The sequence below is a fragment of the Pollicipes pollicipes genome, unplaced genomic scaffold (assembly GCF_011947565.3).
Source record: "Pollicipes pollicipes isolate AB1234 unplaced genomic scaffold, Ppol_2.1 Scaffold_6686;HRSCAF=7923_pilon_pilon_pilon, whole genome shotgun sequence".
In the NCBI taxonomy this organism is placed as follows: Eukaryota; Metazoa; Arthropoda; class Thecostraca; order Pollicipedomorpha; family Pollicipedidae; genus Pollicipes; species Pollicipes pollicipes.
In genome coordinates this window covers 14,026,179-14,098,267 of record NW_023596921.1, presented here as the reverse complement: position 1 = coordinate 14,098,267, position 72,089 = coordinate 14,026,179, and the positions used below count along the sequence as shown (strand labels likewise).

The 72,089-nt window shown below is 54.5% G+C and overlaps 1 protein-coding gene and 1 pseudogene across 1 annotated transcript; one reads left to right on the top strand and one right to left on the bottom strand.

Moving 5' to 3' along the window:
• Window positions 1–24,944: 24,944 nt before the first annotated feature.
• On the bottom strand, window positions 24,945–57,711 carry LOC119107951 (histone-lysine N-methyltransferase eggless-like). The gene is given in 24 exon segments (XM_037231541.1): window positions 24,945–24,985; window positions 24,988–25,153; window positions 27,310–27,455; window positions 28,810–28,949; window positions 31,466–31,534; window positions 31,537–31,618; window positions 32,965–33,109; window positions 33,458–33,635; window positions 34,070–34,215; window positions 34,687–34,854; window positions 35,177–35,375; window positions 35,838–35,980; window positions 36,453–36,524; window positions 36,591–36,668; window positions 37,109–37,308; window positions 38,043–38,242; window positions 38,660–38,874; window positions 40,179–40,355; window positions 40,820–40,927; window positions 47,571–47,665; window positions 51,748–51,900; window positions 52,634–52,715; window positions 54,250–55,043; window positions 57,550–57,711. Coding segments are annotated over 23 exon segments (3,714 nt in total). The 5' UTR covers window positions 54,961–55,043; window positions 57,550–57,711.
• Window positions 57,712–71,035: 13,324 nt separating this feature from the next.
• Window positions 71,036–72,089, top strand: part of LOC119107950 (UDP-N-acetylglucosamine transporter-like) — a 15,282-nt pseudogene continuing 14,228 nt past the window's right edge.

The window sequence follows — 72,089 nt, the reverse complement described above, 5'->3', positions numbered from 1 at the left end:
AGTTTCCGGTCAAGGGCTGAATGGCCATTCTGTCCCATCGCGAAGTGTCTTCTGGCTATCATTCTGGTGGCACGGGGCGGGGTCTCCTGGTCGATTCGGAGGTCATTAAAAGGACATATCATATCACATTGTTCCCATCCCTGACACGGGAGGCCTTCTGATCCGCGCAGTTAGCTCCGGATCAGCACAGGGACCCTCATTGACGCAACAACATCCCTGATCACCGCAGGCGGCCCGACTAAGTTTTTACATAGACTCCAGTTCCATGTTTCTTTCTGTGTTCTCCAGAGATATTGAGTTTTCCCTGACTGTAGATTGCAGATGAAATGGGATTCATAATTTGTATTAAGATGGCTAGTCCATTTTCGTCCTATCATGCTTTAGATCCTATCAGAGCTGATAACTGATAAGAGAACTACATAATATGGTGTTGAACATGCGTGCTTGCAAGTCATAGCAATAATGGCCTCGACGACCGGCGTTGCAGTCTCCGGGCCGTGCGGCGTCGGCCTTGAGGCTGTAACACTAGGTGATTGCCAATGAGCAAACGAAAAAGATGACGCATCTTAAGGGAGATAGCTGGTGAACTAGGCCTAGTCGACACGCATGTTTAATGCAGTGCAAAAGTAAGCCAAATGCAACCTCACTCTGAAAAGTGTGTGTGTGGGGGGGGGGGGGGGCAGTTAACATTGCTGCCCACCTTGAAAAGTGGGGGGAGGGCATGCCCCCCCCCCCCGTACCCCCTGTTCCTAGGCCCATGCTTTTGAGGCCCTTCAATCGTTTTTGGGAGTGGCACCGTTTCTGGTGTACCGATATCGGCATTAAATTTGAGATCACAATACAACACCGATGCTTGCTCCGATATCATAAAGTTGAAAGTTGATAAGCAATCATTGCCGACATCACTTAAACGTTACCGATGCCAAGGCGCTTTCCACACAGATGCAGATTGGAGGCGAGCCCGTTTCCCTCCTTCGTTCACGGCTAAGACTTAATCTAAACGGCCACCTTGGGAAGACCATTACCACAGATGAGTTGTGGCCTCCGAACCATCCATAATGCAAAGGATCTTTTACGAGATATCTAAACCATCGATCATACGCGAACGGCCAGAGAACACCCTGTACCATGGGTCTTTTTTTCCAGGGCCAGAATTAGTTTCTTGCCGCGGAACATTGACGGTTCTGATGCCGCTGTGTGTGTGAGCCTAAAACATCTATTCGATCGTACGTCGTACAGGAGGGTCCGTGCTGGTTGAGAAAGCCAACCTGGCCGGTATGGCTGGGAAGGTTGCCCCAGCGTGGTGCCCGATAATTGCTGGCCGATCCCCTGAGCTAAGCGACGTCTCCAGACCCGTGGCAGCTAACAAATTTCAGGCTGGCTTTTTATTAATTTTTATTGGAAAACTTGTCATCACTGACCAGCGCGGCTAATATTTAAAAGCCGGAAACTATGGTATGAACGAGGAGCTGTGGCTACCGTAAGGTCACTACAAAAAGTTCTTGCGAAAAGCAATACGCGCCAGGAGGGCGTCACTACGGGTCCCTGACGTGGGCACGACAGCATAGCTGTGGGCCCCTACAGCACAGCAGCAGGATTTCTATCGTGATAAAACGGGTCATGGACGCGGGGACAAACGCCTGCAGCGGCGTCCGAAGCATCGGACATCGGCCGCGCCTCGCGTGACACGGCGGTGTTCACCGTGTGCCGCTGGGCTCCACTTTGTGCGCGAAATGGGATCGTCGGGTCAAACAAAACGCCCGTGATTTTCAGCGGCCATGTTAGCCACGCATCGCTCGAAGCTCGGAGTTTCCGTGCAGAGAATGACAGGCGATAGCTTAGCTCAGACCTGAAGAGGTCTGATTGAGGCTGAAGTTGGCTGAGGAGGAAAGCAGGCTGACCTGCTGCAAAGTGCGCTTGAACAGTGTCCGGAACAGACGCAAAGGCTGAGGGTACGGAAGGGATGGAGCGCAGCCCCCAGTCTGTCGGGTGCTTCAAGCGAGGCGCCGTCACCACGAGAGCTGTGGCTGGGTGCTCTGGGAGCTGGTGGTCTGGGAATCGAATGAATCCATCTGTGAAAAAGGCTTCATGAAGAAAAGCAACATTGACTGGCAAAAATTAAAACAAACAGGCACGGGAAGACGCGAAGGGTCAGAAAAAGAAGAGAGGGAGAAAAGGGAGAGAAAATATAGACCCGTCTCTTTGTCTTTATTCATCGTCTGTCGCTGTCCGTGTCGGTGTTTTCGTCTCTGTCCCCGTCCTTTATCAAGAGCATCACAAGCTGAAACACGAGCATATAACGGTAATCTGGGTCCAGCAAACACGCGTCAGCAAACAACCCACCTCTCGGCAAGTTGAAGTACAAGTGAGCTTGCCCGTCCGCTACAGTGATAATTTTGACACGACCGGTCTTATAGCGTCACTGACGTCATAAAGACGTTTCATGACGTTTTGACAAAAGTCGCTAAGTGCATTTACAAAGAGCATCATACATATAGCTAAGGTTACCGTTAGCCTTTTTTCTCGCAGAATAAGCAGGACAAAGGAAATATGGGTGTAGTTGATATACGAGCTACATGCCTTTGTCGTCAATCATCTTTATCGAAGGAAGTTTCGATAAAAGCATGTAGCTAAAACATCAAGGCATTAGTCCCTGTTTTTTCCTCGGTTATTCTACAAGGAATAACGCTAGCAATGTTCCTTTATCTAGATGACAGATTGAAGAAAATTTGCATAATATAGCGGAATGTTTTTTGCCCAGAGCAGTCTCCTACGCTTAAAAGGAAACAATAGTTTACAAGAAAGCTGATTGCCATGTATATATATATATATATATATATATATATATATATATATATATATATATATATATATATATATATATGTGTGTGTGTGTGTGTGTGTGTGTGTGTGTGTGTGTGTGGTGTGTGTGTGTTGTGTGTGTGGTGTGGTGTGTCTCATCTAAGACTTCAAACCTTCTTGTTTCTGAGCTCGACGCTCGTGAGTTTGTGTAGACACAAAGGCGTGTCCACGCACGACACGACCGACACGCCCGACACGCAACACACGCCGCCCGTGTGAAAGCCGTGAACTAGAAGAAGACGGACTTGTTCTGAGCCGTCTTGTCGCTGAGTGCCCGCTCCTACGTGTCAGATCTCCTTTCTGCCCATGTGCATTGAGGGGCTCAGGGGTTCGTTGAATGACCCGAGTGAGCGTGGAAATGGGGCTCAACTCTTCCACCTCCACCCCTCACCATCTTCGAAGAATAAAGATGACACCTCTGGCTGCTCTGTGGTTTCTATAATCCAGTGTTTTTTAAAGCTCTGGAAACTTTTATAGATGTCTCCTCGGCCGAAACCGTACGTGCTCCCCGGCAACGCCGCCACTGAGTCTTGCCTTGCGGAATCTATTCCAGAAACACGTTGGCGGATTAGGGGATTAGGGAGTCATGGCGTCCGTCTGTCCGGCTGCAGCGCGGGGTCAACGGTCGGTCACGTCCGCGTGGGAGGAGTGGAGGGGGGGGGAGGGCTCTGTGCCGGACCGGTCCCCCTGATCCATCACCCTGCAGGACAGAGCGCTTCCTCACTTTCACAATCGGAATGAAAGATGGCTGGGATCAGAGATTCTGGGAATATGGGCAGACAGTGTCTTGAAATGTATGCTCAACGACGCATACCCCAGAACTCATATACGAGAACTCCAGCCCCAACGCCACTGAATCAAATCGTTCGAACCGCCGGCAAACCGATTACCGGTTTATAAATCGCAAGCTACCCAGCTTCATTTTTTCGTGTTGATTTTGTCCAGCACAGAGTGGCTGGTGAATATGGCGTGCAGCAGCGTCCGCTCGGCGGCGATCGTCCGATCGGAGAGGGGGCAGCACCTCACCGCGGGCGGCTCGCAGTGCCCTAAGAAACTCGGCGGGATACAGATCCACGCGCACCGGCCTTTCACATGGAAATCAGCTGCGCTCGCCTTCCAGCATCCGGACCGGCCCGGGTCGACTTGAAGCGGGCCGTGGGACGTGGCGTCGGCACCGGGCTCGCTCGGAGAGGCTCTCCCCACGCCGGGCTCGCCCCGGGGCACTCCCACCGAGCGGTCGCGAGAGGCCTCATTGCGAAGAGCGGGGCGGGCGGACTAGTCTCGGGCGGGGGTGCCGTTTGTTACGGGGCCCGACAGCTCAATAGCGGTTCGGCCGGCCGCTAAACGGGATTAATGTTTGGCGTCCGAGGGGCAAGCACGGGCGCCGTGGGACGTTCTGTGAACGCACAAAACGCCAGTGTCCCGATGAGCGACCTGCGAGCGGCGCGTGGGTCTGCCGTATGTACGAGCATTCAACGTGCTTCACCGACTTGGAGCCGCTGTTTCCAGGGTGCGCCAGTGGTAGCCCATCCGGCATGACTGCTGTCTGGTTTCGGTGTCGTCGCAGGTGTATACAACGCCCTGAGTTGTGAGCTTCCCATCGGACGCCGCACAAAAACGCTGGCAAATCTCCGGATGGGCCGGCCACGCACGCAACCGTGAGGGAAGCCAGTGCCGGGGAATCGGCGCCTGGACCAGGAGCTCCTCGCCTTGCTCCTCGATGTCTACCTCTTCGTTCCCCAGCAGTGAGAGCAGCCAGCGCCGGGGGGTCGCCGCCTGGACCAGGAGCGATGTCTGGCTCTTCGCGCCCCAGCAGTGAGAGCAGCCAGCGCCGGGGGTCGGCGTCTGGACCAGGAGCTCCTCGCCTCGCTCCTCGATGTCTGACTCCTCGCGCCCCAGCAGTGAGAGTAGCCAGCGCCAGGTGGTCGGCGCCTGGACCAGGAGCTCCTCGCCTCGCTCCTCGATGTCTGGCTCCTTGCGCCCCAGCAATGAGAGCAGCCAGCGCCGGGGGGGTCGCCGTCTGGAGCAGGAGCGATGTCGGGCTCTTCGCGCCCCAGCAGTGAGAGCAGCCAGCGCCGGGGGATCGGCGTCTGGACCAGGTGCTCCTCGCCTCGCTCCTCGATGTCTGGCTCCTCGCGCCCCAGCAGTGGCCGGCTGCAGGCGGCAAGGACTGTATCTCCGTAATCCACCACCAACCATCCAGCCGGGCCAGCTCAAGTTGGCGCGACCACCAGACGGCTGCGACCAGTCATTCTCAGATCCCAGTCACCAGCACCGTGGACACGGCATTGGTAAACTGCTTGGCACCGAAGCGTCGTTTGCTCTGCTACATTTGTATTCGTGCAGCCGTGTGAGGGTCAGAGCTGGGAGGTCAGCTGGAAGGTCAGAGCTGGGGCTGTCATGCACTACGTATCGGGCTCGGCGCCGGTACCAGGGCGTCCGCCTCTCGCGGGCAGCCAGCTGAGCTCTCTACCAGCGAAGGCCCCGGCGACAGCAAACTACGGACAGGGCACCGTCCGTGTCCCTCCTGTTTACGCAGCTTTTTCGTCACGGTTTTGGCACGGAAAGACGAGCGGCCCGCCTCCGACAGCGGCGTGTCTGGCAACAAACATCCGCCGCCAGGGGCGGCCGGCGGGCGGCCGCGGGCCACCGCGAGCCTTACCTCGCCGACGCCGCCCGCTAGCTCACCAGCCGCGGCGTTCAGGTACACCGAGCGAGCGCGTGTGGGTTCACACGAGCCGGCGCGGCGGCGGGGGTGAGTCCGCCGCCCGCTGACCGGGGGGGGGGGGGGGGGAGCGACGCACGGCTAGTGCGGCTCTGGCCCTGTACGTGTCACGAGACGCCGCTCGCGGCACAGCCACGGACAACACGCGAACAAAGACTGGGCTGCTCTTCGAACCTGGACCGCTGCCTGGCGTGAAGGACAGGACGGAACTGGAGACAAAGGGGATTCAATCAACAGTGTGCATCATTGAATACATGAATAGTGGCCATGCCATGAGTTAACACAGCGGTGTTTTTTCTCAAATGTATGCAAACATTATAACTGAGCTTGGTCATGAGCACCTGGCTGGTGAAGAATGTGATGCAGGAGAGGGCTATGCATCTACGGCCAATCTCCACAGCTCAACCAGATCTCTGGGTGAAACCTATTGCAGGTGCCTTTCCGTGAGTCCGGTCCTCTTCTAACGTCTTGCGCAGTGAAATGCAACGCGGGGCATGTGGGAAAGGTGTTATAGGAATATATCCAAAGTTCTAAAGCTTCAAAGGCTTCCAAAGGAGCTTTGCAAAAATAACACATTTTTTCTAAAAAACTGGTCATTGCCAACCTCGCTTTAAAGTGGGTGCGCCAGCGATGCTAGCTGCTCACCGTGCCACATGTTTTTTTAAGAATTGACCCATGTTTAGCTTACTTTTGTATTCCCTATAGTATCCTAACCGATTCACTCAGTCCATCAGCCATCTCCCTTAGTGCTCACCGGACAGCATTGATTCATATTGTAAATGTCAGCTTCATTTGCTACCAAGCAGGGCGAATAGGCCAATTCTCACCTACAAAGTCCAGCACACTCCAGCACACATAATCCGAATCCGCGTTCTCTCTGTTTATAGCCGTGGCTCTTCTGCCAGCCCGTTTGCGTTGCCTTCAGGAAAAGGTCCTGATGTTCATGATAGATGTGTCATAAGCGTTTTTCGTAGTCTGGAATTTCGGAAGGCAAGACATCTCATGTAATGGTCGGTGTCTCAGGCAACATTCGTAAATTACGAAAAATATACCGCGTATAACACGCATTAATACGCTGGTTCAAAAAATTTCCACGAAGTTGCAAACGTTTTTCGTGCGTGCTATCATCTCACCATTTGCTTGACGGATATAAGTCAAGTTTTAGATGGATATGTCGTAATCGTTTAGAGTCGTCCAGCATTTAAGGCCAAACAAACCTTGGTGTGTCATAAAACGCATGCACTTCATGATCATAATCATATGTATGATTTGTAGGCATTTTATGGATCTCCAGACGAGCATTGGACGACGTTTCAAGACAACCCTGACCAAACCGAGTATATCTTCTGTTGTGTAGCCATTTATGACTTATTGTCGATTGAAGAACAATCATTGTATATTGCTCATTGTGTTTTCAGCTTACAGGACCGCGTAAGCTGCACTAACTCGTCGTGCGTCGGCCACAAGATTCTCAGCCGTTCTAAACGCACGCTGCACTCAGAATATGTCCTCAGGAAAGTGCCAGCACGACCGAACAGTTACCGACAACGATCGCAGCCAACAAAGACGACCAGAAAGCCATGAAGTCTGCTGGGGGTATGCCGTGAAAAAAGTTCATCGCTTCAGGGACGCGTGTTTTCATTAGGCGTGCGTTTGGAGCAGAGCAGGACAGTGCAGCACCATGCGCTGCAATTGCCACGCAGCGTGTGCAGTCTGCTTATCTAAGCGTCACGATTCAGCACCCTGTGTCAGCAAGCAGACTTGAGACAAACGGTAGTGTCCGTTGGTCACACACTCACCAGCATTTGAAGAATATTGTTGTCCTTCCAGCATTACTATTTGAGTGACACCTGTATCTAGCCTACAGAATACATATGAGTGCTTTTCGAAATGAATGCTTGTAATCCTCGTTTTCAAACTTTATTCATAATTTTGTCCTATATTTTTCGTTTCATCCGAGCAGTTTACAACTGTTTGAGACTACATTTCCTCCCAGTTGGACGCATAGTTCTGTCTGCACCTGTCTGAGGAACCTTCTGAGTCATCCAAAGCTTTGACACGGTCTCACGGTATATCCGTGGAGACCCGCTCGCCTCCCGCAAACTGGCATCGGCCGGGGTATGCGATTCGCCGCCTCCGGCACTCAAACCCAGATACCTGTCATGTGCTGGGGTCGGTCCGTCTGGACTGGCCGAGCATGACTGTGTCTATGACATTTATGTCGTCATATGTTTAGGCTTCCGTTGGTTTCCAACGGAGACATAAATACATGGGCTAATATACACTCCAATGATGAAGTACCGAATCTCGAACTTGAAACGACTGAGAACCACACGATCCACGCATGACGAGATTCAGTTATAGTCGAACAATTGCATCCTAACAATCGAAAGTTTAACGCAGGACTATGGATCATTTAATTGAAATGAACATGAAACACGGAACGGCAAGATCAAGCGTTCGATGCGCGGTTTAGTTCGCTGGTATTTGAAACGTGTATGCTCCTGTTGCGTTTCATGCCTAAAAATGATTTGCAGCTGTTGGGTTAAAGAGCGCAATAATGGCGACAACAGAAATGCCGGCAGCCTCGACGATATTTAAAATAACGACATAAATGTTCAGCGGAATTGCAGTATGGAAATCTTAGGAAGGTTACACGTAACATGAAAACATTACATGAAACGCCCACCTCTATTCTAAAATGCTGTGTCTTGCCAAAAACTTACAACAGATGTACGTAAATTCAAGAAAGGTACGTCCTGCATTCAAAATCGGATCAATCCGGTCACATTGGAAAAGAGGAAGTGAATGTCTGGTGAACAGGTGAGACAGGCGAAGTATACGTTCGGACTACCTTCTAAGCGCGCAAGTTGATGTCGTAAAGCATTGATAAGTACTCCTTCCAGGATGCACTATCATTTTCGTCTGCCCGTTGGAAATCACTCAGTGTTGTTAGCCCCGGCGCCAACTTCGCGCTGTCTGGGGAGACTGCAATGCCGGGACACGATGCTTTTGCTTTTGGCATTTGCGAGCGTGCAAGTTTAAAGCTTTGTTGTTTTTTTATTAATCGATTTTGACTGAATAATGAACATTTGTAGACAAACTTACAACCAAACCCTTACGGCTGCCAGCAACCGGGCTAGGCGGGGGCCGGCCGATGGCCGGCAGCAACCGGCGGGGGCTACCGATTGGCCGGCAGCAACAGGTAAGGGCCGCCGATGGTCGGCAGCAACAGGGTAAGGGCCGCCGATGGCCGGCAGCAACAGGGTAAGGGCCGCCGATGGCCGGCAGCAACAGGGTAAGGGCCGCCGATGGTCGGCAGCAACAGGGTAAGGGCCGCCGATGGCCGGCAGCAGCAGGGTAAGGGTCGCCGCTGGCCGGCGACAACAGGATGGGGGGCCGCCGACGGCGGCCGGGAGTAAGGCTCTGGAACGAAGATCCGAAAGAGCTTTCGTTCTGTGATTACTTTCCTTGTGGTAAAAACTGTCTTTCGTGGATTTTTAGGACATGCCTGGAAACGTGAGCAATGAATTTGATCTTGAAATATTTGCCAACCTGAGCCCGGGCCAGACTTTTGTACGTTTACTGTGGAAGCGGGTGCTTCCACAAAGACGCAAAAGTCTTCCCCACCCGTGAATATTGCATCGCCGGTGAAAAATATGGCAAGGCGCGTAATTAATTTAAGAAACTGGGTGGCATGTTTGCAGAATAGTATGACCGAGTCGAAAACACAGAATTGTGCATTAGTATGGTTGAGTCGAGAACACAGCTTGTGCACTGGTATGGGTGAGTCGAGAGCACAGTTTCGTACACTGGTATGACTGAGTCCAGACCACAAACTTGTGTCCTAGAAGAAAACAGCAGCGGGTATATAATGTAGCTAGCAATTAGGGCCGAAGACATTTATTTACATCCAATTCTTGCATCGATTGGTTATGGATTTAGAGCGGACAAAGTCGTCATCCCCCCCCCCCCCACCCCCCACCCACCACTGCACTGGGTTTCCGGCCTTGACTCCCGAGCAAAAGCTACCTGAATGCATCCTGAGCCTGCACCTACCTTCCCACCCACCCTTTGAAATCGTCCTACGCATACATGGTCTGTATGTCGGGGAAATGAGCAAGCATCCATTGTATGTGGATAACAACATCAACATCTACACTTCCTAACCCGCAGAGTTTCCCAGTTCCTGTTCAATCAGCCATGTTCCTGCGCGCTAAATCTCCATTGGCGTCAATCAGTTGATTATATTTGCTGCCCATGTTTGGAATTAGGTTTGTTCTGCAGTGCGTATCCGTCGCGCCACAGGCTGCTATCTCTATGGGCAGCGGTTGGGCTGTAAGCCATTGGAGTCCCGGGCGCAGGCCTGAGCAGCGATGTGACATCACGTCAGTATCAGGCACACAGGACGACTGCGGCGCAGCAGACATCACGCTACGCGCGCGCCTTAGTGGCAGCCGGGCACGAAGACTGTTTCAGGCTGGACACCATCCATTCATTGCAAAAATCATTTGATCAACTTAAAACGCGACACCAAAAAATGTTGTGATGCTTCAATGTAAAAGCTAAGACATACCCAAGAACTGCACGGAAAGAGCAGCTGTGCTGGATTTTCAATTTACCAGCATGGTGACAATGTCGAAACAGAAAATGGCAAAGCCCTGTTTTGGCGACGTAAGATGATTGGAGACGCAAATATACCAAACAATTATCTTGGATGATGATTAAGATGCTGAAAGTGAAGTGGTGCTTAAAGGATACATCATCTCAGTATAAAGGGTGATGCCTTCACACTCTTGCGTCCCAAACACTCACCATCTGGAGTCAAATGTCTGAAGATTTGATGCGATGGAAAAGCTCAGGTAACAAAATCCTGACAGCAAAACAAGCATGTCATGTCTCCGCGCTTTCAGTGTTAAAGTTGCTGTGGGTCACAAGTCTTCTAAGACAAAAGGGAACTGAGAACCATCGCGATTGCAGTGATCCTCACCTGATCCAATGCGCATGCGCGACCGGCATTCGGGATTCACAGCCTTTTCTGATAGAGATCACGAGCTGGTAACGTGACACGAATAATAAGGTACGTTTGCTACTTGTAGTCAATTTGGGAGATCAATATGTCCTAGCCATGGTGTACGAGTGGGCTGCGTATCAACGCTGCGACTGGAACTAGTGGAAAAACGGTGTCACGGCACGGCTAGACTGGCAGCCCGACCTGTTCCTCGCGCCAAGCGTTGCTGCCAGTGAAAAGGCATTAGATCCCCCACCCCACCCCACCCCCTTAATGATCGTGACGCTGAGTCACAGGCCTTCGGGAGGCGCATTGTTCGTCGTCGGCCGTAAAAACAAAGCGGCGTAGCCAACCGGTCGGCGCCCCTGCCGACCACAGCATGACTGGCGGGAGGGTACCGCTGCCTTCCACGGCATGACTAGCGGGACGGTACCGCTGCCTTCCACGGCATGACTAGCGGGACGGTACCGCTGCCGTCCACGGCATGACTAGCGGGACGGTACCGCTGCCTTCCACGGCATGACTAGCGGGACGGTACCGCTGCCTTCCACGGCATGACTAGCGGGACGGTACCGCTGCCTTCCACGGCATGACTAGCGGGACGGTACCGCTGCCTTCCACGGCATGACTAGTGAGACGGTACCGCTGCCTTCCACGGCATGACTAGTGGGACGGTACCGCTGCCTTCCACAGCATGACTAGTGGGACGGTGCCGCTGCCGAGCACGGTATGACTGGCTGGACGGTACCGCTGCCTTCCACGGCATGACTAACGGGACGGCACCGCTGCCGTCCACAGCATGACAAGCGGAACGGTACTGCTGCCTTCCACGGCATGACTAGCGGGACGGTACGGCTGCCGACCACAGCATGACTAGCGGGACGGTACCGCTCCCGTCCACGGCATGACTAGCGGGACGGTACCGCTCCCGTCCACGGCATGACTAGCGGGACGGTACCGCTCCCGTCCACGGCATGACTAGCGGGACGGTACCGCTGCCGTTCGCGCGTGTAGGAACAAGGGGAGGGTCTGTCCCCCCCCCCCCACTTTTCATGGTGGGGGGCCAGCAGTGTTAACTGTCCCCCCCCCCCGTCTTTTGGATTTAGGCTGCGTTGAGCTTATTTTTGCATCACATTAAACATACATGCCGATTTGCCTAGTTCACGAGCCATCTTCCTCAACGTGCGCCATCTTTTCGTTTTTTTTATTGGCCATCGCTTAGTGCCACAGCCACAGGCCGACGCCGCGCGGCGTATGAAGACTGCAACGCCGGACACCGAGGTCGTTATTGCTATGACTTGCAAGCGCGCATTTTCAAAACCATGTTACATAGTTTTTATCAGTTATCAATTTTGACGGAATTTTGGGCACTTTAAGACGAACACTGGGTTAGCCTTGTTAATACGAATGAAAACTGCATCCCATGTTAACAGGTAAGCTATATCCGGGGAATTTTTGGGGGGGCGGGATCACCATAAGAGGTCCTCTTGTCAGCCCTGTTCTCTCCCTTAGCAAGACTCTGGCTACGCCCCAGCCTACACACAAAAGCAGATCAGGTCGTCTACGTTAAATGATAGGCAATTAAATGTTCCTTGGGCCGATTCATACCTATAGCAGGCGGCTTCTCGGAGGCTTTTTTCTGTAGTGTAAGGGAAAATAATTCGGAAAACGATACCGCTGCAGGTGTCCAACATGTTTTTTCACACCAACTAGTGGCAATGCTGATCCAGAAATATGCAACAAAGCAGCCGCACGATCAGTTGGCAGTCATGCGGGAGACGGACGGGAGAGGGCCGGGCCTTTGCAGTGACCGCCGACGGCGGACGGGAGCAGGGCTCAAATAAGGGAAACATGACAAAGGGGCCTTCATTCTGTGGCTCGGCTGTTTAGGGAGAACCTTCAGTTTTAGTTTCAAGCTTCCGAATTTGTTTCCGCATAAAATGGTGCGACAAGCCTTAACTCTTGAAAAGTAGCCGGCGAATGAAGGCGCATGAAATATCTGTCGCACTGTGAGCCATCCATTCACGTTCAAAATTCCCACCAGCCTATGTCCAGGCCGTATTTTGTCATCTACCCTGTGAAGGCATTTGCCTCCTCAATGACGCAAAATGCCTATCTTCTCGTGGAATTCCGTGTTCCCAAGAAAGACAATGTTGAAGTGGGCGCATAACCTAGGGAAACTGGATAGCCTTATTTGCCAAATGGCATAGATGAGTCGAATGGGCCAGATTGCGCACCAGTGATAAATAGCTTTAGATGGCAGAAATAGCAGAAATAACAGCCATGCCATTTGGAAAAAGAGCAATAACAACCTCCATCTACTCCTCCTCCATTTTCGTCGTTTCTTATGCTTAATCCATCAAGTCGGGTCAAATGAGGACAGATCACGCCCTTACCATAGCTCTACACGCAGCTCTGTCAGTTGAGTTACCATCATTATACTTCCTATGTGTGATCGATCGCCATGAACTTTTTCACGGAAGTATGTTCTATGGAACTAGGAGATCCAGGTTAGCTAACTTGCAGCTTGTGCCACTTTGAGCGTTTCTCAGTGTCCAAGACGGCGGTCGGCGCAATCTTGAAGCTTGGTCCATTTTCAAAGTGTTTCTTTCTCGACGACTTGGAGGGTCATGTGGCACTCTTTAAAAGGAATTTTGCATGGCACGGAGCCCATTTTGGTAGTTATCGTTCATGTTAAGGGTTAAATTCGAGGTGAAATCGACGGTTAACGATAAAGATTCATCACCAAGAACGAAAATCACCTCTTCTGATCGATATATGCCGTTCGTTGTCTTCTACTTGGTGTAAGGATACCACTCATACAAGCGGTATGCATAAACGTGTGCTACATACACGACGCATGTAGTAAAGAAGATGGATGTCACTTGGTTGGGTACGTGGATATGGCCGAGTTGCCATCCTTATACAACAGGTCAAAACGCCTGCTGGACTGAATCCTTTTCGGGCTCAAAGCCTGTCTCTTCGCTCCATTTAAGAAAACAAGCTCTAAGGATTAACGTTTTTAGAGTTAAGCTATCTTCTATATGCCATAACATAAGCAGAAACACCTTACATAGGTATTGCTGAATTGCATTACAAACAACGGGAATATGAGGACATTGTTGCTGTAAGCCAACCCTACCTTTCCGACATCGGGTTACCCGCCAGTCCGTGACACCCATGTTCGTCAACATCTTCCAGCACCAAAACTACTATTTTCAAACAAAACACGGCTGGTGCCATGATTGTTGACTGTCTGTCTTTCGAGCTATTTTTGTATATCCCAGAAGAGATATCTGCCATATCCGCACTTTTATCCATATATCCACTGTTTGAACGTGATGGATGAGGCATCCTGGGCTCACGCGTGAGCGCAATGAGCACAGCCTTCCATGAGCACAATGCCAGGTTAGGAAAACCTGACCCTGTCAACGCACAAACAAGTTCGGGTGGACAAGGACGTCTATTCTCTCAATCCGCCGCCCGCCGCCAAACGCTCCGACTTCCGGCAATGCCCGCCGCGTAACGGCACGCACACCTCACGCGCGCACGCACGCCTGTTTCCAAGACCCGGCGCATTTTGAACGAGAGCTAAAGGTCGTTGGAGACACTATTCTGTCAACTGCCACATTTCACGCGTTTTCATCCAGTTGTGTGCAACGTCGTGACACAAATATCTGGGTTTTCCTCATTTCCACACTTACGGCTTGTTTAAAACTTCTATGAGCCTTTATTCTTCGAAAGAGCATTTATTTTAAATTGACGTCATAAGACGTGATACCGTGGCGTTACTGCCTCCGAAAAAAATGATACTGGACGCAAAATTCGTACGGTTGAAAATTCCGTGCAACAACATGGAAGGTCGGCCGCTCCACATCTAAGCCCCTTGCAACGCCTGCTCCTGCTCCGCCCGAGTGTCTCCGGCCCAGTCTCCTGCAAGCCTCTGCCCCTATACAGCCTCGGCACTACCAAGAGGAGGAGAGGGCAAGGCCGACTAGAATGCGCGCGGGGACCGGGCCGTCGAACTGTTTCCGCACGGAAGAAGGGAAGGCACGCGGGGAAGGCACAGACGATGGAATGCGCTGGGCGGTCGGGCTGACGTAGCGTTTCGTGCCCTCGGTAGCCAGGGAGTTGAGGGCTCGGCCATAGCTGCGGGGAGGAGAATGAGCCTTTTCAACACGCTCCTGCGTCTCTTTGGACTGCTTGCAGTGGCCCAGAATAGCTCCAGTTGGTGTAGTCAAGTAAGGAAGTTTTTCGACCTCTGCCTTTGACCTAGCTAGGAAAGTAAAATGAGCTTGGTTGCCACTCGCGCAACTTTGCGCATTTCTCTCAATTTGAGATGGCGGCCGCCGCCATATTGAATGATGCTTAAGTTTCGAAGTTTTATCTCGAGGACCTGGGGAGTCACGTGATACCGTTTTAAGGAGTTTTCAATGGGAGTGGCCTTATTTCTGCACTTGCCTTTGAAGGAAATGTTCCACATCTAAAGATATCATAGCATCACAAGCATCACATATGAAGAAGCAAGCTCACTTATAACCATTGGTGTACTCTTTAAGTGGAAAAGACTGTTCTAAGCCACACAATTCTCTGTTTAGTAAATATGCTCCTTAGTTGCAAGTACCAAATCCCGCGTCATGATTGGATTGCGTCATAGGACCTTGCACAACATTGATAAGGAGCCAATTTACGGCCGTTGTGTGTGGAAATCGCACTCAAGAACGCCAGATATGAGCGCCTCAACAATTATATTTGTCTTGGCCTTGGTCATCGCATGGCTTATGGCATGGCAAGATTTGAATGACGTTATTATCACGTCATGAATGACAACGTGACTTTGAAATACTCTCCTCGATATACCTTTCCCATTTTCGCGGGCGCATAGCCCAGAATTTAGAGGGGCTTAGGTCTTAGGAAGGGTAGGATTGTGAATGGCATCTAAAGGTCTTCAAGATGGCTATCTCAGCTCAAAACCCCATAAAAATGTGGAACAAATCCTTAAATGTATAAGGTCGAAGTAAGGGTAAAATCGAAACTCAAGGTTAAGCTTGATCACGAATCACCAAAATTATCTCTGTTGGGACGATGTATGCCGTGTGTTGTTTTTTCCGTGCTCATTGTAAAGGCAGAATACGCGGTAGCTGCATGTGTTAACACATGTCAGCCATCATAAGTTGAACAAGCGTTATTTGCAGACACATGAATTACAGACGGTAATGCGTGCACAGACATACACTATTGGATGTACTACAGTGTCGTTCAGAAACTCGCCGCCACAAAGTGACACGCTATGAGGCACAACTCGGCCAGAACGCGATGTCCTTAGGCCGCAAATTCTGCTCATGTAGCTATACGTCGAGGACCAGAAATAATGAAGTCAAGAATGTCTTCGCGGACTCATGTTGCGATTCACCAAAAATTGCTGAATTCCCATCGTAGTGACCGATTTGAAGCGACCTGTCTGCTGCCTAGCAAATAGCGTGAGCCGAAAAACGTATCTGAACCCAGCTGCGTGAGTCTAGCTGCGTTTCGGCTTACACTGTTTTCCAGTGTAAGAACAGTGTAAAGCCGTTAATAAGCACCGTGAAATGACGTTTAAGTAACGGTTGGAGAACACGTGGGGAAAGAGTGATAGCGCTTACGCTCAGTGAAGGATTGATCTGATCCTGCTGACGCTCAATACCATGTCCCTGGTTTCCACCGTTTCTCTGTTATTTCCTTGCACCACCCCTCCACCAAAGAGCCTGCTCACATCTTCCCAGCCGAGCACTCTCGGGCTGACTCCAGCAGGTAGTCGCTCAGCTCCTGGTATCACGCGTTGGCGTTAAGGCCAGCATACCCCCTTTTCATAATTTGCACTTGTTGGATCAGATGTGGAAGATTTCGTTGGCAAAACCGGTGTTTTCGGAAGCCTGAAAAGCTCAGCTTTGATTTAAAGTAGCCGCTCCCGCGGGAGAAATCTCATTGCACTCGCCGCTCACCACTATGAAAGTAATGCATTGCATTTGGTTTGCTTTTCCCATCCTGTGTGTTTTGTAATGTGTGCAGCATACTAATTTGCCAAAATGCTGGTGTAATAGATGCTGTGAAACCTTGAAACACTGTTTCAACACGCGCTAGGACGGGGGTCAATTTGACCCCCCCCCCCACGAAGATTTTTTCCAGAATGGATTCCGAACGGCGCGGCATAGCCGGACCAAATTTTGCATAGCTATAGACAATGGAATAACGGACCGTTTGGTATCAGCAATTAAATGTAACTTGTAACGTCGCTGACCTACGGCACGTCAGTCAGGCAGTGGATTCAGTGAAGTCAGTTTCTAGGGAATCATGCAATCTGTTGCAACAAAGGAGTGTTAGACAGAGCCATATATCCCTATCTATATATCTAGCCATATATTTATATCATATACTTTCTTAAGCAACACAACAATTGAATAAACGAAGTCCATTGACCCAGGGTCAGGCATGAAGGCCAGACCAGGGTCAAAACCATTTTGTTGTATTACTCTAGGGTTTTCTGAAAGGGTAGTTTTTGGTTCTCATTTGGAATTTATTGATGACAGAAACCGTATTATACATCTTCCATGGGCTTCATGAATGTCAGAATAGGTCACTGGCCTAAAATGACCCAGGAGAAGCATTTTATATTTAGGAACACAGGAATTTGGTGTCTCCAGCTCTCTTAGTTTCTGGGATCTCAGGGGGTCAAATTGACCCTTCTCCCCCCCCCCCCCCCACCCACACCCAAGCGAAGGGTATCCAGCCGGCCACCTGGGCGCTTTTTAAAGAACACAATATTTAAACATTAGGCTGCTATCCTGCGAATTCAACAGAACAAAGGTTTAAGGTTAAAAAAGTTGGGCCAAATTTTAAAAAATGAAAAGAAGAACATCGTGCCCACTCAAAATGAACTGGGACAAAGACGATGATTTTTGTGTAGGCCTTTAATCTTTACGGGCCAATTGTCAACGCTTTATCTCCCCCCCCCCCCCGCCCCACTGCCAAATAACCGGTTGTGCCCCTGCGCCTAGGCCGTCCTCTGAGCTGCGCGCCTGATGTTGACAAGATTCAGGCACATCTCACTCACCTCGTGCCGTCCCTGTCCTGGCAGCAGCAGTCGCCGCACACCTCCCGCCGGCCCGTCACGGACGCCACGCACGGTGTTCGGAGGGACGTGGCTCGGGGCGCGGAGACACCCGTGCGCTGCCGCCCGAGCCCGGCGCGGGCAGCCCGCTGTCCACCGGCCGAGCCGTGTCGTGCGTCTCCTCAGCGAACCGTCTTTGCGGCTCCGACTCCCCTAACCAGCCGTCTATTGATTCATGCTCGCTCACCCTTCTCCTCCCGCGCGGCAAATCAGATGAGCGGGCGGCGAGGAGGCTCGTCGGGGTGGTAGGCGCTCCCGGGCCTCACCCTGCTCTGGAGAGACCCGCTTCCGTCGGCAGCGGCGGGGAGATGTGCCGACTGCCGGGGGTGATGTCTGACTACGGATGCAGCGGCGGGGCGTCTCTCCCAGCCGCACCGCCCGTTTGTTTGGAGTTCCCGTGGTTAGGACGAGGATGGATGGCAAGTGGGTTTGAATGGCATTGTCTTGACAGCCGCCGACATTAACCAAACGCGGCTGTTGTTATTGACGGAGAGTTCGAGAGGGAGAGAGCAGGAAAGCGGCAGGGAAACAGAGATGGGGAATCAGTGAGGAGAGAAAGAGGCAGGGAGCCGGCAATCCCTGAAGGTGAAAGGCAACTAAACCTGGCCTGATATGTATGTACGCAACTCAATTCAGCTGAATGCGACACCGCATGTGGGCCATTACACAGCTGAATGGGACCGGATGCAGAATGGAGATGGCGCGCAGCGTTCACCGCTGGCAGCGACACCGACTCGTGGCTGGCCGGCACAGGTCTGAGCGATCGCACTGCACACTAGCCGGCAGCCCCGGTGCGGCTGCGTCATGCTATGGCAGAGCCCCGGCACGGCTGCGTCGTGCTATGGCAGAGCTCCGGCACGGCTGCGTCATGCTATGGCAGGGCCCCGGCACGACTGCGTCAAGCTATGGCAGGGCCCCGGCACGACTGCGTCATGCTATGGCAGGGCCCCGGCACGGCTGCGTCATGCTATGGCAGCCCCGGCACGGCTGTGCCATGCTGTGGCAGAGGCCGGCACGGTTGTGTCATGCCATGGAAGAGCTCCGGCACGGCTGTGTCATGCTGTGACAGAGCTCCGGCACGGCTGTGTCATGCTGTGACAGAGCTCCGGCACGGCCGCGTCATGCTATGGCGGCCCCGGCGCGGCCGCGTCATGCTGTCTTCTCACACACTCACGAGGACTACGAACCAAGTGTGGGCAATGGGGGGGGGGGGGGGGGGGGGGGTCGCGGGCCAGGAGCGGGGCCCACAACGTTTGTTGTGGGCGGGAGGTGAAAACAACACATTGAAAAATGGATATTTTTGAGATTGTAATGTCGTTGGGGAAATTCCGGAAATTGGGACCTAGGACAGGACAGGGACAGGGAAGGGAAAGTGTCATAACAATTATTGGATGGGAGCGAAGTATTCGAAAGAGGCATAAAGCTCCATCCATGTCGGTGGCTTTGCCAAGGACTGAACCTGGCAAAACAATTTCGTTAAGGTAAGTTCTCCTGCAGTTATTATAAGTTGTCATCCTATATGGCGTCGTGATCTCCGGTAACAGCGATATGGGCTAAAATACTACCGCAATGTTAATATCGCTGACCCTGTCTCAACCCCAATCAGGTCCGTCCTACAACCTAGACAGCATCGATCATCGCAGGGTGAGGGGAGGACGCCTGGAGGCACACACACATACACACACACACACACACACACACACACACATATATATATATATATATATATATATATATATATATATATATATATATATATCACAACGGTAGCAGATCCAAAATGGGAAGGAGCACAGGGCTGAGGCCTCCTTGTGCTCCGAAGAGACCCATAGGCTCCAAAAAGGCCAGCCGGCAGAACAAACACATTTTTGTTCATGCAAAACGCAATAAAATTGGCCGTCTTTGGGCCCCAATGTGGTTTAAAACAATAGCAAGCAAAAGCGAAAGATTCACGGACACATGGGCGTAGCGACAGGGGAGGCCAGGGGGGCATTGCCCCCCCCCCCCCATCCACTTTTTAAGGCGGGGGGCCACCAATGCTGGCTGCCCTCACACTTTTCAGATTAAAATTGCATTTGGCTTACTTTTGCACTGCATTAAACATGCATGCCGATTTAACTAGTTCACCAGCAATCTTCCTTACGTTACGTCATCTTTTTCGTTTGCTCACTGGCCATCACTCAGTGCTACGGCCGCAAGGCTGGGCGTCGAGGCTGTTATTGCTATGACTTGCGAGTACGCATCTTCAACACCATATTACGTAGTTTTCTTATCAGTAATCAGCTCTGACAGGATCTTGAGCATTATAAGACGAACATGGGCTAGCCATGTTAATACAAATTGTGAACCCCATTTCATCTACAATCTACAGTCGGGGAGAACTCAATATCTCTGAAGAACACAGAAAAAACATGGAACTGGAGTCTATGTGAAAACTATCGGACTGCTTGCGGTGATCAGGGATGTTGTTGCGTCAGTGAGGGCCCCTGTGCTGATCCGGGGCTAACTGCTCGGATCAGCGGGCCTCCCGTGTCAGGGATGGGAACAATGTGATATGATATATCCTAATGACCTCCGGATCGACCGGGAGATCTCGCCTCGTGCCACCAGAATGATAGCCAGAAGACACTTCGCGATGTGACGGAATGGCCCTTCAGCCCTTGACCGGAAACGGTAATGTACCCCTGGTGTTCTTCTCAAGAGGCCCCTTGGCCGTAAGGGAATAAGGGGTCTCATTATTGTTGAGTAGGGTGGGGCTCTCATTAATGTTGAAAGCACGGGTCGAAATGAATTAAAAAACCGAGCAAGGTCATGCCACGCTTGCCTGAGAACGTTCATTTCTGTCAGAATGTATTATTGATACAAATGACATCGAAAGGCATAGGTTTAGGGGCTAATCCGTTCTTTTCATCAACCTAAAAATTGCACGCGTGAAATATCCTCAGACTGCCTTCTAAATACAAAATCTGATGCCATGAAGCGTCCGAGGATACTTTCTCAGAAACGTCGTCATTTTCGTTCACCCGTTGGCCACAACTTAATATTAGCAGCTAAACCGACGCTGCGCGGCCTATGGAGACTGCAACGCCCGGGGGCAAGGCTTGTGTTTCTAAAATTTTCAAGTGCGCATGCTCCAAATTACGCCACATAACTTGTATAACTAGTTGATTAAAGTGTTTAAAGGTAATCATTTCAGAAGCGTCATCATTTTCGTCCATCGGTGGGCCACGGCTAACTGCTAGCTACTGGGCTAACGCTCCGCAGAGACTGCTACTACTAACTACTACTAACTACTAACTATGGAGACTATGAGACTATGGAGACTACAACTAACTACGGAGACTGCGACGCCTGGTGTCGAGGTTTTTGTTGCTAAGATTTGCGAGCGAGCACGTTAAGAAACACGTTATATGAGTTGCACCACTAATCGATTCTGACTGAATGGTGAACATTTTCAGACAACACATGGCTTGGCCATGTTAATACACATTGGTGACCATTTGATTTGCAATCAAATTTTCGTCTTCAAGTTTGGATCAAACGTATCGATCTACAATGTACATTCGCGATGTTCTCAAGGTCTGTAGAACCCAGATAAAAAATTGACAAAGCTTCTGAATTTTATCGGTTTGGAAAGAGTCGGCTAACCATTGTAAATTAAGACCGCCGGTGATTTCTTCCACGCAGTCGTTCAACGCCTGCTTTCTGCAGCTTATTGACTTCAAAATGCAAACAATTGAAGTCACGGTGACTCCTGGTTTCTGTTCTGGTTACAAGATAAAATAACAATAAAACGAAGAAAACCGTGTCACCTGTTAACAATCCAGCCATATCCGGGGATTTGGGGGGATCGCCATAATATCGGCTTTTATCAACCCTGTGTTCCCTCTTGGTAAGGCTCTGGCTAAGTCCCTGCCCACACACAAAAGCAGATCAAGTTGCGTACGTTGCATGATGGGCAATGAAGCGTCCGTTGGGCCAATCCATACCTAAGGCAGTCAGCTTCCCGGAGGCTATTTTTCTGCGATGGTGTGGTATAAGGGAAGATAATTCGGGAAAAATACTGTTACAGGTGTCCAACACATGTTTCATACACCATGTAGAAGTAACGCTGATACATAAGTATGCAACAAAGTAGACACACGATTAGCTCGCAGTCAGTCATGCGCGAGACACCCAGGCCAGGGCAGTGACCACCGACGGCGGACAGGAACAGGGCCCAGATAAGGAGCGTATGACAGATGGGCCTTATTATGTGACTTGATTCTTAAAAGAGAATCTCCGGTTTTATAGCTTTTATGGTTTCTAGCAGTTTCAAGCTCCCGAATTGTTTCCGCCTAAAATGCTGCGACAGGTCTTATTTCTTGAAAAGCAGCCAGCGAAATGAAGGCGCATGAAAAACCTGGCGCACTGTGAGCCATCGATCCCCTTTCAAAATTCTCACCAGTCTATATCCATGCCGTATTTTGGCATCTACACTGTGGAGGCAAATGCTTCCTTAATGACCTAAAATACCTACCCGCTCGTGGAATTTCGTCTCCCCAGTAAAGATAATGTTAAAATGGGCGAATAATCTAGGGAAGCTGGATAGCCTTATTTGCCAAATGACAGATGAGTCGAATAGGCAAGATTGTGCATCAGTGATAAACAGCTCTAGATGCATAGCAGCCAGACATTTGAATAAAGAGCGATGAAAATCTCCATCCCTATCCCCCCCCCCCCCCCCCCCGCCTGGTTATCGAGCGCGCTTTCCAGAAAAAGTTTTTGAAGTACACCCTGAGCTTGCCGCCCCCCCCCCCCACTTTTTGAAACGTTCCTAAGCCTATACACGGGCAGACATTAACTATTCTTTGCTGATCGAGATGGTGGTAATTGGAAGACTGTAGGGCTCATTACGGCGTGCAGGGGCCCCACGCCGCTGCCACAGGATCTGTATCTCCACTTGCAGCGGCGATCCGATCGTCAGGGAGCCTTCCACGTTTCCCTTGATTTCTTTGCATTTGTTCGGAGGGCCATACACTCCTGTCGGGGCCCTATCTGCTGTCGATCAGAGGCCCTCCACGAATTCTTCTCATTCGCCCGAAAGACTCTGTATGCTTTAGCAGAGACCCACATGTTAACCTACCGGGGTACCCTCGTATGCCCAGGGGCCATTCACATTGGTCTCGGTTAACCTAACGACACACTCACGATGTGCTAATGGACCCTCTTCATTGGTCTAGAGCCCTTCCAATTTCCTAGCACTTGCGGAGGGCTCTTCGGCCATGTCGCGGACCCCGTCTGTTAACCTGCTTGGGCACACTCGATCGTTGGGAGCCCTCCAAATCGGGTCCTGGTTACCTATTATATTCGAACGTACCTAGCGGACACACGTGGAACTATTTCGCGGGCACTATAACTGTGGACATTATGATACGGACGCTTTTTGAGATCGAGGGGCAGAACCACGGGTGGGTTGGACTCAGCATTGGCTAGATTCGACCAGACGCCGCAATGCAGTCATGAAGAGCCCAGAAGGCTGGACACGGACGGCATCGCGCAACCGAATCCGGGATAATCTCGATATGCCACGGACGAGCATCCGCCGGGATAATCTCGATATGTGACGGACGAGCATCCCGGATAATCCCGATATTTGACCGATCATCCGCACGAATGCCTTCGCGTCGTGCCACTTTATCAGAGCTTGCGCACGAGTGAAACCGAGGCGCTGAACACGTCACAAACATGATCGAGTGGATCGAGTGTTAGACCTACTCACCTCCCATCGGGCTCGTGCTACAGATAAATTTGGCAGTTTCATTACGCTAAAGGAAAATACTATCGAAAGGAAGCATGCAAAACTGATCAGACTGTACCGTTACTGTATGCGTCTGTCATCTAGATACGCTTCTTCGGTAAACCCAACCCAACCAATGTCCACCAGCCGTAAACTACGTAGCTCCAGCGGCTTCGCACAGCTGGGCACTTTTCACAAAACCATGCGTTTGCAGCCACTGGTGATGCCATGCACTTTGCAAAATCCATTCGTGTGGGTGCCCAGGACACTTGCCCCATTCAGACTGGTTTACATTTTTTATCACCCGCACTAACACGTCTGTTGTTTCGCTGGCCTCGCCCCGCGAAAGGGACCTTACTGATTGTTCGTCAGGATGACTCGACTGAAACATGCAGGTGATCCGACGTATGTAAATCGCCTGCATGCAGTGAGTTGGGACTATGTTTTAGTTAGGAAAAGTTGTCTTGCTTAACACTTCCATGAATGATAATGACATGTATCTGGAGTTAAGCAATTTCAAGCCCATGGAACAATTTTGAATGAAATATTTTCCAACGGCCGTTTCAGCCAACCAGTTGTAGGTTCCCTTACGTGCAGCTGATCACAAAATGTGAGCACGAGTGGTTTGTGCTAAAAAAAACAACGCACAATCAATTGTGAACGTTTGTATTACAGACAGCTTGGAGCAGAGCTCCAGCCAATGGTTACTCAGCACCTGAGATCATACATACGATTACAACAGAAATGGCCAACTAGCGCAGGGTACACGGAGGCATAGAACTGACGAACATCGTAAAAGTTTCGAGGAAACAACCAAGACGCCATACTTACCCGGGCGTCCTCTGTGTCCGAGGGCGCACCAACGTTTATTCTCGACTAATCAAGCCCGGTGTACAGCCACACCAGGGTTGTTCCCAGAGGCCAGGTGAGCGCCGCCGCGTGACGTTACCGCCGGCCGCAGTATGGACGACAGTGTCCTCCCGAGCGAGCCGCGCCGGGGTGGACCACCCTCGACATACAGACGCACAGACCAGACCCGCCTCCCGCTGCCGCCGTCCGCTTCCCGACACGCGTCCGTGAGCGGGGCACTACAGCAGGCGGCCGCGACATTCCTGACTTCATCATCCTAGATCACGTGCCGCAGTGGCAGTACATCGCTCCGGGATGTATTGTAGCAGAGCACTACAGCCGGCGGCCGCTGCGCGCGCCCGTGAGCAGGGCGCTACAGCAGCGGCCGCGACATTCCTGACCGCCGCATCGACAGTACAGTCACCGGTCCGTCGGCAGCCGCCGCCCGCTCCCGACACGCGCCCATGAGGCAGGGTGCTACAGCAGACGGCCGCGACACTCCTGACTGCCCGCAGTGGCAGAACATCACCAGTCGGTCGGCGGCCGCTGCAACGCGCCCGTGAGCAGGGCGCTACAGCAGGCGGCCGCGACACTCCTGACTGCCGCAGTGGGCAGTACATCACCTTCGCCGGGCACCGAGCCAACCTCGTAGTTGTAGTCCCAGGTAAGCTCTGTGCCGGCGCGGATGTAGGACAGCGCGAAGAACGCCACCCATGGGAAGCGCAGGTCGTGCGTGTCCACGAACACGTTCTGCACGAACACGTTCGGCGAGCAGCTGTGCTGTGAAAGACATGGTACACGGTCGGACGGGAGCCGGGGACAGACGGACTAGGGGCGACACCACCTGAAGCCAAGTCACTCGAGCATACAAGTCCATCAGAACGGTCCACTGTCCGCCCGTCCCGCTGTTCGTCGCAGGCCTGGCAAAGCTGCGCACTGATACCGGGCACGAGCAGACAGAGCACGGTAGGTGTATGCTGCCTTACATGCGAAGGTGCTTAACCTTACACTGGGCGTCTCTGTAACCGCAGATTTTGAAAGGCGCGCGGGCATATGGCTATACAAATGTTGTTTGACCTGGAAATGACCAGCCCATTTACACAAGCATTGGGTAAAATTCTTGTCAGGAAGATACATAAACACATTTGGCCCAGGGCCGATCCATGGGCGTAGCCACCACTAGGACTGGTGGGGTCAGGACCTAGTGGTTTAGGCCAAAGCAGAAATTAAACTCCAGGAAGATTTAAGGCGAGGTTGCGTGTACGGTTCTAACTTCCCAAATTTCACCTCGTGTAAGTTTCCTATTACACCTTTAACAGTAACGATCATTTCTATTGCGCGTCAGATTCAGAAAAATGTCTTGAAGAGCCCACTGCCGCCCAGAACTTACACTTCCGTGAACTATTTTGTTTGCAAACTTGTTGCATACAACAATTGCTACGGCACACCTTCAATACGAATAAAATCCATTCCCGATTGCATTCAATGATGACTGGTTCATGTGACGAGCCCGAATTTAGGTAACACCAACATACATAAACTCATCTTTTGCATAAGAATCTTTTCCAATCCAACGCCTATCGTTGCGAGCCACATCGCTCACGAACATTTAAGAACCTGTTTGCAGCACGTACCTTTGATAGCACGAACTTCTGTGCAAGTCTTTGTCTAAGAAACGTAGTGGCTTAACAGGAATGTTTCACATTTGAAGATTTTGAATCAAACATCAAATATGATGGAACACGTTCACTTGTAACTTTTGGTATAATTTCAAGTAGAAAGGACTGCTCCAGACAACACAATTTCTTTGTCTAGTAAATATGTTCTTCGATGAGTCACTGTTTGATTACGTCATCGGACATTGCACAACACTGGTTGAGAGCCGACTGACGACCATTACATATGAAATTCGAGCTCACGAACGCCAGATATGAACGACTCCAACATCCAACTTTTTTCGACCTTGATCAACGCATGGCTTGGTCAAGGTCAAGTTCCAGGCTGGTCTCCAAAGTGTCCCCAGAACCTAGCTAACCGTTTTTAAGCAAAACGTCACATGCTCATTCAAGGTGAGTGATCTTGTTTGACCTTTTGAAGGCCAAGGTGACCAAAACAATGCAAGATTGCCTTGACTTTTGCATTTGACTAAGCGACAAAGATTACGCTAGGCAGTTTGTTCCTAAAACAAAATGTTGACGTCGGTCATTCTAGGTCAGACCTATTCTGACCTCTAAGAAGTCCATGGAAGATGTATAACGCGGTTCCTGCTATCAATAAATTCGAAATGAGCACCAGCAACTACTCCATACAGCAAGCCCTAGAGTAACAAAACAAGTTGGTTTTGACCTTGGTGTGACCTTTATATCTGACCTTAGGTCAATGTAATTTGCTCATTCAACTGCTGTGTTGCCTAAGAAAGTCTTTCAGAGATGTATGGCTTTGTCTAACACTCCGTTGTTAGATCAGATTGAAGGACTCCCTAGAAATTGTCTTCGCTGAAACCATGGCCTGACTTTGACCTGCCATAGGTCAGTGACCATCGAGAGTACACCTAAATGTTTGATGTTAAACGATCCGCTATGCAATTGTCTACAGCTGTGCAAAACTGGCGCGGCTACACCGCACCGTTCGGAAACCATTCCGGAAAACCTTCGGGGGGTCACTTTGACCCCCCACCCCAGGGCGTGTTAAGAAGGGCAGGGCTGTGAACTGCACCAAAAGGTCTTCAACATGATGCTTTCACCCCAAAAACCCCATATAAAAGGGGGACACCCCCTATAATGAGTCCAACATTATGAACCATGGTTCTGGAAGCCAACCCTATGATGTTTCACATCACCGAGCGTGACCCAGCACAATCACAGCACAGCGCACCCCCACCGAGCGCGGGCCCCATCACGCGACGGAGCGCGGCGCCGTCACGCGGTGTGGCTCACGTTTAGGTAACGGCCCAGGTTGCCAATGGTCTTGGCGTCCATGATGTAGCAGTACTCGTCGGCGCCGAACTGCTCCCGTACTGACTTGTAGTCATCGTCGGGCAGTGAGAGACGGCCGGCGCCCGGTCCGCCCGCCCGGTCCGCCTCTGGGGTCACACGGGCGCACAGCGGGTCAGGACGGGTGGGGACAGCCTGCGGTAAGACCTTTGAGTCACACGGGCGCACAGCGGGTCAGGGAGGGTGGGGACAGCCTGCGGTAAGACCTCTGGGGTCACACGGGCGCACAGCGGGTCAGGATGGTGGGGACAGCCTGCGGTAAGACCTCTGAGTCACACGGGCACACAGCGGGTCAGGATGGTGGGGACAGCCTGCGGTAAGACCTCTGGAGTCACACGGGCACACAGCGGGTCAGGATGGTGGGGACAGCCTGCGGTAAGACCTCTGGAGTCACACGGGCACACAGCGGGTCAGGATGGTGGGGACAGCCTGCGGTAAGACCTCTGGGGTCACACGGGCACACAGCGGGTCAGGATGGTGGGGACAGCCTGCGGTAAGACCTCTGAGTCACACGGGCACACAGCGGGTCAGGATGGTGGGGACAGCCTGCGGTAAGACCTCTGGAGTCACACGGGCACACAGCGGGTCAGGATGGTGGGGACAGCCTGCGGTAAGACCTCTGGAGTCACACGGGCACACAGCGGGTCAGGATGGTGGGGACAACCTGCGGTAAGACCTCTGAGTCACACGGGCACACAGCGGGTCAGGAGGGTGGGGACAGCCTGCGGTAAGACCTCTGGAGTCACACGGGCACACAGCGGGTCAGGAGGGTGGGGACAGCCTGCGGTAAGACCTCTGGTGTCACACGGGCACACAGCGGGTCAGGAGGGTGGGGACAGCCTGCGGTAAGACCTCTGGAGTCACACGGGCACACAGCGGGTCAGGAGGGTGGGGACAGCCTGCGGTAAGACCTCTGGAGTCACACGGGCACACAGCGGGTCAGGACGGGTGGGGACAGCCTGCGGTAAGACCTCTGGAGTCACACGGGCACACAGCGGGTCAGGACGGGTGGGGACAGCCTGCGGTAAGACCTCTGGTGTCACACGGGCACACAGCGGGTCAGGGAGGGTGGGGACAGCCTGCGGTAAGACCTCTGGGGTCACACGGGCACACAGCGGGTCAGGGAGGGTGGGGACAGCCTACGGTAAGACCTCTGGGGTCACACGGGCACACAGCGGGTCAGGACGGGTCTGGGCAACGTGAAAAACAAAGGCATGTGGTGCAGATCGCACAGCTTTGTTTCCAAACAACACTGGTTGCAAACACTTGCAAACAAAAGCAAATAGGAACACGCTCCCAATTGAGACCAGCCTCTTTGCAGCACCGCATACACAAATGAATGAACGCCCATTTCACGCACGACATGCCGATTACTAAAAGGCAGCCAACCAAGTTTGGGCCATAAGCGATAGCCCATCGCCCGACTTAAAGGGTGTTTGATACCTGTCTCTGCTTTCTTATTGTCGGACTTTGCTGTAGTATCTGGTGGCGCAGTTTTCTTTGCTTCCACGCTCTTGGAGACGGTAGTTTTCTTTTTCTTCGTTTCTTGCTCTTCCACTTCCTTTGATTTGGCTTGCCGTGACCTGATTTGGGACAGATCAGTTGCCGATTATGACAATAAACTATATCTGCACCTGCACCAACCGTGAAAAGAGGCTTTGGCATCACTCATGAAATCGTCGAATGTCATTTTTTCGCCAAATGATGGCATTTGTGCGATTGGGAAGAAGAGAAACGCTGTGCACGTGCTAATACAAAACCTGACAAGAACAAAAGCTCGAGCACTTATTACAGCTGTAATACAAAGGAATATTAATTGACAAGTACAGCTAATCACTGATAAAGTACATTCCCAACAACTGCAAATCAGGACCATACATTAAGAAGTAGAAATGAGTCCGCTGTCATTGTGTACGTAATGGTTTATACAGACGTCGGCTGCAGCTTCACGTTACAGCTGCCAGACAGGCAGTGGGCCAATCAACCGAATCTTGATCAATCTTGAAGCATTATCGGTGTGTACGCTAAGCGCACGCAGTATAGCACATATACTCTACGGGCAAAGAAATCAAAGTTCGACACTTTCACAGCCCCCCTCCCCTCCCCCATACAAAAGCATACTAATGGCTTACACACGTTCATCTGCGTAGCTTATTTATCAGCGCAGTGTAACAATTACCGACAGGAAGATGCAATTCAAACCTGATACATTGGAGTCGAACACATGTGGGAACCATTCGTGGTGTCTAAAAGACGCACGGAGGTAGGGGGGTCGGTTCGTGAGTTTGCTAACAAAGTCCACTGGTGTGGCTTTCAGACCTTAACATCCCCGCTTAAAAAATGGGAGCCTGCGGGTATGGCCACCGGCACGGGCCAATGGCCGCTTCACACAATGGTGTTGAGCTTGTGACATCTGCGTCGAGTGATCTGCACAACACGGTGTACGCCTACGCTGACACCGGTCCGACGCCGGTAACTGCTACACCCAGCCAGCTATGACATTTAATCTTGAAACACGTCCCAGAGGACATGGTCCGCGCCAGCGACCGAGCGCCGGCCGCACACACCGCCTCACGCTGTGCTGGTAATACGGCTGTGCGTCTCCCTCGCCACGACCGTGTTCGTCTAACGCCGCTGCGACATCGGGCGTCGGGAGCTGCGACCAGTTTCAACAGGAACTGCGGTGTAGTTTTTCCGCGTCAAAGGAGTTTCACGCTGCCTTCGTTAATAGAGTGGGGAGCACTAGATTCTGCTGAACTTGACATGCTGCCATACAATCCCATTTATCAAACAGCGTGCGCCCAAATGCATTGAAAAAAAGCAACGGGGTCGTTTATGGAATTGCGCTTAGTATTGTTTAACGTCACATGCAGCTGCAATCGGCGGCAACGACGGTATCAGTGTCTAAAAAGCGTGACGGCCCAGACGGGCCAAGACAGGTCACTGTCCTCCAATATCATACAACTTTGTCTGCACGCCTTTATCTTCTAGGGACTTTTATCCAGAAGCAGAGCGAAGACAGTTGCACTGATCATGGTTAGATGCGCACACCCGATGGACTCCATCTGTGTGGCGCTCCACAGCATCATTTCGTCCGCGCGCGCGACAACGGTGTCATTCACAGCGCGTGCAAAAAAGCAAACGCACATATTAAGAAGGGAGACTTTTCATCTATGCAAAAAACACAAGATGTGTTCAGGATAATCCTGGCCGGGGTTCGACCCCGTCGCCACTACTTCAATTTACTTAGCATCAATCGAGAGTGGGATGGGTGACAACCGTGAAATTCAAAGGCTTTGATCTACATTGGGGTCAACGCACTTTCCTTGCATCAATTTACAAGCATAACCTGCCTAAATTGTTCGTCCCCATGGCTTGTGTTGTCCGTTCCCACATCTCAATAGGTTAGAGCGCCTGCGTGTCGAGCCAACCCGTGGCGAGGTAGGCTCAAGTCGCTTTAAGCTCTCACTATTCGTTGTTGACGTGTATGGCCTGCGACCGGTGGCCGCGCTAAAGGTCAGGTGACGTCAGAGGCCAGGACGAACCGCGTCGAGCATTGCAGCATGTCAAATTGTTGGCCCCAAATTCTGCCGATGACCTGGTATTGCCTGACCGGATGATAGGGGCCAAGCCCACAGAACAAACATTGCTTAGCACCAGTTCTGACCTCAGAAATCCATCCATTCAAAAGGTTCGGATTGCGTCTTGTGCAATCCGAGTTTTTTATACATGAATCTCAACATGTGCCACATTGCTTTTTTTTAAAAAAAGCCCTTTGTCGCAGACTCAATGGGTGTCATCCGCTGTTGGAGGAGGGTTACCAATGTTTCTAGCTAGCCTTCGCCGCCGGGCAGCGACAAGATGACTACCCAAAGTAGCTGATTCCATGTCCACCGCAATGGCATGATCTGATGATGATGATGATGATTGAGGCTTTCGGGCGCGCCCACTGCCCTCGCCATGATGGCATGACCTGAAGGCCTGGTATCCAACAGCGTGTCGTCCGCTCAGGCGGCAGCCTGTTCCACCTCGTCACACGGCCCTGGTCATCAGGCAGCTGGCGCTCGCCCCTGCGCCGGCGCCGGCTGGCGCGGCTCACCTGTTGGAGCGGCGCAGGTCCTGGTCGCCGTGCCACCGATCTCCTTGCGCGGCACAAAGTCGTCGTCGCGCGCGGCGCCGCGCCGACGCGTCGACTCGGACGACTGCGGCCCGGAGGAGGAGTCGTCGTCCTCGGCCTCAGGCGAGCCGTCGTCTGGCGTCAGACACGGCAGACGTCAGGGGATGGCGGCGGCGGCTGTACCTCAGGCCGCTCCGAACACGACGTCAAACGCTTACCAGTCACATACGTACACAGTCATAACCTGACGCGGCAGGTGGTTTAGAATATGACAACTTACGAACGATATGACAACGATATGACGACTACGAATACGACATGACAACTACGAACTATGGTACGAATTGAGTTTACCAAAATCAATCCGTGATCCGTGCAATTTTTCATAATTTTTCATTTTGAGGTCAAATCCGTGAAAAATGTCGGCACACCCGCCCGCTTTATCCTGTATCTTCACTATTGCTACGCGCTTTCTATCTTGCTGTAACAATTCATCATATTTTTGACGTTAGCATGGACCCCAGGATACAATATTCCGTGCGTTCTACCTAAACAAGTTAGGGAGGTTATTTTGCACGCCCAATCAATTTAGGCTACTTATATGACAATATTACGAATCCAAACTGAAGGCACCGAGTTGCTTTCGGGAGAGTTGGAGCTGGACCGGGCGGCTAGACCGTGCATTGGTGGTCTGAATTAGAGCCCTTTCGACCGAAAATGATAATTTCAGGGCTATGGGACGAAGGAAAGTGGTTGTCGGTGGGGCAGGCGTGCATGCGCGTGGAATGCCAACCGCCAAGCTTAAACCCTTTACCCTGCGCATGTCCGCTGTGTACCCGGTCGGGATCCCCCTCCCCACGGGGCTCTCGGCCCACTCGTGGCCGACACATGCAGCCTGCCCCATGCAGCCCCCCCCCCCCCCGCTGTCCGGTCGAACAGTGTCGCTTCGCAGCCCACCTGGTCTCGTTCCGTACGGGTACGGTGTCGGTACGTTGAATAGTAGGCACGGAAATTGCACCGGATATCCGTACTTCGTGCAAGCTCACAAAAGCTCCTTAGAATGGCGGTCCTCAGCGAACGGCACCGGTGCTTCCGCCAACCCACAAACATCACGACGCGCGAGGATGAAGTCGCTTGGGTGCAGTGAAGGTAGGACACAGCGGCCGCTGTGCACTCACAGCGACAGCGACCGTTGTGCACTCGCAGCGAGCAGCGACAGTGGCCGCTGTGCACTCGCAGCGACGGCGATGCTACTGACGACCGACCAGCTCTTGGGTCGCGATGCATACGCACGTCGAACAGCGGGCTGCTGTGTGCCGTTTCTGGTGTGCTTTTTGGCCACACGTCCATCCAATCATTAACACACGCATGCCCAGAAGGGAAGATCCGCCGCGTTCTTGCTCAGTACGGCTCGTGATGAAGTCAAACCTTTGTTGAGCTATCGCAGAGGACATGCGTGGGGCGGGGCGGCAGCCACTGACCGTCTGATTTGTCGTCGTCCTGTTTCTCGTCGCTACTGCTCTGCTCGTCGTCGACCACGTCCGACTCGTAGCCCTCCTTGAGCCGCTCTAGCACCTCGATGTAGTCCAGCTCGGCCAGGTACTCGTCGCCATAGTTCTTGCCGTCCTGTGGCGTGGTGGCGAGCCCGGATGAGCACGCGCCAGGCTCCAGCGCGGGCCGGGACAGGACAGACAAATGGGGGCAGCACCATAGGACAGGCCCCAGAGCGGGTCGGCGGCCACAGGGCAGACAACAGGGGGCAGGACGGCCCCGGCGCCTCACGACTGGCGCTAGGCCCTGACGTCTCCCCACCAACGCCAGGCCCCGACGCCCCCCAACTAGCGCTAGGCCCCGACGCCTCCCAACTGGCGTTAGGCTCCGACGCATTCCAACTGGCGTGGGCCCCGGCGCCTCCCGACCGGCGTCAGGCCCAGGCGCCTCCCGACCGGCGCCAGGCCCCGGCACCGCACGCACCTCGTTGGCACCGGACTCTGTGAGCAGCTGCCCGGCGTACACGCAGATGAAGCCGCCCTTGGGGATGTCGTCCAAGCAGCGGATGCCCCAGCCGCGGCGCAGTGTCTTGAACACCTGCAGGCGCAGCCGCAGCGGATGCTGGCACACCCGGTTCAGGCAGCTGGAGCGGCACTTACACCTGCCGGGAGCACGCACACGGCCGTCCAACAACACGGCACGCACACACAAGGCAGGCACAACCACGCCAGCTGCACCAAAAGGCATGAAACAGATGCGAAAGATAGGCGAACACCGGTACGCATTACACTCGTCATCACCTGGGAAAACGTTCACCAAACCCAAGGCACATCAACAAATGTGATCTGACGCCGCGTACAGACCAGAATTAGCACATGGTACGGCACGCATGCCTGGGCCACAGACAAACATAACAAATACAACCAAGCATGACGTTCACGATGTAGAATCTAAAAGCTTTTGTCGCAATTTTATGAATCAGTCTTTTCTACACATCAGGTACAAGTTCACTTCACCATTGCCTATCACAACGCTTCCTCGCGTCGTCCCCGTCCACTCCCCGGCGTCCACCGCTACGGAGACGGACTAGCGCACCTGTCGTTGCACTCGTAGATGCCGGTGATGACGTTGCCGTTGATGAGGCGGCGGTAGTGGTAGCCGGCCGTCTCGTCCACCTGGCCGGTGGGCCCAAACGCCGTGCCCTGGATGGTGGACTGCCAGCAGGAGCACTTCTGCTTGTCCTGACGGCGAGGCGGGCCGGCCGGTCGGCGGCGGTCAGGGGCGGCGCGCGCGCGGGCCCGGCGCCGGCGGCGCTCGCCGGTGTCAGGGGGCAGTGTCATCCTTCGCTGGCGGCGTCGGGTCCGCCGCCCGCCGGGCCGCGTCAGAGTCGCAGCGGCGGGCCTGTCCGGCTGTCCGGGCGCCGCCGCCAGAGCCTCGAGACGGCGGCGGCCGGGAACGGCCGCTCGGTGTCGGCCCCTGCCGACCTGGCCGGCCTCAGACCGCGGCCCGGCCCGGTCAGGCGGGGTCGTGACCCGACCCGGCGCGCCGCGGACCCGGACGGCCGCCGCTCAAACCTTTTACTGTTCATCATGGCGTCGCCGAGACAAAGGGCGCGGTCTCTTCAGGTGCACATTACACGTACGAATTCGCAGCGCACCCGATGAACACCGCCTCCTCGGCGGGACGAGCGGGCAGCGGGGCCGGCCGCGTACCTGGCAGTCGTCAGTGCAGTCGCAGCAGGTCAGGAAGTTGGAGTCCAGGTTGAGCTGCACGCCACTGGTAGGCAGCCGCCGCGTGCTGTACTCCACGTAGTCGGGGTAGTCGCGGTTCAGCGAGTTCACGCACGACACCGCCACGTTCTCCTTCCCGTAGGATATGTCCTGCCAACGGCCTGGCGTTACTCAAACCAGCGACAAACACTTGCGCCCATCCGCCTTAAGTCCCGAATCCGCACCAGCTGGCCACAGAGCCGCTTCGCTGGGCCTGGCAGGTGGGTGGGGGTACGGGAGGAGTATGACGTTCCTGGCACCTCAACATGCGGGGTTAACACGAAGGTAAGGCGTAACGCGAGCCGACGCGCTGCCTCCAGCATCTTGCGTCCAACCGCACTGAGCGGACTGTGCTACCAGTCACAGAAGAACGCACAACGCCAGCCACCGACTGCTGTCTTGAAGTGAGACCGGCCACACCAACTCGGCTAACCTTAATGCTGCAGAACTTCCTGGCCGGCTCGAACTCGGTGAAGCAGTGGACCCAGAAGTCGAAGCAGAAGCAGTCGATCTCCAGCTTGCAGTCGGTGCGGCGCAGATAGGTGAACACCTCGTCGAGCGAGCGGAGGCGGCGGCCGCACGGCGCCCGGTACAGCACGGTCCGCTTGCTGGTCCGGTGGCGCACGATCTCGCTGCCGAACACGGCCGGCCGTCAGCCCGCGCGGCGACGGCGTGACACGCCCTGACACCCAGCGGCGGCAGCTCCCAGCACACTCCAGCGCGGCGGCACCAGCGTGCTGCCCTGATGCTATGCTCGCTAACTTTCAGCTCAGCGTGTCTTCAGCATCGTCCGTCCGAGAGAGAGCAGCTACTTGCCCCAAGGGCCCGACGCCGTCCTCCCATCACAACCGCGAGTGTCTGGACAACGAAACCCAACAAACCGAACGAAAAAACGCGAGAGTCGATATGGTGGTTCTTTTCTGCTATCTGACACAGAGCGGCATCAAGTCACACGGACCTAAAACTGTACCTGCACGTTAACCAATGGATTCGACAAGCACCTTATCACAGTACAAACAGAATAACGCGTGCGTCGCTCGGTGGTGACGCCGCAGCACTGCGGTCAGCCAGGCCGCGTCCGGCGGCCGCCTTACCGTATCCAGCCGCTCATCATGGGCATCAGCAGCGGGTTGACGCCCTTGAGCCGGGCCATGTCGACGCTGAAGTTGCGGATGCAGGCTCGGCCGCAGGCGTGCGGCTGCAGGCGCCGCGGCGTGACGCGAGGCTTGCTGCTGATCTGGCGACAGGCGGACAGCTGAGCGGTGACGCCGGCTACCCACTGACGCCCAGCGAAGGCTCGCCCGGCGGCGCTCAGTCCCACCCGGCCGCATGTCAGCAGTGGGGCCTCGCCGGGCCCGGCCACCCACTGACGCCCGGTCAAGGCTCGACCGGCGGCGCTCAGTCCCACCCGGCCGCATATCAGCAGCGAGGCCTCACAGGGGCCGGCCATGAGTCACACCGACAACCGTCACATCGCCACGGGACGTTCGAAAGCCACACGGAAGGCACACCCGCATGATTCCATTTATCCGATCACTCATGCGCACAATGACTGGAATGAACTAGCTTCGTTATTCCAGCATGCCTGCTCCCTGGTCTCGACACCAATGAGACCAGGTTCGAACTTAGCGCACCTGACCGACAGGAGCGCGGTGGTCGGCACCCCGCGCCGGCCGGGCCCAGCCGTGCCCTGGCTTGACGTGCCTCACCTCTGTGATCTGGCCGTCGCCCTCCATGGGTGAAATGGGCGAGATAAATCGGTCGGTGGGCGGCGGCGGCGGCGTCACCTCCTGCGCCGCCGGCGTCGTGCTCTTGCGGGCGACGGCGCGCGGCGGGCGGCGAAGCGCCGCCGCCGCCGCCGTCTCCTCGGCCGACTCTTCTTCTTGCTCAGAGTGTCGAGTGTACTCGACGTATACGCGATTTTTCTGAAGATAAGCCGGCCCGGTGAGCGGCGGAGCGGGTGGCGGAGGCTTGGACGGACCGGCCGCCGGGAGACAGAACGCGGTCTCACACACCGGTCAGGCCGTCAGGCGCCATGGCGTGGCAGCGGCAATGTTGGGCTGCTGGCAGCTTGTTCGTGCCAAACGGTCAATCCGTTACTGCAGCTGCACAACATGATGAGTGGGCGTCTTGCGATTGGCAGTGACAAAAGTATAACCAACATTAAGCCACTCGAAAGATTGCTTTTACTGACAAGCCCCCGATTACACTCGTGCACAGCAACAAGATCAGCGACGTTATAGCGACCAGCATTTCCCAAACTTGTTGCACAAGTGAACGACATCAAAATCAGCTGGCCAACGCTGCTTCCCCGGAGCTCGGCGCGCCGGCCTGTCATGGCCGGTCACGCGGTGCCGCCGCTGACCTTGCCGACGTTGACGGCGTTCAGGATGTTCCTGCGCGCACCGGTGCCGAGCTTGCGCGGCTGGTGCGACACCAGCTCGGCGTACATGGGCGCCAGCCGCGTCGAGCCGCGGTAGATCCACTCGGAGCGGCGCTCCGACTCGAACGCCATCTTGACCAGCGAGGCGTCCACCTCGGCCACGCGCGCCGGCAACCACTTGCCTGCCGGCCGGGCGCAGTCGGGCGTTACACACCGGAATGGTCCGCGACGCACGCCGGCGCGCATCACGTCCGCGGAGGCGGCTCTGGTACAGAGGACTGCAGCCAGCGCAGATGCAGCACGGTCCGACGTCGGCAGCTATCGACAGGGCACCAACAGAGAAGCTGCCTCCTCTCGGCAGCTATCGACAGGGCACCAACCGAGACGCTGCCTTCTCTCGGCAGCTATCGACAGGGCACCAACCGAGACGCTGCCTTCTCTCGGCAGCTATCGACAGGGCACCAACAGAGACGCTGCCTCCTCTCGGCAGCTATCGACAGGGCACCAACAGAGACGCTGCCTTCTCTCGGCAGCTATCGACAGGGCACCAACCGAGACGCTGCCTTCTCTCGGCAGCTATCGACAGGGCACCAACAGAGACGCTGCCTTCTCTCGGCAGCTATCGACAGGGCACCAACAGAGACGCTGCCTTCTCTCGGCAGCTATCGACAGGGCACCAACCGAGACGCTGCCTTCTCTCGGCAGCTATCGACAGGGCACCAACAGAGACGCTGCCTTCTTTCGGCAGCTATCGACAGGCCACCAACGGAGACGCTGCCTTCTTTCGGCAGCTATCGACAGGGCACCAACAGACACGGTGTTGTTTCGCGATTGCAGCCAACGCCGCGGGAGCAGCCAACCCGTCCACCGAGCCGGCCCCGGGGTACGCGCGGCCTGCGCAGCCGCCAGCTCTCACCGCCCCACTCGGTCTTCACCACCTGGCCCTTCTGCAGCTTGACCATGGGCCGCTCGGGGAACTGGGCCAGGTACTTGGCGACGAACTCGCGACAGTCCGGGTGCACGTCGTCGGCCACCACCTTGGAGGGCTGGCAGATGAGCTTCAGCTCCCGGTGCTGCACGTACGCCGCGTACCCGTCGTCGAAGAAGATCAGGTACCTGCGTTGTGGGACCACACGCACGTCATGTAAGCGCGTTCCATGACCGACGGTAATGATCGGCTATGTGCGGATAACGAATACTGCGATGTCTACTGACACATTTGATAAGATGTTGCGGGCATTGTACGTGCGCCATTATGCGACTGGGAACACCGCCACGAATGAGCACTTCCTGTGCAACTGCCGGTACATCAAGCATTTGACGCTGGCTGCTCCAGCACATAAGGTTTAAGCAGCGACCACTTTGATGACATATTACAAGGAACATCAACGAAAATGAGCTAGGCAACTTAGGCCCTAAATGTATGCGTGCTAGGTGAACATTACACCAACTGTAAGTGGCCACGTCACCATTGGGTCTCCGGTACGCTCATAACGGCACATCAGGACGGCCGACGACAGCGGAGCGGCGCACCTGTAGCCATTCATGGTCTTGGGCGCCTCGGCGATCGTGCCCGAGTAGAATGTGGGCGTCTGTTGCTGATGGTCGCGGAAGGCGGCCACCACCCGCACGCCCACGTGCAGCCGCACTGTCGACTGGCTGACGTACGCTACCTCTGAGCCCTCCACCACGCGGTTCTTGTTGGAGGTCACGCGCGGCGAGTCGAACTTGACGCGGAGCTGCATTCCCTGCACGGACCACAGCGGAGCTACCGTCACCGCCCGTCGCGGCGACGACAGTCAGGCGACACCGCCTGTCACGGCAGTGACGGTCAGGCGACACGGCCCGTCACGGCGGCGACAGTCAGGCGACACGACCCGTCACGGCGGCGACAGTCAGGCGACACGACCCGTCACGGCAGCGACAGTCAGGCGCCACGACACGTCACGGCGGCGACAGTCAGGCGACACGACCCGTCACGGCGGCGACGGTTAGACGACACGACCCGTCACGGCGACGACAGTCAGGCGACACCGCCCGTCACGGCGGCGACAGTCAGACGATGCCGCCCGTCACGGCGGCGACAGTCAGACGACACCGCCCGTCACGGCGGCGACAGTCAAGCGACACACTCCGTCACGGCGGCGACAGTCAGACGACACGACCCGTCACGGCGGCGACAGTCAGACGGCACGACCCGTCACGGCGGCGACAGTCGGGCAACACGACCCGTCACGGCGGCGACAGTCAGACGACACGACCCGTCACGGCGGCGACAGTCAGACGACACGACCCGTCACGGCGACGATAGTCAGGCGATACCGCCCGTCACGGCGGCGACAGTCAAGCGACACACTTCGTCACGGCGGCGACAGTCAGGCGACACGACCCGTCACGGCGGCGACAGTCAGACGGCAAGACCCGTCACGGCGGCGGCAGTCAGACGACACGACCCGTCACGGCGACGACAGTCAGGCGATACCGCCCGTCACGGCGGCGACAGTCAGACGATACCGCCCGTCACGGCGGCGACAGTCAGACCACAACGACCCGTCACGGCGGCGACAGTCAGACGGCGCGACCCGTCACGGTGGTGACAGCCGGGCGACACGACCTGTCACGGCGGCGACAGTCAGACGACACGACCCGTCACGGCGGCGACAGTCAGACGACACGACCCGTCACGGCGACGACAATCAGACGACACGACCCGTCACGGCGGCGACAGTCAGACGACACGACCCGTCACGGCGACGACAGTCAGACGGCACGACCCGTCACGGCGGCGACGGTCAGGCGATACGACCCGTCACGGCGGCGACAGTAAGGCGAGACGACCCGTCACGGCGCGCTCGCCAGACACCGACGTAAAAGACGTGGGCAGAACCCATTCCCCACGACTGGCAGCCAGACCTCAACGCTCAGGTTGTCCACTGATCGTTCGAACACACCTGGTTGTCGTGCACTAGCGCCGGACCCAGTGTGCGATGTTACGCTCGTCCTACCAACGACACATTTTGGCTCCCTGGGGCCGGACAGGCACTTGACTTACGCTCTGCTTGACCATGACGTCCTTGACCTTCGCCTTGAACCATGGCGACAGTGTGTCACTATGCATGGCGAACACGTGCTGTCCGGGCTTGACGAGGGGCCGCTGTATAGTGCCCAGCGGCGGCAGGTCAACCGGCAGACTGGTGCGCCCCACCTGCACCACGTCACTGATCATGATCTGCCGGCACCGGAAGCCAGCGTCATGCTCGTCCGGAGGCCAGGCTGCTGCCCCGCATGGACCAAGTCGCCGCGGTACATCAGCTAGGGATGAAGGGCCGAATACGACACATCACCATAACGCATCCTAGTAACTCTTCACTTGTCTTAACGCCTACGTATGTTTATCTTTCAAAGCTAAAAGCTGTGGGGAAAAGGCAGCGATCCCGCCTTTATGACCAAGCAACGCAAATCGCGGGACGCCGCCGTCGAACTCTACAAGGCAAGCGCCGGCGCCAGCTGAGGCCTGGTCACAGAGCCGCCGTGGCGGCGAGGACCGGCAGACCCACTCACGTCTCCGACGGCCTTGTCGCCGGGCGAGCCGCCGCCACCGCGGCCGCGACCCAGGCCCGGCTTCGGCGTCAGCGGCGGCGGAGGTGGCGGCGGCGCGGCCGCCGGCGGCGGCGGCATGGCCGGCGATGCGGCTGGCAGCTGGCGAGCCGTGTAGGCCGGGTCCAGGTCGTACACGCGTCCGTCCGGATAGTGGATGGTGCGCTGCACCTCCGTGTGGAATATGTCGACCGGCGGCAGCTTCTGTCGACGCCAGCAGCCGTGTCAGCCAGCGAGCGACACCAGCGTCCTCGAGATCAGGCGATGACAGTCGCGTCCGACGGCAGCGACAGTCGCGCCCGGTAGGGGTGACAGTAGTGCCCCGCAGCGGTGACAATCACGCCCGGTAGGGGCGACAGTCGCGCCCAGCAGCAGTGACAGTCCCACCCGGTAGGGGGGACAGTCGTGACCAGTAACAGTGACAGTCGCGCCCGGCAGAGATTACAGTCGTGCTCAGCAGCGGTGACAACCGCGCCCGGCAGCGGTGATAGTCGCGCCCGGCAGCGGGGCAATCACATGATGAGACGGGCACGCGGCAGCTTCTAGGTGACACGTTCGTATCTGCTGCATCTCGTAACCGTTACTACACATGTCACAGAAACTCGAAAGGCACCATAACGCTAGGCATGCAAGGATTGCCTATACTGGCTTTTGGCATACGAAAGCACTGCGTGAAATAGACCATCCAACGCGCAAGCCAGCGCCAACCCAGTTTGCCGGCCGGCCAACTAGCTGGCGCTAAGCAGCGGATACTCCTCTCGACAACTACTCCCACAGACAGGTACACCATACGCCGTAATTTTATGCCTGCGAGATATATTCTTTGATTTTGGCGTAGCAAACAATGGGCAGCTGGTGTATACCCTAACGTCTTGGATACTCAATCATGTGAATGAATAAGAGCGTTAAAGCATACATACATATATATATATATATATATATATATATATATATATATATATATATATATATATGTGTGTGTGTGTGTGTGTGTGTTTGGGTGTAAGAACATTTATCCCAAAACATACCTTTTCTTAGCGTGACTCATTAACAAAACTGCTGTTAGCATACTGAACATATTTAAATTTCGCCACCTCCGGTCTGGGACGTGCTTTCACGACCTAAGAAGCCTAGCCCCAGTTACGCACTGGCATAGACAAAACAAGACCGCACGCTCGGCTGCTGGCGCGCGCCGAGCGCCCAGCTGCGGCTGACGGCGTCGCCTGTCGGCCAAGGCTGCCGACGGCGCACCGTCAGGACCGCACGACGGCGGGGGTGGGGGCGGCGGCAGTGACCTGGCGCTCGGCGAGCGGTGGCGGCACGCTGGCCGTGAAGGAGGCGCGCGGTCGACGGCCGGCAGCGCCGCCCAGCAGCGCGCCGGTCGGAGAGTACAGCGTGGAGGCGGCCATCTCGACCGGCCGCCTCTGCGGCGGGGAGCCACTCGTCGGCAGCGGAGGGTGCACGCCGCCGGCCAGGCAGGCCGGTCCCTCCTGCCGCTGCGGCTGGCTGGCTGGCGCGGCCGGCGGCCGAGCGGCATCTTCAGCCGATGCCGCGCTCGTCACTCTCTCGCGGGCCGCTGGCGGCGCCGCAGGACAGGAGTCTTGCCCTCCGACGCCAGGATCGCCACCGGCGCCGCCGAGAGCCGGCGCCCTCCAGCTCCGCTGCCCGGCCACACGGTCACCGGACGGCGCCGGCGCCGGTCGAGACGGCCACCCGTCACTGCTAGCCGTGGTCGGCACCGGCCTGCCCGGCGCCGCCGCGCCCTCAGCTGACGGCGCCGGGGCCGGTCGAGACGGCCACCCGTCACTGCTAGCTGCTGTCGGTACCGGCCTGCCCGGCGCCGCCGCGTCCTCAGTTGACCGCGACACTGGGCCGGTACGCCAGCGGCCTCTCAGCCGGCAGGCGAGGATCGTCTCGGTATTTGACCCCCAGCAGACTGTGGCCGGGATTCCGGGCGACTGAGCCGAGCAGGCCTGGGTCCAGGCTCACGGAGGCCCCGTGAGGCCCCGGTCCGTCAGCCGCACGCTCTCCCAGCGGCTCGACGGCCGCCACCGGCGGCGAGAGCCACGGACCAGGCGGCGGCACTGCCAGGGCCAGGCGCGCCCCGCAAGGAGCAGGAGGCCGCGGCGCCGACCACGACAGATGTGTCGGCCGAGCCGACGGGGCTCGGGGCGACAGCAGGGCTGGTGCCTGCCACTGGGGCGACACTGTCTGGTCAAGCGATGGCCACGGCACTACCGGAACGCGCAGCCTCGGCTCGGCCGGCGCCCGGGGCATCGACGAAACGCCGCCAGCCGCGGGCGGCGGCGAGCCCAGACCGTCCGGCGGGTAACCGCTGGCGGGCGGCGCCGCAGTCGTGCCGGAGCTTTTGACCGGCGGTGGGCGTGGCTGCGGCGGCTCGGCCGGCTGCGGCGGTGGGGGCGGCGCGGGACCGTCCGCAGCGGCTGGCTGAGGTGGCCGCTGATGGAAGAGCGCCCAGGAGGCCACCCAGACAACACCCGGCCGGCAGTCAGGATCGTGGTCACCTGGAGCGGGGTCCGCCTCGCCGCCAGCACCGGCCCACTGCAGGCCCGCCACTGGACTCGTGTGTCCCTGTCGAGCTGGTGACGCCGTAGCACTTTGCCTGACAGATGAGCAGCGCACGTTTGCTGGCTTATCCTCGGGGCGATGCGTTGGTAAGACACCGGAGGACAGAGCTCCTGTTGCCCGGACCCTGAGACGGTATGTTGACCTGACGCTGGAGCGGTGTATCCCTCCTCGTTCGGCTCTGGAACCGCACGCTGGCTACACACTGAACTGGCGTGGACTTGCCCGCTACACCCTGGAACGGCATTTCCCCCTTCGGCAAAGCTGAGGTTCAGTTCGTCGCAGCCCGAGGCAGTGTGTCCCAGCTTGACATAACCCTGCGTAGCGGACCCATGCTCGACAGCAGAGCTTCGGAGAACCTTCTCTTGTTTGCCAGAGCTTGGGACAGGGCAACACTGCCTGTCGAAGCTTCGGACGTCTGTCTGCTTGTCCAAACCTGGCGCATGTCCTGCCGTGACACAGCTTATGGCATTGCGCCACAGTTCCACAAACTCTCTTCCTGTGCACCTCTGTTTCGCACACCGTGGAATAACAGGCGCCTGCTGCGCAGACTGTGCCATCGGGCTGACTAGGTTTCCTTGACTGACATACTCTGGGGCCACGTGTTCCTGTTTGGCAGACTCGGGTGGCGTACGTTCTTGACTGTCGAAGCTTCGGGCGCCTCTCTGTCCGACGGCCCCAGGGAAGTCTCCCTGTCCGACAACCCCTAGAACCGCGCCTCCCTGTCCGACAGCCCCCCGGACTGCGCCTCCCTGTCCAACAACCCCTAGAACCGCGTCTCCCTGTCCGACGGCCCCTGGGACTGCGCCCCCCTGTCTGACGTCCCCTGAGACTGCGCCTCCCTGTCCGACGTCCCCTGGGACTGCGCCTCCCTGTCCGACGGCCCCTGGGGCTGTGTCTACCTGTCCGACGGCCCCTGGGACTGCGCCTCCCTGTCCGACGGCCCCTCGGACTGCGCCTCCCTGTCCGACGGCCCCTCGGACTGCGCCTCCCTGTCCGACGTCCCCTCGGACTGCGCTTCCCTGTCCGACGGCCCCTCGGACTGCGCCTCCCTGTCCGACGGCCCCTCGGACTGCGCCTCCCTGTCCGACGGCCCCTGGGACTGCGCCTCCCTGTCCGACGTCCCATGGGACTGCGCCTCCCTGTCCGACGTCCCCTCGGACTGCGCCTCCCCGTCCGACGGCCCCTCGGACTGCGCCTCCCTGTCCGACGTCCCCTGGGACTGCGCCTCCCTGTCCAACAACCCCTAGAACCGCGTCTCCCTGTCCGACGGCCCATGGGACTGCGCCTCCCTGTCCGACGTCCCCTGGGACTGCGCCTCCCTGTCCAACAACCCCTAGAACCGCGTCTCCCTGTCCGACGGCCCATGGGACTGCGCCTCCCTGTCCGACGGCCCCTCGGACTGCGCCTCCCTGTCCGACGGCCCCTCGGACTGCGCCTCCCTGTCCGATGTCCCCTGGGGCTGTGTCTACCTGTTTGATGGCCCCTGGGACTGTGTCTACCTGTTGATGGCCCCTGGGACTGTGCCTCTCTGGTCAGGTTTTGAAAGAATGTAACATTTTCCACCCCATAATGCGCCCCGTCTCATTCGGACAGGCACGCGGATGACCTCACCACCCTTGGACTTCCCTAGCAGAAACAACTTACCCTTTGACCACATGCCTCGTCCCTCATACACGGGCTCCGTGAGGGAGTGGCTCTGCTCGACGGGCGCCGAGGCCGTGGGGTACTGTTCGTCACGCTCTGCCACAGGACGTCCCTGTTTGGTACACTCAGCAACCTGCAGCCGGTTAGACCCATGGATAGCGTGTCTCTGCCTTAGCATAATGCGACCCTCCTTTAAGGTTACTACCGCGAGGCTCTGCCGGAGCCGCGCCCCGGCCGTGTCGCTCTGTCTGAGCTTCCGCATATAGCAGAACTTCGCGGTGAGTCTTTTGGTGCGACTCAACGGGACTGGACCCGGAGCAGCGCGGTCGCGCTGACAAGAATCTGGCTCTGTGTGACCCTGCGGACTAGTCACTGGGCTACGCTGTTTCTGCCGACGGGACTCTGGGTCACCGTGTCCCTGCTGGCCGGGCGGTGGCTCACTGCAACCCAGCTGGATGGAGCCAGCCGAGCCGTCTGCCTGCTGACCAGAGCCAAGGGTGATGCGCTGCCCAGGCTTGACGCCCCTCCAAAGCCGGCTGGCCAACGTCAGCGCAGCCGCCGGCGGGCCGCCGCCAGCCACCACCGGATCGCCGCCAGTCGCCGCCGGACCGCCGCCAGCCGCCGGCGGGCCGCCGCCAGCCGCTGCCGGGCCGCCGCCAGCCGCCGCCGGGCCTCCGCCAGCCACCAACGGACCGCCGCCAGCCGCCGGCGGGCCGTCGCCAGCCGCCGGCGGGCCGCTGCCAGCCGCCGTCGGACCGCCGCCAGCCACCACCGGACCGCCGCCAGCCGCCGGCGGGCCGCCGCCAGCCGCCGCCGGGCAGCCGCCAGCCACCACCGGACCGCCGCCAGCCGCCGGCGGGCCGCCGCCAGCCGCCGGCGGACCGCCGCCAGCCGCCGCGCCGACCGACCGTCGGGCGCCAGGCGCGGCGTGCCCCTGGCCTGGACTGGCGCCACCCCCGGCACTGCAGTCAGCCAGGCGCCGCCGCTTCCCGGCGGTGGCGCCCGGCTGATCGGGAACGGCAGCTGCAGTCGGGACGGCATGGGTGCTGCGCACGCCGAAGGCTGGCCGTCCATCCTCGCAAGTGACGACGTGGCCCGTGCCAGGGCCGACCACGTGCTGCGACGGTCTCTCTGCCCTGCCTGCATACTGTTCGCGTGACGGCGGACACACGTCTTTCTTTCGGAAAATATGCAGCGCTCTTGAGGTGGAGCCGACGGATTCAAGGGATTGTGGAGAGCTTGCGTCATCAGGAATCTTCGACGACCGACAATTGGCCGTCTCCGTAATATTCTCCCCTGCGATCCCTGACCCTGACATTACATCCATGTCACTCGATACCGCTTCGCCTGAGTACCGTCGCCCCGGACCCAAGGGCTCGTGTCCCCCATTGCGGGCCCCTGAACCCTGCTCCTTACAGGCCATTATCTCATTTGACCTTTGGAGAGCCCCTCGTCGGCCGGGACGCCCGCGGCCTGGCTCGCCGGCTCTGGCCGTCTCGTCCACGCTTGCGGCCGGTGTTTGAGCGCCGGCCGGTGCGCCGTCGGCGCCGCCAGCGGCCCGCTCCGCCCGCGCTTCGGCGTTAGAGCCAGGAGCGTCGTCCACAGTCGCTTGGACTTCGCCGGCACTGCGCGGCAGGGTCTCGCACATGACGCAGGTGCAGTTGTGGCGGCCGGAGCGCGGCTGAGAGAGCTCTCGTTTGGCCCGAGCGCGCCGCCGCCGCTCGGGCTCGGGAAGCGGCGGCAGCGGCGGGAGCCGGCTGTGCGTGCGGCTCTGCCGGCCCACCGCCGTCGCCGTCGCCGGCTCGTCGGGCTCAGACGGCGGTGGGGACGAGACGGGCGGCGCCGCTGTCGCGTCCGCGACCTCGGAGCAAGGTAAAGGGGTGTCGGCAGGCGGGCGGGGCGCGAGGGCCTCGGCCGCCCGACTGGCCACCGCCGCCTGACGGTCCCGGCCGGCGGCCGCGCCCGACAGCCAGACGCCGCCGCCGCCGTCGCCGTCGACGCTCTGAAAGCAGGACAGGGACCGCCTTCAGGAGGACGAGCGCGTCAGCGGCAGGCGCAGCCGGCCGCCGGCCGCGCCGACAGGCTGCAGCGTGCAGGACGGGGCCATCCACTGGGGCAGGACAGCAGGAGGTGCGAGGAGAACCTCAGCGGCTAACTTGCACCACACTGTCTTCGGCGGACTCGGCAGCCCTACATGCACAGCCCCCAGAAGCGCATGTCATGCACAGGACCGACATCAGCATCGCATACAAGTGCACCGTCCCCAGTCATATCAGGTGGTGGGATTTCATGCATAAGCTGTTAAACCATTGAATACCATAATGCCCCGTGCAAGCACCCCTGGCTCAAAAGCAAAAATACCAATACAGAACACGAGACTGTTCCAGACAACCACCTCTTACAAAGCATGGACAGCTGACCAACACGTGAATCAGGCCCGGAAGGTAGCAGTGAGACCCAGCCTTTTAGCCGATCTAGATACTGTTCCACACTACGCGCGTTCACACTCCGCCCCATGCAATGGCCACGCGGGCCGGCGGAGCGGTCCGCAGAGGCGCCACCGCGCCGGACCCGGACCCGGACCCAGCGCTCCGTCCTGCTCGTGCCGGCTCACTCTGGTCGGCGGCCGCTCCTTGTACAGGTCCTCGTACAGGTAGTGCACGTCCTTGTCCAGCTTGGCCAGCTCGCGCTCCGTCTTGCTGAACGAGTCTGCCGGCACCGTCGCGGCCACGTCACACCCGGGCCAATGAACCGACCGCTGGCGATCACGTGCATCACGCAGCTGAAAGCTAGGTTGGCGCCCGCGCGCCCGCCACGCTTCGCCTCGCCTCGCCACGCCACGCCACGCCACGCCACGCCACGCCACGCCACGCCACGCCACGCCACGCCACGCCATGCCACGCCACGCCACGCCCACGCCATGCCGCGCCACGCCATGCCATGCCATGCCATGCCATGCCACGCCACGCCGCGCCTCGCCCCGTCACTGCCACGCCACGCCACCCCACGTCCCGTCACGCCATGCCATGCCATGCCACGCCACGCCACGCCACGCCACACCACGCCACGCCACGCCACGCCACGCCACGCCACGCCACGCCACGCCACGCCACGCCACGCCACGCCACGCCAACGCCACGCCACGCCACGCCCAGCCTCGCCCCGCCCCATCGCGCCAAACCACGCCACGCACGCCACGCCACGCCACGCCACGCCACGCCACGCCACGCCACGCCACGCCACGCCACGCCACGCCCCGTCACATCACGCCACGCCTAGCCATGCCACGCCACGCCCCATCACGCCACGCCACGCCACGCCATGCCATGCCATGCCATGCCGTGCCACGCCACGCCACGCCACGCCACGCCACGCCACGCCACGCCCCGCCCCGCCCCGCCACGCCACGCCCCCCTCCCCCAATAAACGCGCGCATCACACACAGCGGCATCCATATAATCCCAGGCAAACGCGAAGACACACTGGCGCCGACACACTTGGACACGACCAAGAGTGCTACTTGTTTAAACAATTTGAAGAATACCTGTGCAGTGGAGTTGTTTGGTGACATTTGGGATCACAATAAATATTTCCGAAGTGCCAGGTTAAGAACTTTGAACTACTTTAACCACAGGTACTATGCACTTATCCGAGAAAATAAGATTTGGAGCTGAAGTTTCCCCGCTCATCTAATGTTGAAAACATTCCCAAAAGTTACAAAATTGTTTCACGAGACGTTGGGAGCTACTCCAAGCGACGCAAGCATGATCCCGGTGCCAGAATTGCTTGCGACTGCACAGATGGAAGTCTTTCGACTCGGTGTACCATTGGGCGCTGGTCCCCAACACGACTATCGGTTATTGAAGTCACTACACTTTCCTGTGACAGCGTAGCGGCAGCCTGTACCGTTCATCTCCGCACAATGTGCCATTCTTGAGTGTGTTCGTGCTTTTTTCGCTTTCGTCATCACCAAAGCGACAAGTTGAACAGAATCGCATAACGCAATATATACGAGCATTGATAGCCGCACGCACGCTCGAGCTGAGACTGTCACACCGACTTGGCAGGCAGCACCTCATAAGCTCATAGGGGAAGAGTGAGAAGGGTTGGACCGGGACAGCACATGCACGTTTTGTGTGCAGGTGGGGTGTGCTGCTCACTCGCGTTATCTGGAGAAGCGAGATTAACAAGATTACCCGCCCATAGCGAGATTACCCGCCCCACGGTGGACGATAGATGGCCCATGACCGATCGTCACCGACTCGACCGCGTTTACAACTTCACAAGCCGCTAGCGTTACGCTGGACTGAACAGGGTTAGGGATCGAGCCTCAGGGCTCAGGGTGACTGCCACCCCGAGTCCCCAAAACCCTCGGGCCTCAGGGACGAGCACGGCTCAAACGCTGAAAAACTGTGGCCATACTCCTGACAGAGTATGGCCACAGTCATTTATAATGAACTAAAAACACAAATACTACTTAATCCTTACTCGTACATTGCCTTCAGACCGACAGAGAGCTTTAACCCAGCTAACCCCCGGATCGGCATCCAGCCATCTCTCGCAGAGGTATAAAAAGCCAGGCTTGTCGTCTAGAAACCACAAATTCACCAATAACGTCATTACTTACCGCTTTTTTTATTCCAATTCGGCTTGACTTCGGCACGCTTCGTAAAACACACAACACCCAAAGTCAAGCGTCGCCTGAATGAAACACCAGGGGGCAGGGGAAAAGGACCGTGTCAGAAAGTGGGAGCGCCAAACCCGTTTTTAAAGTACATCCTACATGCGCACCACCATTTGGTTTGAGTGAAACCTCACGAGATGTGGAGCGGTCGTGGCGCTCTGCTTCCTGTCTCTCCCTACGCATGTGCTCAAAAGTTTAAGCGTGACTAGGGACTTGGATGTGGTCTTGCTTTATTCTATCCAACACGAGATCCAAAGCCACGATTTCAGGTGCGATGCTTTCGTCCTTGACAGTTTGTCAATTCCCTGATATGGTATGTTGTTAAGTGAATTCATTTTGAATTTGCCACTCATAATTGTTCTGATAAAGCTTTGTAACCAAAACAGTAGCCGATCTATCTCTCCTTTTTCCTGGTTATTTGACAGTGGATAAGGCTAAAAGTTCTGGCTTTTGATCCTTGGTATCACCCACATAAGTTACGCTAGGTAAGCGTTGCCTATGCTCAACAGCGGGGGTCATGGCCCTTTCCCGCCTCGTTGAAGTCGTTAACTCTGAAATGATTAATGAACAAAATGAAATCCTTAACCCTCACACCTATTCGCCGTTTTTCACAGCGCGGACTAGTAGGGAGAGGGGCGGGGGGGGGATGATGCCCCCAACAGTGTTGATAAACTAATGAAGATAGCCTTTAGTGGGAAACCAGTGGAATGGTCTTAACGAGATATCGTGATCAGTACTACTTTTTAAGCCTTTAAGTCAACAACTGCAAACAACTGCATTCAACAATGCTATGTCAAAGGTCAAACTTTCCGAAAAATTGCACTCCTTCAGTTTTACACCATACAGATGAGATCATGCCTCGTGGCCCCAAAAGCCTAAACAGGCGTGGTCCTTGTTCCCTGAGTACAAAGATGTGTATTCCTGTGTGTGTCGAGTACATACTCATAAAAGGTTTCGCTAATGTGGCAATGTTGGTCCGCCGCGCACGCGTGGCACCGTTGTTTCCCGCCCGCCGCCCGCTCATGCCGTAGATCGCCGTACAGTATTCCTCAAAAAACCGTCGCTGCCACAACAGGAAAGCTTGGAACACGTTTTGTACCAACACGCAATGGATGTCGCATAGGCTACTGAAAATTTTGGCATCGCATGCTGCGCGATTTCCCAACATGCCGGAGATGCATCCTCAAAAACCTTACGATGTTTGCACCACCCCCTCCCTCCGCCCCTAGGGCAAGATTAAAAGACGATTTTGGTCTCACTTTTTTAAATCGCCCGTGTAGCTTTGTTTCGAACACAAGCTGTTTGCAATGTTTTCGTGCCAAGGGTTGACATATGCGAATAGTGTCCGATTACGTGTGTCTTCCTGTGGCTCAGTATTGACCGTTATGACGGTCTGATGTGTGAGCCGTCGAGTGGATGTCGGCGAATAGACCAGGCGTCGACCTGGCCATGGTTTGTTGACGCCCTACAGGCGGCAGCATGCTGAACGGTACGGTTAATATTAAGTCTTCTGTCCATGGCAGCGCGACCAATTTCCTACAGGCGGCGGCTGGGTTTACTTTGTGGTCGTGGGATCAAACCACACGCGTGTTAGTGAGGCAATAAACGAAGCTCAGCGAGCGCCTCACGACGTTATGAATGGGGCACATTAAGGCCAACAGAAAAAAAACACGGTTGATATTCGTCACACGAGTAACGCAGATACATAGGATTCGTGACCGGGATTATAATTAGACCTGCATACTGCACAAAAGAAAATGGTATGGCAGCACATCATTATGACAAAGTTTGAGATTGGGGGCCAAATCAAGATACGGGCGGCCAAACTGGAATTTCAGAGACAGCCTGAACTGAAAATGACATTCTCAATGAACAAGTTAAACACATGCATTGAAATGCGAATTGGAGACAAATGTTATTTTTGAAAACTGGGGGCTCATGTCCTAACTGCCCTCCTCCAGAGGTTACACCAATGAGGCAATGTACCTCAAATTAGGTAAAAAGGTGCATGCCAAGTGGCAATGGCACAATGACCAAATCGCCCACGGAATGCAAATTCAGGTGCGTCTTTTCGAAAACACTGAGACCAAGCGCAGTGTACACGTACCGTCTATGGTCGACTGCTTGTCCCGCACCCACTGGATGCACTTGTCCAGCTGATCGTCGAACTTGATGGCCGCCATGGCCGCCTGTATCCTCTCCTCGATGTCACAGTCGACCTCGATCATGGAGTCGTCCGAACACAAGCTGCCAGAGCCATCTGCCGACGAGAGGTCACTGCTGCTGACCCAAACTGAGACGGCCCTGCACGCAAACCACCCTCAGCATGACAGCCCGACAGCAGACAAGCGCGAGCGCGTGCGGTCAGCATCCTTACGACTGAGACGGCTCAGCAGGCTCACCACACTCCCTCAGCACGACAGCCCCACAGCAGACCAGCGCGAGCGCGTGCGGTCAGCATTCTTACGACTGAGACGGCTCAGCAGGCTCACCACGCTCCGCTCCCTCAGCACGACAGCCCCACAGCAGACCAGTGCGAGCGGGCGCGCGGGGGGGGGTCCTCACTGGCCCAGGTGCCGGGTCGGTCCCGGCTGACTTCTAAAATAATGTTATAGTACTTTCAGTAGTTAACAGTATTTTAGGCATATTCAAACACATTCAAATACGATCCGAAAGCACCATGTAAACGCTCAGATAAACGCACAGGTCAGTTTCCACCGAAAACAGGAAACAGTGCCAGTCATTTTCGTAGGTGATCTAAATCACTGTTTATGGTAAAGCTCACCTGACTCCAAAGATCTGGAGCAGTGAATGAATAAAATATACAGGATGAACTCCTCCTGACTTCTGAAGACCATGCCACTATGTATGTTATTCAGGGTTCAGCAGCTTGATCCGCATTTGGAGTGTCCACGCTGCGTATCGCGCCTTTAATGCCAATCAACAGTAGAGCACACGGACAACGGTGTCTCCCCGTGAGTAGCAGTCCTCACCGTCGTCGGCCTGGTCGTCCTCCTTCTCGTCCTCGCCGTCCGAGTCGAGGCACACCTCGTCCTCCTTGCGGCGGACAGCCCCCTTCCAGCAGCGGCCGGCCGTCGCGCACCAGTTCGGCCATCATCTGTCGCCAGTCACCGGTCACAGGTCAGCACCGTCACAGGCCACAGGTCAGGACCGTCACAGGCCACAGGTCAGCACCGTCACAGGCCACAGGTCAGCAGTCACAGGCCACAGGCCAGCACAGCCACAGGCCAGCCAGTCAGAGCCACACGGTCACAGGTCCGCAAGGTCACAGGTACGCACGGTCACAGGGCCAGTCGGTCAGAAGTCCACACGGTCACATGTTCAAGGGGTGACAGGTCCGCACCGTCACCGATCCGCACGGTCACAGTTTTAGCTGGTCACAGGTGCGCACGGTCACAGTTTTAGCTGGTCACAGGTGCGCACGGTCACAGTTTCAGCTGGTCACAGGTGCGCACGGTCACAGTTTCAGCTGGTCACAGGTGTGCACGGTCAGTTTTAGCTGGTCACAGGTGCGCACAGTCACAGTTTTAGCTGGTCACAGGTGCGCACGGTCACAGTTTCAGCTGGTCACAGGTATGCACGGTCACAGTTTCAGCTGGTCACAGGTGCGCACGGTCACAGTTTTAGCTGGTCACAGGTGCGCACGGTCACAGTTTTAGCTGGTCACAGGTGCGCACGGTCACAGTTTTAGCTGGTCACAGGTGCGCACGGTCACAGTTTTAGCTGGTCACAGGTGCGCACAGTCACAGTTTCAGCTGGTCACAGGTGCGCACGGTCACAGTTTCAGCTGGTCACAGGTGCGCACGGTCACAGTTTCAGCTGGTCACAGGTGCGCACGGTCACAGTTTTAGCTGGTCACAGGTGCGCACGGTCACAGTTTTAGCTGGTCACAGGTGCGCACAGTCACAGTTTTAGCTGGTCACAGGTGCGCACAGTCACAGTTTTCAGCTGGTCACAGGTGCGCACGGTCACAGTTTCAGCTGGTCACAGGTGCGCACGGTCACAGTTTCAGCTGGTCACAGGTGCGCACGGTCACAGTTTTAGCTGGTCACAGGTGCGCACGGTCACAGTTTCAGCTGGCCACAGATCGGCACGGTTCACGGCACGCAACAATGTCGTCAGCGGGCGCAACACGCCAGGCATCCCACGGGCGTGACGTCAACCGACACAACCCACCCGGCGGCGCGGAAGCGTCAGGTCACATCTTGAAGCACACAGCTGACGTCGAATCTTGAGATCGCGAATGTCGTATTTAGTTGAGTTTTTAGCATACGTTAACTGCCATGGTTATTCGCGCCACATCGCGTGTGTGCCAAGACACGTTCCGACATAGCGATATAGCACAATATAGCCGCCATATCACATCAATGTCACAAGTGGCCAGGCGTACTTCAGTATTACCTAAGCATTTCGCTTCACTTTCTTATTTCGAAATGCCTCGGTGGAAAGGTCTGCCGCTGTGCCACTAGCTGGTACACAACACTGCCAGGATCCTCAGTAATCCTCGAGGTACTGACCAGTCAGCAAAAAAAAAAAAAACAGTGAACAGGGTGGAGGGCGGCTGAGGCTGAGTGGCGGTCCAACTCACCTGGTTATACTTCTCCACCAGCTGGCGGCAGACAGAGCAGACCTTGGCGCGCCTGCCGTCCGTGCGCACGAGGCTGGGGATCCGGTCGCCGTCGCCGTGCACCATGGTGAAGTACACCAGGTCGGAGGACACGGCCGGCACCAGAGCCTCGCGGCTCTTGCAGTCGGGGTTCAAGCAGCAGCGCGGGATGCGGGCCGCCTGGGGCGCGGCCACGTCGCGCGTCGTGCCGCGCGGCGCGGCCGCTGCCAGCCTCTTGGACGTCACGGCCGACTCGTCCGAATCGGACGAGTCCAGCGTTACCAGCGCGATGCCTTGGCCGCCCTTGACGTCCTTGCCGTCGGCCGCAATCTCACCACCCGTTACCGGCGTGGCGTCTCCGTTCGACGGCGGCGCGGCGGCCATGTCCGACCCCGGCTCGCCGGCGTCGGCCACGTCCGGCGCCGGGCACTGGCCGTCGGCCTCCGCCCCGCCGCCATCCGACGGACTGCGGGGCGGCTCGACAGGCGACGCCTGGTCTGGGGCATTCCCTTCGGCCTCCCCGCCGTCCACCTCCATCTCCACGGCGGCATCGGTGAGCTCCGCCGGCCGCTGGCGGGCGGGCTCCGGCGACTCGCGCCGGGAAGGGCTGCTGGGGGCCGGCGGCGGGTCGGACGCCGCGGGAGGCGTGTCTCTGCCTCCAGATGCTGCCTCGCCAGCTGCCGGCCCGTCCATTCCGTGAACAGCCTGGATGGCCGGGCCCGAACCGAGCGCGTCCAGCCGAGCGCGTCAGTCTCGGCCTTACTCTTGAAGAGATCCTGGAACAGCAACATATGGCAGCATGTCAGTACGCATCTTACCGGCACACCAGGCACACAGACGAAGCTAAGGTTCTAGCTTCAAAACCGATTCAGAAGCAGAAAATGTTGTGAAGCCAAAGTCGAAGTCAAAGCTGATGGCCTTCAAGTTTGAAACTCTGAGGCGAGCAGCTTTTTAAACAATCAAACCTGAATCAGAATAAAGTGGCTTTGACGTTCATACTCGCGAAGCCTTAGAGAAACCAGGGCAGTGTGATTGGACGGCAAAACTAAAGCCAAACTGCGCACTTGGACCGCGAGACTAAAGCCAGTCTCAAACCACAATTAGCTGAAAATCACCATGCTGAAGCCGAATCTAGTGTACAATAAAGATGTGTGTTACCATAACAATTTTTGCTTTTCTGGGCTGTATGGAACCAGGAGCCATCACAAAAGTTTGTGGAATGGTTAAGGCGATGTATTAGCATAATGGATGGCAGATTTTTTCAGCCTATCTTCCTCATCTTTTTATGCTATACCTTCTACACAACATTTCAGAAAGTTGGTCCCCAGCTCTTGTCAGCAGGGACTCAGCCAGAGCTCTGGTAAGGGGTCCAAAGGACCCCTCAGAAAATAAGGGGGGGGGGGCCATGCCTCCTGTGCCTCCCCCTGCCCACACTACTGCTTGTCACATCTTATTTGGCATTAACAATGATGGGCTGGTTCCAGTTTTTAGTCACCCATGCTAAAAGCTAAAACAACCTTTTAAAAATGCAACAAAACCAAAACAAAACTGAACTGTTTACAATGGTATCAAGCCAGTATTGAAACCAGTGCAGTCATGGAAAATGGTTCAAAAACAAATGCAAATGTAGCTTTGCCCCTCTGACTCTGAGAGCTGGAATATGCAGTGTTGTTCTGCAGTCTATACCCATGCAATAATCTAAAATATCCTGTGACTGACGATTTAAAACATGGTGAGCCAAAAAAGGCCATTTGCAAAGTGGTCTTCATGTCTCCATAGCATGTGTGGCCCCCTAATGATGCTAAAAAAACCTATTTCTAGTAACTTTGTTGACCAGACAGATGTTGATTTGACAGGTCTGTCTCTGAGATTGTCAACCTTTCTGGGTCACTTCATGCTACACAACCTGCAAATTTCAGTTCAAGCAAAGGCAACATCAGGTTTCCAGAAATTTTTGGAAGTTCAGGAAGCTGTCCAGTTTTAGAGGATGGCAAATTGCTTTTTACCAACATACAATCTGAAATTCACTGCCAATTGCTTGCCCTGAGTTTGACACATGCACACTTCAGCTTTAGAGCACAAATTTTACAGAAGCCACAGGGCAGTGGAAATTGGTCACAAAAAAGGTCAGGTACAGGTTGCTGCCCAGTGTGGTAGTATCCAGCCACTTAGGCAGTGCTGATGCCACGTCTTCACGCTATTGCACGCCTGACTTGGGGTTCACCATCTATTGCTCCTCCATTTGTTCAGGACTGGCCAATTAGCATCAACACAGATTAAGCCAGTCAGCATAGCACTAAGGTGCTTCTGGCGTGGTGAAGTGTTCAGGCAGATCAGAGTGCCTGTGTTGGATTAAAAAAAACAATGAATTAGTAGCTGACAAGAAATAGTATGATGCAGACATAGCAGTTAGAATACTGGCTGGGTGAATGTATGCACACATCTTAGACACTAAAGTGGACAAATTTTGAACCCTTCTTGTTACCCAATAGCCCATTTTGGGCAGGACATAGATGTATCACATATCTAGTCAACATTGTTCCCCTGGTTTCCAGACTGACTTGACATAGTCATCTAATATATAGATTTTCCAGAAGCATGTAAAATGCATACAAACGAAAACAAAAACAATATTTTGCAAGCAACATGTAACACCACATTAAATCATGGCACCAGTTTCAGCATGCATGCACCTGATAAATTTTATACTAAACAATATACATTACGCCCACTCAAAAACTTAGCTTGCATTATTGTCCCCATGTTTAAGCTTGTTCCATGCACCATGAACAGTCACTGCCAATTTCAGTGCAAAGAGACAATGTTTCAGCAAGAGATGATGATGTTAAGGAAATATCAGGCAAACAAGCTTGAAAAATTGCACAAAAAAATCATCTGAAAATTCAGCAGCTTGGCCTGGCCTGAGTTCAGCTAAAACAAGCATAATTTTCAACCCAGCCTGGTTCAATGCACTGATACCCAATATGTCATGGGCATCCAGCCAATGAATGGATTTTTTGCAGACCGGAGCCAAACCCATGCATCTAAATTTCCCATTTAATGAAAGGTTTCGACCAGGTCCGCCTAGAGGATTGATCTGGAGGTTGTCCGTTTAAGACATCTACTATTACCATCCATTATTACGAAACACCATTCACACTAAGACCTTATCTTTCCCGGCTGTCCGAGGGCTGGTTCCGCAACTTCATAACCTACCCAACAACATCCAACGACCTTAACACACGCATATTCAAACGCACGCATGCGACACCGCCCCATTACCGCAACTCCGCCGAAACACGGTATTAGTCTTCCGAGGGCCGCGCCACAAGAACCCAAGCCGCAACGGGCGCGTATATTGAAACATTAGTGTAGTTCAACATAACCACCTGAAAATACACCACGGGCTCGGTGCACACCATGTGAACCTACTGCCTTCCACACTACGGGTGGACTACGGATTACGCGCAGCCCTGAAGTCGGCAGCAGGTCCAGCAGGTACGATCGGTCCATAAAATATCCGTTCAGGAATGCAGTCAGAGCCTTGGCGAGCGGGTGCACGGAGTTGACAAAGCCCCTTTCCCAAAAAGTCACCGGATATGCCCCATTTGTTCATGACGACACATTTTCTTAGATATCACATGTATATACATATATAGATAATATATATACATATATATATATACATATATAGATAATATATATACATATATATACATATATACATATATACATTATATATATATATATATATATATATATATATATATATATATATATATCTATCTATCTATCTATCTATCTATCTATCTATCTATCTATCTATCTATCTATCTATCTATATCTATATCTATATATATATACATATATCTATATATCTATATATATATATATATATATATATATACATATATATGTATATAGATAATTATACCCGGAATGACTATTGAATTCAATTTGTGTAACAATGTTTGAATCGCCAGCGCTGCTTATTTACAATGGTTCAGTGGACTCTTTTTAAACCGATGATGATGATGGAGTCAGAAACTTGGTAAGAATTTTTATCTGCGCTGTAAAGAGAAATTGCAAGGATTCCACGAATGTGGATTGACGACCAAAATGAATCAACAAGTTATATAAACATGATCGAGCCATGTTTGCTTGGATAAGTTCAGCATTCAGTAAGGATTGATTCGTGGTGCAAAGTATGTAACTTAGTTTTGAGCAAGCGCGCTCGCATATCTTAGTAACTAAAACCTAAAACCCTAAAACCTGTAACTAAAACGCACAGTGATTAACACAGGTGCGTTAAGCACGACACTTTCGGTACCCGGCGGGCAGGCTCAATATTTTGATGTTATTTGTTTCAATCGTCGACCCTGCAAAATAATGAACGTCCTCAGGGGAATATGGAATGGCCTTGTGTGTTTTGAACTCATTTCGACCTCCTCCATGCAACACTAACCAAACCCATTATTTCTTTCCGGTAAAGGGGCCCCGTTGCAAACAAACATCACCGCGCAATATGTTGTTCACCGTCAAGAACTGAACGGCCACTCAGTCCCATCGCACCTCGCATGGGCACCGGTTGTGGCCAGTGGAAGGGACTAGCGCCCCTTCGGGTCCCAGCTCTGGTAACTGGTGGACAGCGCAAGCTGTTCGTCTCAGGGCGTAGCGACCCTGCCGGTACGTGAGCTCCTGTTCCTTGTCCCGCCCGTTCCCTTCCCATTTCCCGCATCCAGCCCACTCACCACTCCTAATCCTCGTTTTATCGGGGTCGCCGTGCCTCCTCGCTCGCGTCCCCGGGTTGATCGGATCCTGATGGCTGAGGGGCGCGTCGTGCAGGTCAGTCGCGGCGCGCCTCAACACTCCACTTTTGCCAGTATATCCTGGGGCGTGGGAGGCCCGTGGTGCCCCACACGGGTCTAGCGGCTTGTCGCTCGCGCTACGGTTGGGTGTTCCTGTGCGGGTCTCCGCTTGGGGCGCCTGACCGCGCGCAGCGGCTTAAAGGGCCGAGGGGCGACGGCGCTGAACCACGGTCAGGAAAGAGAGGGTTACGTTACGTACTCCCCGGTTACACCTGGCCGTGCGGGAGACGTCGTTCGCCCCGTATAGCACCGAGGTAGCCCTGACGACGACCACCTCCCGAGGAAGTGTTGGGCCGTCCCCCAGTTGGGCTCCGAGGTGGGTGGGGAGCCCCGGTGCCGAATGCTTGCCAGAAATCGCATGGCTTATCAAAACTCAACAAGCACCTGGCCCCCGAAAGGGGGTCGGACAGCGCTGAGGCCCGGGTGCGAGGGGGATTCTACCTCCCCCCCCCCCCTTTGCCCTCGGATTCTGATCTTCTCCAGCGGAGATGTAAAGCTTTCCGCGCTGTCACCGTTCCAACGAAGCAACGGCTGTGACAAGTTTGGAGACATCACAAGATGTGACGAGCTGAGGGATGGCAACATCGAGGTAGGGTTCTCCAGTAGTCTGGAGGCCAAGCGTGCATTAGAAGCGAAGGAGTTTATTTATTGTATTTGTGATGAGAACGGGAAACATGACAAAACCGTAGCTTTGACGTAGCACCACACAACACAAAAAAATCATCTAGAGGTGTCGTAAATTGTTTTGACCTTCGCGCTGTAAGAGAGGGCGAAATCGTCGATGATGTTTCGGAGTTCGGTGTAACCGTTGCGCGCAGAACCCTGGTTAGGAGAGGAGGAGAACTGAATGCTACCAACAGCATCATTCTCACTTTCAATGGTCCAGATCTACCATCCAGATATCTGTGTGGGCTATGCCCGCGTGAAAGCCTGTCCTTCGTTCCCAACCCAATGCGCTGTTTCCAATGTCAACGGTTCGGCCATACGAAACCCCATTGTCCAATAACATGCGGAGCAAGTGTTCGTCCACGACCGAACTGAGTGACAAATGCACCGTTGACCAGCCTTATTGCGTCAACTGTGGTAAGGACCAAATACCACACACTGTGTTTGGCCGTACATGTCCAGCGTTCGTCAGAGAAAAGGAAGTACTTTGGCTAAAAACGTCAAAAAACATATCTTTCCGAGGGGCCAGAGGCCTGTATGATGCGAGTCATCCTAAGCTCTCGTATGCATCGAAATTAAAACACCCACACCCAAATGGCACCCACCATGTTGGTCCCCGGCGCCGCTGTCTCTTGCCGGAGAGGAGGGTTGGACGGTGGCCTGGCGCGGCCGTGGCCCGCGGGCTCCACCGGCCTCCGCGTCGGTTTCCTTCGCCACCCTCGTCCGCCTCCGCTTCGTGTGCTCCACTGCCTTCGTCACCTCGGACACCACTAGCGAACGCATGCGGTCTGGCGATAGAAACGTTGGAGCGGCACGAGGCGGACATTCGCGCCCGCGATGCCAAGCGGGCGCGCTTGGCCGAACAGCAAAGGGTAAAGGCTGCGAACCGTATGTCCGGGGCGGGAAAGGCGTCCGTCCCTCGCAGCAGTACTCCATCACCCAGAAGACCAGTTGAGCCCCCTGCTGGTCCACAGACGTCTGGCAGGGTCCCATCCATGGATCCTCCTCCGCTACCCAGGATTGGGCAAGCTCGCACAAAGCGCCCCCCCCCCCCCCCCCCAGCCGTTCCTCCGTCTCCATCTGACGGAGGAAGCTCAAGGATTCGGCCCAGCGTGGAGCACCGCTCTACGGAATCGAGCCGTAACTTCCAGACCGAAGTGTCCGGTCCTGCAACAGGCGCAGCCCAGTTCTTTTGAACCGTGTCGCGTCTTAAAGTGTGACTTTGACCCCTTTTTTAGTACACCCTTTGCAGGCGTCCCGACCGTGATATTCTGCGTGCTTTGCTGGTCAGCTAGGTGTGTAGTGGCTCCCCTCACATCTTAGCTCCATGACAGGTATCTTACAGTGGAACTACAGAGGCGTGAGAACTAGTCTACACGATCTCAGTCATTCTGAGTCAGCGCTGTCCGGCCGTCGCCTCCCTGCAGGAGACCAACCTGGCACCTGGCTCTCAGTTTAGTATCCCGAGCTGCACCGTAATGCGTCGGAATATGCCAGCTGATTCAATTGCACACGGCGGAGTTCTTTTGGTTGTGCACCACAGTGCCTCCGTCCAACGCGTCGTCTTACACTCTGACCTGCAAACTGTTGCAGCTAAGGTAATTTTCGGACGTCGTGCGATAATCGTCTGCTCGCTTTACTCACCTCCTGGTACTCCGTTTCCGACGGCAGAAATGAGACTTCTGGTGGCCGGGCTTCCCCTGGCCAAGCTTCCTCCGCCTCTTCATTTGCTGGTTGACTTCAATGCTCACCACACATCTTGGGGTTACGCCCAGGCCAACACTCGCGGCAGTCATTGCGAAACTTTTTTACATGATAAATTTCTCTGTCTTTTAAACACCGGGACCCGAACTCACATGACGCTGCCGTGAGGTCAGACATCGGCGCCGCACTTGAGTTTTGCAAGCGCCCAACTGGCGGTACGCCTGACATGGTCGGTTGAAAACGACTCATTTGGTAGTGATCACTACCCCACTTACCAGAACGGGCAGCTCTCGGCTCCAGGCTACAACGGTGAAATCTTAGGCTGAATGGGATGCATTTCAGGCACGGGTGGAAACCAGGATGCCTCCGTTTTGGTGGATGTGCCTGCATCTGTAGAGGAACTTACCTCCACAATCTTACGATCGGCGTAAGAAAGCACACCACGTACATCCGGTGTCCCACGTCGTCCCCTGTTCCGTGGTGGACAGACCAATGCCGCGACGCTAAACGTGCGCGTAAAAAAGCCCTGCGAGACTTTGATCGGCACAGCACTATGGACAACTTAATCACTTTTCAACGACCTCGGGCGGCAGCCGACGAACTATCTTGGAGGCCAAGCGCACGTCTTGGCGTTTATATGTGGGTCAGCTTAATTGCCAAACGCCGGCTTCGGTGGTTTGGGCGCAGGTGAAGCGTATAGCAGGCCAACATTCCTCAGTGCCGCACCCCGTGCTCCGTGTAAATGGGCAGGACATACTGGACCCATCTAAGGTGGCGAATGAAATGGCTCGTGTGTTCGCGGAACGTTGTGGGCGAACAGCTGCCGCTCCCGATTTCATACGCCATCGTGCTCTTTGCGAAGCAGCCCAGATAAACTTTCATACAGCCGAAGAGTTTTCATATAACAAACCTTTCACAATGCTTGAACTGATGTCTGCCATTAACTGTCCTGCGCAGAGTGGCGGAAGGCCCGGATATCATTCATAATGATAGGCTCCGGCGACTTCCATCAACAGCAACACAAGCTATGTCGGTGACATTCAACCAGTTGTGGGAGACAGGAGAGTTCCTACGTCTTGGCGGGAGTCGCTAAAAGTTCCGCTGCTAAGGCCTGGTAAGAATGGGAAGGATCCATCGACTACCGTCCAACTGCGCTGACCTCCTCTATATGCAAACTTCTGGAGCGGATGGTTCAGACACGATTGTCTCGGTTTTTAGAAAGCAACAATATCTTCTCGAACGCGCAGTGGGGAAAAACCGTAGCACCAGTGATCGTCTTTTAGCCTTGGACTCAACTGTGCGCAATTTTTGTAGGGAAAGGCGACACGTAGGAGACGTGTTCTTCGATGGCGAAACGGCCTACGACACCACCTGGCGATATGACATCTTACGGAAGATGTTCCAGTATGGCATACGCGGAGCCATGAGTACCTTTCTTGCGAAATTTCTTGCTGACCGTTTCTTCCGCGTCCGTGTTGGTTCCACATGCTCGAAAAGATACACCCAAGAGAAAGGCATACCCCAGGGCAGTGTTCCAAGTGTTGCGTTGTTTGCTGTCACGATAAATGATGTCGAGACAGTTTTCCCCAAGCGATTGGTCGCTCGCTTTTTGTTGATGACCTCGCCATCTGGTGCAGCTCTGCCACGACAGTGTCCATGTCGCGTCAGTTGCAGTTGGCTGTGGCTCGCTTAGGAAGACGGAGCACACTCAACGGGTTACGGTTTTCGACCTCGAAGACATTCTCCGTCCACTTTTGTCGGCACCGGCGTCAGTGTCCTGACATGGTGCTTAAGCTTTATGGACAGCCGATCCCCTGCAATGCGGCGGCACGGTTTTTGGGATTACATTTTGATGAGCGTTTGACCTACAAGGAGCATCTTATCATTCTGCGTGACAAGTGTTTTAAGACCCCGAACATATTGAGTTGCGTGGCACGAACATCGTACGGAGCAGATCGGAAAACACTTTTATTGTTATACCGTTCACTGATACACTACAAGCTGGACTATACGTGTTTTGTATACGATGAGGCCTGAGTCCGTAGAACGTGCGTTGAATGCGGTCCATCTTGCTGCGTTGAGGATCATTACTGGTGCATTTCCTACGCCTCCGACAGCCAGCTTGCTTGTGGAAGCCAACGAACCTTCGCTGGCTATCCGAAGGAAGTGGTTGGGGATGCGGTACGCTTGCAAGCTCGCACAATTTCCGAACCACCCAACACATGACGCTGTGTTCGCACGTCACACATCTAATGTTTTTCAGCGCGAACAAACAACACGTGTGACGCCGTTCTGTGTGCGTGATCGTAGCGTTCTTTATGAGAGTGGCTTAAGTTTTCAGGGTGTGGCACGCCCACGTAGCCTGCCGACCGCTCCGTGGGTGATAGTATCGCCAACTGTCCACGTCTCGTTGTCGGAGGTTCGGAAACAAAATATGATTCCGTGTGCTGCCAGATCAACAGCTGTAAAACATATTGAAACATTTTGGGGGTCCACAATTACGTATACAGACGGTTCGAAAACGGATACGGGTGTTGTTCCCGCCTTTGTGTGTGGCCCCTACACGCGATCATTTGCACTGCCAGCCCATGCGTCCGTGTATACTGTACAGCTTGTGGCCATCATTAAGAGGCTTTGCTTTATAGAGGTGGTCGACGACAATCTGCACGTGATTTTGTCGGATTCCCTAAGTGCCCTTTCGGCATTAAGGCGTTTTAATCCGGTAAATCCCTTTATACAGGATATTTTACTGCGTCTCGACTCTCTGCACTGAGCTGGCAAGAACATAGTACTTTGATGGATTCCGAGCCACGTTGGCATTGCGGGAAATGAGCTGGCTGCCGCTGCCGCAAAGCGTGCTGCTCGTCGTCCCTGTCGCAGAGCGTTCCCAATACCCGCTACAGACCAGGCCAGCTCTGCCTTTTTGCACGGGCAATGACAGGACACATGGGATGCGATGGGCACTAGTAAACTGAAAAGCATTAAGCCGATTGTTCAGGAAAAGCAGCCATCCTATCGAAAGTCTAGACGGAAGGAAGCTATCCTGTGTCGCTTGCGGATTGGCCATACTTATGCTACACATCGATGCTTGCTATGTCGCGACGAACTACCACGGTGTCGCCACTACAACACCACGCTCACAGTGGAACATGTGCTCGTATGCTGTCCCATACTACGCTTCGAGCGTCTGAGGTACTTTGGCCCGGCGGCGCCGTCCCTGACGCTCTCCGATTTACTATGTGACAGCTCACCATATATCGAGCATACCCTCAGGTTCGTATCGCATGTTCAGTTCTGCACTTAATATGCACCTGCCTGAATAGTTCATACCGCGTGTAGAAAGCTTTTAGGTTGCCGAAAATTTCGCATCAATGTGTGATCATGGCTTCACGTATTCGGACATCATTGGTGACGCGTTTCTGTCACAACTCAACCGTTTTAATTTCTGACTAATATATATTGTTCAGCCACTTACCCTCGTAGGTAGCCATTTAGCTGTTATGGGCGCAAAATGACCACAGTATTCGGCGCGTCCTTAAACTCCAATCAACAACAACAGTCCCATAACGGTGTGTTTTCTGGCCGCTATCCTGGTGACACGGGGCGGCATACCCTGGCCGATCCGGAGGCTCTTAAGGGGATAAATCGCATCCTGTTGGTCCGTTCCCTGACGCGGGGGGCCTTCTGTCCCGTGCAGTTGACCCCGGATTGATGAATGAACCGTCATTAACGAAACAACATCGGTGCTCGCCGTAGGTGTTCAAATGATTGACATATTGAATCCAGACGAGGTTAATGAGCCCATGCCGGAATAGGGGTCGAGGATCCGTCGCTCTGTTCCGGTGGCCCTGATGGCTCAGGACTCTTCTGTTGTCTCAATGTGGGCACTTATCATAAGCTCTTGTGTTTCTTTCAGTTTCCGTCTTCGGGCTCCCGCCCCCGTCCCTGTTGAACAATTTCCCCTGACCGATTCGAGGCCCTTTATTGACACAGGATCCCTTGTCAAGCACTGTGGGGCCCTGAGCGAATTGGCGTGGAGGGCCCGCCGTTCGGTTCCGGCGGGGAAGGGAGTGCGCCTGACTGGCACAGCTAGACCATTGTAAATCGCGGGCCCGGCCTTGTCCCTGCCTGGGAAATGTTCTCCCCAGAGCTCATACCAACACAGAGCCGACTGTTCATTCTTCGTGATATCTGGCCGAAATAGAGGAACGCCCTGTCTCAGAGGTCCCTATCGGGACGAGAGATTATCTTACTGACATCTGAGATCACGGCGGGGCTCCTTCATGAGACCTACAGTCATCCTTTTGGACCCTTTAGCTTTTCCATTAAACGTTTGATCTTTGGTCTCTAGAGACCATTCGGACTCTCTTTCCCCCTCTATTCCCCCTCAAACACCATTCCGACTCGGGGCCACTTACCGCCACAGGACCTCTGTTAGGCACTGTGGCCTCTAACCGACCTAGGAGCCCCTCATTGTATCAGGGACTCCGGACATTGTAAATCGCGGACCCCGGCCTCGCCTCTGCTTGGGAAATGAGTTTCGAGGACTCAGACGGACATGGGGCTGACTGTTCGGTATTCATGATCTCTGACCGACTTAGACACCTCATTGTCTCAGGGGTTGCTCAAACGGTGAAAGGAGGGAACTCTGACTGATCTTTCAGATCACTGCCCTACGGGCCAAGATCTTTTATGTGACCTGCAGCCATTTCCCCGGGCCCTTATGCCCTCCAACTGGACCTTTGATCGTCGGTTCCGGTGTGCCGCCCGGGCCTCCCTTGGTCAGCTCGGGTCCTGCGCGAGCGCAGGACCCTCTGTTAGGCGCGTTGGACCCCTGACAGGTACAACACTCACTACAGGGGTGTCGGGTGGACACCTACACCTAACAGGGGACCCATGCAGGTAGTGGTCCCGAGTCGGCCGTGCTTCCGTTTTCTGAATAGGGACAGGAACGTGACCCCGAACATTAGGAAACCGCCTCAGTTGACCGAGCCTGCTGATAATGAAAAGAGATAGGATAGATTGCAATGAAAGGGTTCATAATGAGACAGTGAAAGAGCCCTGTGTCAGCCGCGGGCCCAAGAACAAACGTGGCCCCGGACCTCCATACCATTTCGATCAGGGGCCTGATGAGCCGAACTGGAGTCATCAGTTAACAATTGGACCCCCTTATCAGTAAGCGATCCTTTGGCGTTAATGAGCCCCCCTCCCCCCCCGCCTCGATCCGGGATCAACTGTTCCGGTCTGAGAGCCTTTCGCGTCGGTAAGGGGGCCGGTGTATGATGCATCCCTCTGCAGCCCTCCTGATCGACCAAGGGGTCCCGGCCACCGTGCCTCCAGAATAGAAGCCGGCCCTAAGCAAGTGAGAAAAAATGGGAGCGTCCCAGACCAATGTAGAGGGCCCATGAGCAAATCGTGAGTGTGCCGGTATTTTAACCGTGACCAACGTGGCCCCTGAGCAACCGAGAATGTCCAGCATGTCAACATATGCCTCCTTCGGCTCTCGCGAATATAGCGTTTCGGGTGAATGGAAAGAATCCGTGGAAGGTTCCTGATTGACAAAGATTCCGGCACGTTAGCAAGGAGGGCCCTAGCAATAGCTCAGAGCTGTCAGAGCAAATGCAAAGAAATCAAAGGTAACATAGAGGGCTCTTTAACGTTTAGGTTGACCCCACAAGTGGACATGTAAGGCGCCCGGAGACAGCATAGGGCTCCTAGACAGTGTAAGCAGTCTTAAGACCTCCTCTTCACCACCCTCTCAATCAGTGGATGATAATTTTTAACTACCTGTGGGCATAGGTGTAGAAACAGGGGGATGGCAGGGGACCATCCTCCCACTTTTCAACGTGTGGGGGGAGGGGGGGGGCAGCAGTGTTAACTGCCACCCGCTTTCAGATAAAGATTGTGTTCAGCTTACTTTTGCATTACATTAACATGCCGATTTACCGAGTCCAGTAGCCATGTTTCTTAAGATGCGTCATCTTTTCGTTTGCTCATTCGCCATCTCTTAGTGTTACAACCGCAGTGCCGCCGCCGCGCGGCCTATGGAGACTGCAACGCCGGTCGCCGAGGTTGTCATTACTTGCGAGCGCGCATGCTCAAAACAATGTTACATACCTCTTTATGAAAAACATTTCGGATTGAATCTTGAATATTTTAACACAAACATCGATCAGTCATGTCGGCACAAATTTTGGACCCCATTTCATCTACAATCTACGCTCAGGGAGTCCTCAATATCTCAAAAGGACATAGAAAAACATGGAATTAGAGTCTGTGTGACAATTATTGGACCACCTGCGGCGATCAGGGGTGTTGTTGCGTCAGTGTGGGTTCCTGTGCTGATCCGGAGCCAACTGCGCGGTTCAGGACTCCCGTGTCAGGGATGGGGACAAAGTGATATGGTGCATCCTAATGGCCTCTGGATCGACCAGGAGATCCCGTCCTATGTCGCCAGAATGACAGCCTGAAGACACTTCGCGATGGGACGGAATGTCCCTTTAGCCCTTGACCGAAAACGGTAATGTGTCTCTGGTAATCTACTCAAGGAAATAAGGGGTCTCATTATTGTTGAGTATAGTGGGGGTCTTGTGGGTCCCTTGCTCGGGAGGAGGCAAGGGGTCTCATTATTGTTGAGTAGAGTGGGGGTCCCATTACTGTTGAACAGAGTGGGTCGAAATGGGTTTCAAGAAAACGAACAAGGCCATCCCATGTTTACCTGAGAAAGTTTACTTTTTCGGAACGGATTACTGAAAAACTGCTACAAAAGGTTTGAACAAACCCGACCGCAACTTCGAGGGCAAGGACGGCGATGGCCTGGGCTGCAGCTTCCGTAAAACCGAACGGCGTCGGCTACTGCAAGTGCCACCAGATCTGTTAATCTGTCTTCTGGACAGATTGACAGTTACAGAAACACGAAAAATAGAGAATATACCTTTACTCTTCAAAGTTTCACCAACAGTTTCCTGCACCACCACGCGGTGTTTTAAAAGTCAATTCGTTCTTATCATCAGTATAAAATCGCAAACGTGAAAATTCGCCCAGACTGCTTTCTAAATGTAAGATTTGATGTCCTGAAGCGTTCAAAGGTACTTTTTAGAGACGTCATCATTTTCGTCCACCCGTGGCCACGGCTCAGTATTAGCTACTGGGCTGACGCTGCGCGGCCTACGGGGACTGCAACGCCTGGCATCGAGGTTTTTGTTACAAAGATTTGCGGGTGCGCGTGCTCAAGACTACGTCACACAACATGTATCACCAGTTGATGTAAGTGTCTACAGGGTCATTAGTTTAGAACGTCATCATTTTCGTCCATCGATGGGCCTCGGCCAAAAGTGAGCCACTGATCTAACGATCCGCGGACTATGGGGACTGCAACGCCTAGTTTCGAGATTTTTGCTGCTAAAATTTGTGAACACGGATGTTGAAAAAGCACTTTACATAGATTGTATCAATAATTGATTCCGACTGAGTGTTGAACATTTCAAGACAAACATGGCTTGGCTATGTTAATACGCATTTTTGACCATCCGAACTTCACTTCAACCAAATTTTCATTTTCCAGTTTCGATCAAACCTGTCGACATGCTATCTTCCTTCACGATCTCCTTGATGTCTGTGGAACCCAGATGCAAATTTTGACAAAGGTTCTGAATTGCATCAGCTTAGAAAAAGTCTACTAAACCATTGTGAATTAAGAGCGCTGGTGATTTATCCCATGCGGTAGTTCAACGCCTGCTATCTGCAGTTTGGTGACTTCAAAATACAAACATAATTTATTTCCCGGTAGGTTCTGGTTTCTGCTCTTGTTAAAAGGTAAAAATAGCAATAACACTAAGAAAACCGTGTCCCTTGTTAACAAGTAAGCTATGTCGGGGAATTTTTTTTGGGGGGGGGGCGGGGCACCGTAAAGGGGCTTTTGTCAACCCTGTGCTCCCCCATAGCAAGGCTCTGGCTACGCTTCTGCGTACACAAAAGTAGATCAAGTCATCTATGTTGAATGACGGGCAATTTAATGTCCGCTAGGTCAACTCATACCTAAGGCAGGCAGCATTTCGTAGAATTTTTTTCTATGGTGCTGTGGTGCAAAAAGATAAATCGGAAAAATACTGTTGTAGGCGTCCAACATATGTTTTGCACGCCAATTAGTAGTAAAGCAGACCCAGAAATATGCAACAAAGCAGCCATACGATCAGTTCACAGTCAGTTATGCGGGAGGCAGCCGGGTCAAGGCAGTAGTCGCTGACGGCGTGCGGGAGGAGGGCCCAAATAAAGAATAGATGACAAAAGGACCTTCATTCTGTGGCTTGGTATCTAAAGAAGAATCTCCAGTTTTATGGAGTTTTTTATTTTGTTTTCGGCAGTTTCAAGATCCTGACTCTTGAAAAGCAGCCAGCAAAATAAAGGTGCATGAAAAATCTGTCGCACCGTAAGCCATCGATTCACTTGCAAAATTATAACCAGCCTAAGTTGAGATCGTATTTTGGCATGTACCCTGTGGGGACTGATATCTCCTCAATGGCCCACCTGCTCGTGGAATCTCGGCTCCCCCGGAAGGACAATGTTGAAGTGGAAGAATAATTTTGGGAAGCTAGATAGCTTTATTTGCCGAATGACATTGATGAGTCGAGTAGGCAAGATTGTGAACCAGTGAGAAACAGCTCTAGATGCATATCTAGCATAGTAGCCATGACATTCGAATGAAGAGCGATGACAACCTCCATCTCTATCCCCTCGGTCACCGGGCTTGTTTTCCCGCAAAGTTCCTGAAGTTCGCCCTGAGTTTGCCACCTCCCCACACTTCTTGAAACGCCCCTACACCTATGCCCGTGGGTCATTCACTTTCGCTTACGGTTGTTATTGGTCGCCTGGAAACCCAGACGTCCAATTTGGTTGTGTTCTGAGTAGAAAAACTGCATTTGTTCAGCCGGCTGTGGGGGCCCTAGGGGCCCAAGGGGAGTCATGATCCGAACCTCCCCCCCCCCTGGATTCGCCCTGCTAGTGCCTACCGGGAACAATTGACGAGTGTGCTTGAGGGCTGAGGGTGATCCCGTAAACCTTCTGTAGTTTGAATATTTGCCACACAGGGTTTGACTGCACGGAAATAAAACAACTCTCTCTTACCCCACTCTTCCTGCCCTCTGCGCTGAGGAACGCAATCATGTTCGACATCGTTCCGAACTGAAAAACACCGTTGCATCATTTGTTTTTATTTCCAACACTGCCCCCTTCGCGGCATTTTTGCTTTTTCAGAGGTTGAAAAGCGTGCAATGCGCCATTTCTATATCCGGCATACCCTCGGATTTAGTAGCATTATTCGTTTGAGTTGGCAGCATTGCTGGTAAATCCCATTCAACTAGAACTTCCAGGATTATCCTGAGACATTTCGTCGGAAAAGTCTCTAGCGACTTGGAAACAAATATACACAATTATTTCGTGTACGTATCTTTGGGACAGACTTGGCGCAGCTAATACACAAGTGTTGGCTACCGCAATTTTCGCTTTCAAACTGTTCCGTCGTGCAGAGCTGTCTTTACTTACTTCACTTCTTAGCCTTGTAGGTTGGTATAATTGATATTTATATTCTGTTGGGGGGGGGGTTGATGATCCTGTCTGTCAGAAAACCATGCGAAAGACAGTGACTTCGGGTTTGAGGGAGCAGGAAGAAGTATACCTTTAAGCGACCAACAATTTCAACTCTGGGACACGGGACTGTTAACCATGCCTGCTTTCGTAACACGATTTTTAACCAGATTTGGCAATTTTATGTTTTATCCGTTAAAATTTGTATACGAGACAAATGGTGAGCTCACCAGACATGTCATTTGCTTAGTTTGTCCCATAATTTTGTTAATTTTTCACAAATTTGTTGCAGTGCCTGGTCTGGTCTGGTCTGGTCTGGTTATGTCTGGTCCAAAAAGATGCTGTCCATAGTTGACAGGATTGGTGACTGCCAAATGACTACTGTGGATATTGACTATATGTTTTAATGTAGGGAAACTCAGCTGCATAGTAATTGCCATATGATATGGAGGATGTTCAGGAGATAGCTGGACCTGACCATTTTTAAAGTGCAGCCAAAATCTCAAACATGAAGTCATTAAAGATGATTAATGAAACTTAAATGGAGGTCAGGCTTAGCTGGGTTGCTTTCATGGAATTAAGCATAGGTATTTGCAAACAACAGTGGCAAAATTTTGTATTTCCTGCCCCCTCTTAAAAAACCAAAGTACATCAGTTGTTTGATCTAGTGATTGTTGATGCATTGATGTGCATGAGTCCAAGACTTCTTTTGTTTGAGAGCCTTATGCTTGTTGAATTTTTGTTGTTTTTGTCACTGAACTCCTTTGCTCTGTTTTGCATTAAAAGGTCCCAGGAAAGTAAGGGCAAAGGTCAGCAATCAAAACATGGGTGGTACATAGCTTTTGGTGCTTGTCTTACTATTATGAAAATGGTGTTCTTTGATGTATTCTGTTTCAGTGTAATGACCTAAGATGTAAAAAAACAACAGCATTTGTGTCATGCTTGTGATATTATGTCCATGCCAACTAGTAATGTATGTCTTTGTTTGCCAGAGCATCTCTC